Source organism: Triticum urartu, chromosome 2 (assembly GCF_003073215.2).
Source record: "Triticum urartu cultivar G1812 chromosome 2, Tu2.1, whole genome shotgun sequence".
Lineage (NCBI taxonomy): Eukaryota > Viridiplantae > Streptophyta > Magnoliopsida > Poales > Poaceae > Triticum > Triticum urartu.
Window position 1 is genome coordinate 112,992,801 of NC_053023.1, and position 72,089 is coordinate 113,064,889.

Here is a 72,089-nt window from a genome sequence, read left to right on the forward strand (position 1 = left end):
CAAGAGATCAAGCTAATCATTTTGCTATAACAGTGCTTAGTCACTTTAAATCAATACTCCTTTACAAATAACAGTTGGATTCAATTTCAAATTATGAGTAAAATTCAAAATTGCCCAAACATGAAAACTAAAATGTTCATCATGTGCCAAATAATCTAGAACTAATATTGGTGGTGAACCAACATTTTTGCAAATGGTTTGAGTGGCCTCAACTACTTGAAACAATGACCTAAGCAATAAATTAAATGCCTTTTTAATTTATAAAAATTGCAAACTATTTCAAAAGCCTCACAATCTTTTTGTGGCAGTGCACAATAATTCTAGGAAATTGTTTTGACCAGTAGCATATTTTTGCAAAGTCAATTGTGGCTATAAGAAAATGCAAAAGCTACTGATAAAAAAAGAGAAAAGAAAAAGGAAAAGAAAAGGAGAAGGGGTGGGAGAGCCCCTGGCCTCCCCTTGGGCTTCGGCCCATCCCAGTAGGCTGGCCCACCTACCCCTCCCCGGTCGCTCTCCCCTCCCCCTGTTCAACCGACCGAGGGCACGCGCCCGCGCGTCACCGCCGAACCACCTCGCCGTCGACGAGGAGGATAAGGATCCCCTCGACACATCAGGCTCCCCTTCCACTTGCTCTACCACCCCCACTCGCCTGCTCGCTCTGCCTCTCCCTCTCCCCGGCAGATTCCTCCTCGCCTCCCCGTCATTCCCCCATCCACCTCCGAGCGCAGTCGCCGCCGTAACTCCGTCGATTCCATGGCTACCGGCGGCCCCGAGGCCACCGGCCCTGTCCGTCTGCTCCGCCACCGTCCCCTACACCGCCTGCCACATCAAGTTGGAGCTCGGAGCCCCTGCAGTGACGGCGGCAACTTCATCTTCCTCCTCGGCCACCTCGGATCACCGCCGCCGTTCTTCATCATCGAGCCTTCCCCGCGCCCGCTCAGCACATCTGCAGGCCCACTGTGAGCATCTCTCTCCTTCCCCTCGCTCCACGCGCTCGATTTTGAGCTCTAGCAACCGATTCACTTTCGGCCAAAAGCTTGCTCCGCCGCTCACCTCGCCGTCGCGGCCACAGCTCACGCCTCTAGCGCCTACGCACATCATCATGCTCCACGTCTTCGTAGAAGGCTGTAGCACCCACCAGCTCTTCCCCTCGTGCCCCCTGCGTCTTTCCCATCGATGCCGAGTTCCGTCCGCCGCTATCGTCGACGTTGCGCCCTGCTCCGATCAACTCTAGCCCCTGCGACCACCGTCGTTGGATGCACGAGATCGACCGCAGCCGAACGAGCCTAGCCGCGTTTGATTTGAGCCACCGTAGCGCCATTTCCGTCGAGCACCCGTACGCACCGCCGCCTCTGCTCATCGCCGGCGACGATTCCGGCCAAGTCCGGCCACGCTACCGCCACCACTCGACGCGCGGCACCGTCCGCGTTCGAACGCAAGTAAAACTGCGCGAAACGGTGCCCGTACCGAAATTCCGAGCGTATCCGGCAAGCTCGCCATCGCGGGAGGCCACCAGAGCAACTCCGGCGCCGGCCATCTGCGTGGCTCAATGGGCCCCGCCCCATGGGTCGCTGACATGTGGGCCCGATGGGTCCTGTTGAATGGTTTGACCTAGTCAACTGCTGACTGGGCACACCTGTGCCACTGACGTATGGGCCCCACCGCCTAATTAGTCAAATTAAAACTTTTCCCAAATAAACTTATTTAGTTAAACTAATTAGTCTATGATAGGTGGGGCCTTCCTACTAAATAACTCTGTTTTAGTTAGCTTAATCTTCTGTTAGACCACTGTCCATGACAGGTGGGTCCCCATGTCAGTTTTGACCAGTCAACTGGGCTGTTGACTGCTGACGTCACACATACATCATGCTGATGTCATAATGAATTTTTTTAAATAATAATTCCAGAAAATACTTTAATCTTTAGAAATTCGTAGAAATTAAATCGTAGCTCGGATGAAAATGTTTTCTATATGAAAGTTGCTCAGAAAAATCCAACGAATCCGAATGCGCGGTCCATTCACCTGTCACATGCCCCTAGCATGCTGAACATGGAACCGTCCCCTCTCTTCCACCTGTCCGGAATTCGTCTAACATCGGGAGTTCATCCTTGGATGTTTATCCCCTCCGTCTGCAACATGTAGTACTACATTAGGACAACCCTAGCTCTGCCTATCGTCATGTAATGCTTAGTGATGCATCTGTTTGCTCTGTATTTACTATTTCTTCCCCCTCTTCTCTTTGGTAGACCCTGAGACTGATGCCGCCCATGTGATCGACTACGTCGACGACGACACTTCTTCTTTTTCAGCAGAGCTTCCAGGCAAGCAAACCCCCCTTGAGCATTCTGATATCGCCTATTTCTTTCCCTCTAATGCTTGCATTAGAACTGCTACTACTTTATGTATGATCCTACTCTGATGCATAGCCTATTTTTGTTACCTCCTTTCATACCTTACCTGCTTATCCTAAAATGCTTAGTATAGGTTGGTTAGAGATCCATCAGTGACCCCACCTTGTCCCAGTTGCCTTGCTTTATGTTCGATGACTCGATCAACGTGATCGACGTCCCGGCCCCAACACCACACATCACCCCCCCGGTTGTACAGCTCTGCAGAGTTACCATCGAGTGCCGAGGGTGGAACCTCTTATATCACTCCTGCTGAGATCTCTGTAGTGTAGCTATACGGTCGAGGTCATCGAGGGTGATTTCCTCCTTAACCACTTCCGTTATGGCTCCTTCATGCAACCCCTCAAGTGTGAACCTCGAGGGTGGATCCTCTTACGTTCACCTTGATGACAACATCGAGTGGAATTCACCGGGGGTGATTCCCCGGGTTTTCCCCTCGGTGTTAGACACACAGTTACTATGGTTACTCTGACTTTGCACTGAGCCATGTTACTAAAGACAGGTCGGCCCTGAGGGGTACCCGCGCGAGCTTAATAGCGAGTGATGTGGAGTCGGGTTGACCTGGAAGGTGCCCGCGAGATACTTACAAGGCATGGCCGGGCATTCTTAGCCCTTGCCGCAAGTACTCGAGACGGGGCGATGGGGTCCCATCGATCGTGAGTCTCCGCTCGTTACCGCGTTCTCCTAATCCACTACGGTTTGGGATATTTGATCTGAGGGGCCTCTGGCCTGATAGCACTAACCATCATGTGGGCATTGTATGGGTGTTCTGCGTCATATGCATCAGCCGAAGCTTATTAGACGTTAGCGACTGAGCCGCACGCGTCGGGTTGGACTGCGTAAGCACCTGCCTTGTTTAAGGAGGTAGCTAGGTCTGCTCACCGGCCGCCCTCGCAACATGCTGGAGTTCCCGGGGCAATGGCCCATGAACCCTGGGGGCATAGGTTTAGTCCGGCGTGCTGACCTCTCTATTAAGCATAGGTCGGGTTGCTGCGTATTGTTTGGCCGAGGCCGGGCATGACCCAGGAAGTGTGTCCGGCCGGAGTTAATCGAGCGTGGTGGGTAAGTTGGTGCACCCCTGCAGGGAAGAAAACATCTATCGATAGCCTCTCCTATGGTAACAGACACTTGGAGTTGTATCCCGATCGATACAACTAGAACTGGATACTTGAGATGAGACATGGATATGAGAAATTGATAGTATGGCTCTGGGATTGCTTTCTCGCAGGGAGTTGAGAAAGGATCTCTGGCCGAGGTTGATAACACTACTACTACTTTACCTTAGGTTGATCTGTACTCTTCTATATGCTGCAAGATGCTTGAAGATGCTAGTCCTCAATAGGCTAGGCTTTCCCCTTCTTTTCTGCCATTCTGCAGTTTAGTCCACAGATACAGTCCATTTCCCTTTGATACAGATGCATACTTAGTTTAGATCTGATCTAAGTCTTGCGAGTACTTTGGATGAGTACTCACGGTTGCTTTGCTACCTCTTTTCCCCCATACCCGATTGTTGCGACAGATGACGGATCCCAGGAGCCAGACGACACCACTGATGACTACTGCTACCCTGAGGGTGCCTACTACCACGTGGACACCGCTGATGACTTGGAGTAGTTAGGAGGCTCCCAGGCAGGAGACCTTGCCTTTTCGTTCGTTGTTGCTTTTGTGCTAGCCTTCTTAAGGCAAACTTGTATACATTATATCTATACTTAGATATTGTTGCTTCCGCTGACTCTTTTGTATTCGAGCCCTCGAGGCCCCTGGCTTGTAATATAAAGCTTGTATTATTCTAATTTGTGTCTAGAGTTGTGTTGTGATATCTTCCCGTGAGTCCTTGAGCTTGATCGTACATATTTGCGTGTATGATTAGTGCATGATTGAATCGAGGGCGTCACATTGGCGCACCAGGTTTTTACTTCGTCGGCTGTAAAGTTAGAGCCGTTATCGGTGATGATGCTGTGTGGGACACCATAACAGTGTACGACACCGGATATGAAGTCTATCACTAGTCCAGCTTCAGCCGTTTTAAATGGTTTGGCCTCTATCCACTTAGTGAATTTATCTACCATGAGCAGCAGGTATTTTTTTCTTATGGCTTCCCCTTTGAGGGGTCCGACCATGTCAATCCCCTAGACCGCGAAAGGCCAAGTAATGGGGATTGTTTGCGGGGTGGTAGGCGGCATATGGCTTTGATTGGCGAAAAGCTGGAATCCTACACAACATTGGACAAGGTCTTGTGCATCTGCTCGGGCCGTGTGCCAGAAAAAATTGGTACAGGCGGCCTTACTTACGAGGGCCCGAGCTGCGGTGTGATGGCTGCCAAGACCAGCATGCATTTCAGCCAAGGGCTGTCGTCCCTCTTCTTCGGAGATACATCTTTGAAGGACTCCGGTAGTACTTTTCTTGTAGAGTTCTCCTTCATGAACCTTGTAGGCTTTCGAACGACGAACAATGCATCGAGCCTCATTCTGGTCTTCGGGGAGCTCTCGCCTGTTAAGGTAGGCCAGGAAGGGTTTGGTCCATGGGGCGATTACTGCCATGATTACATGGGCCGATGGTGTCATTTCGGTGGCTGAGCCCCCGATGATATCCGAATTGTGTTCGAAATCAAGGGGTATGACCGGATCCGGACTGGTATTGCTGCTCTCGTCCTGCCACGCCACGAATGGCCTGAAGAGCCTTTCCACAATGGTATTGGGTGGGACGGGGTCGCATTTAGAGCCCATGCGAGCAAGGGTGTCCGCTGCTTGATTACTCTCTCGGGCCACGTGATGAAACTCAAGCCCCTCAAATCAAGCTGATATTTTAAGTACAGCGTTGCGGTAAGCCACCATCTTCGGATCTTTGGCATCAACTTCTCCTCTTATTTGGGATATTGTGAGGTTTGAATCCCCACGCACCTCGAGGCGTTGTATGCCCATAGAGACAGCCATCCGAAGACCATGCAATAAGGCCTCATATTCGGCTGCGTTATTAGAGTATGTATACATTATTTGGAGCACATAACGGACTGTATCTCCTGTGGGGGATGTCAGGACGACACCAACCCCAAGTCCGGCTAGCATTTTAGAGCCGTCGAAGTGCATCACCCAGTTGGAATATGTGTCATACTCTTTAGGGAGTTCAACTTCCGTCCATTCGGCGACGAAGTCAGCCAACACCTGAGATTTAATGGCTCGGCATGGCTTATATGTTATTTCAAACGGTAAGAGTTCAATAGCCCATTTGGCAATCCGGCCGGCGGCGTCTCGATTGTTTATGATATCATTAAGTGGTACCTCGGATGCCACCGTGATCGAACACTCCTGAAAGTAGTGCCGTAGCTTCCGGGATGCCATGAAGACCGCATACGCTATCTTTTGATAATGCGGGTATCAGGATTTGCATGGTGTGAGGACCGTAATCGACACATAGTATACGGTTTTTTGAAGTGGGAATTTATGTCCCTCTTCCTCTCATTCGATGACGAGCACCGCACTCACTACCTGATGTGTTGCAGATATGTACAGTAACATGGGTTCGCCGACGTTTGGCGCGGCCAGGATTGGGTTGCTTGCTAACAAAGCTTTTATTTCTTCCAGTCCGGCTGTTGCAGCATCTTTCCACACAAAGGGGTCGGTGCGTCGGAGTAGGCGATACAATGGCAGCGTCTTTTCTCCTAATCTGGAGATGAAGCGGCTACACATCCGGCTAGTTTTTGGACCTGTTTGAGGTCTGTTGGTGTAGCCAACTGTGATAGGGCTCGGATTTTGGCTGGCTTTGCTTCGATTCCCCTATTGGAAATGATGAACCCAAGCAATTTTCTGGCGGGAACACCGAAAACGCACTTTTCAGATTGAGTCGTATGTCATATCTTCGGAGGTTCTCGAATGTAAGGCATAAATCATCTACCAATGATTCGACATGCTTAGTTTTGATGACTACATCATCTAGATATGCCTCGACTGTCTTGCCGATTTGCTTTTCTAGGCAAGTTTGAATCATGTGTTGGTATGTGGCACTGGCATTTTTGAGCCCGAAGGGCATGGTGTTGAAGCAGAAGGGCCCATATGGGGTGGCGAATGCCGTCGCGGCATGGTCGGATTCCTTCATCTTGATTTGATGGTATCCGGAGTATGCGTCAAGGAAGCACAGTGAGTCATGACCTGCGGTGGCATCAATAATCTGGTCGATGCGAGGTAGTGGGAAGGGATCCTTAGGGCAGGCTTTATTGAGGTCCTTGAAGTCGACACATAAGCGCCAGGATTTATCCTTCTTCGGCACCATGACCAGATTTGCTAGCCAATCCAGTTGTTTGATCTCTCTGATAAACCCAGCTTCTAGTAGCTCGACTAGATCCTCCCCCATAGCCTGTCGTTTGGGTTCAGAAAATTGCCGCAACGTTTGCTTGACTGGCTTGTATCCCTTTGGTATGTTGAGACTATGTTCGGCCAGTGCGCGTGGGATTCCCGGCCTATCCGAGGGGTGCCAGGCGAAGATGTACCAGTTCTCGCGCAAGAACGCATGCAATGTGGCGTCGAGCGCCGGATCCAGCTGTGCCCCAATGGAATTGTCTTCTTGGGGTCCGTCGCATGAACTTGAAATTTGACTATCTCATCTGCTGGCTTGAAAGAAGTGGATTTAGGCCTTTTATCAAGAAGTGCGTCGTCTCTATCCACCATGGAACGCAGAGCGGTGAGCTCCTTGGCCGCCAGGGCTTCGCTCAGTGCCGCGAGGGCCAGGGATGCGTATTGTTTTCAGCGCGGAGTGCTATGTCCGGATCACTGGAGATAGTGATGACGCCATTGGGCCCGGGCATTTTGAGCTTCATGTACCCGTAATGAGGTATGGCTTGGAAGCGTGTGAATGCATCTCGCCCTAAGAGGGCATGATATCCGCTATTGAAAGGGGCCACCTGGAAGATTATCTCTTCGGACCTATAATTCTCTAGCATGCCGAATACCACATCTAGTTTAATTTTCCCTGAGCATCTTGCTTCCCGACTGGGGATGATTCCTCGAAAGGATGTATTGCTTTGCTAAATGCGATTCCTGTCCATCTGCATTTTATTGAGCGTGTCTTCGTAGATGAGGTTCAATCTGTTGCCGTCGTCCATGAGCACTTTAGTGAGGGAAAAGTCATCTACAATTGGGTTTAGAACCAAAGCGGCTGGTGCTTGGACTGATCGGGCCCTTGGGTCGTCATTAGCATTGAAGGTTATCGCCATGTCATTCCAAGGATTTATTGCGGCTACGTGATTGACTTCGGCGAGGTCGCGGAGTGCCCTTTTGCGCCGGTTGTTTGAACAAAAGGTCTTAAAGACCATAAACACGCCAAGGTCGTTATCCTCAGGGGAATGCCTTATCGGAGTAGTGTTGGTGAGGATAGCCTCCCCGCTTTTAGCCACCTGCCGAAGTATCCAACATGCCCGAAGGTTATGAGTTCGCTCGGAATTTAGCATCGTGTGTTTTTGACAGGGCTTGTCGAGTGATAATCCCCAAGTGCAAGGAATCATTGTAGCAATTTCCAAAGGTGGAAGTGATAAGTATGGAGTGTCGAACCCACAAGGAGCTAAAGGTAAGATCAATATTCTCTCAAGCCCTATCTGCCACTGATATGACTCTACGTACACCGAACGTTTGCTTCCAACTAGCAACGAGAAATAAAACTATGTTGTGGGTACGAAGAGGATAACTTTGTATGATATCGGAGAGCTAAAATATAAAAGTAGGTGCTATTATCATGAAGTTAGAATATATTACTAAATATTATAAATAGTGAGTGTGGAATAATGGTGGATCAGTGTGCGGAATTGTCCTAGGCAATCATTAACAAGACCGGTAATCACTATTGCAGTTTCATATGAGGGAGAGGCATAAGCTAACATACTTTCTCTACTTGGATCATATGCACTTATGATTGGAACTCTAGCAAGCATCCGCAACTACTAAAGATCATTAAGGTAAAACCCAACCATAGCATTAAAGCATCAAGTCCTCTTTATTCCCATACGCAACAACCCCCTTACTCGCGTTTGTGTTTCAGTCACTCACCAACCCACTATAAGCGAATCATGAACGTATTGCAACATCCTACAGCGAGAACCCCTCACGCTTGCGCGACATAGAGGGCACCATAGGACAACATCAAAGTAAAACATACAACTCATACCAATCTAGATCATCAATCAACCCAAAGACAAAAGACATCTACTCAAAACATCATAGGATGGCAACACATCATTGGATCATAATATCTGGCATAAAGCACCATGTTCAAGTAGGGATTACAACGGGGTGTGGGAGAGTGGACCGCGTAAAAGAGATGAGGGTGATGATGATGATGATGATGGTGATGTTGATGAAGACGATCACCGCGGCGATGATTCCCCTCCCGATGGCACTCCGATGCCACTGAGAGAGAGGAGGAGAGGTTCTCGCCCTTGTGCTTCCTCCTCCATGGCCTCCCCCCTAGATGGGGAGAGGTTCTCCCTCTGGTCCTTGGCCTTCATGGTGATAGTGGCCCCTCCGGGATCCTCCTCCATGCCCTCCGGTGATGACGGCCCCCTCCGGGAGGGTGCCAGAGAGGGCCTAGATTGGTTTTCGGTGGCTACGGAGGATTCTGGCAGCGGAACTCCCGATCTAGGTTAATTTTCCGAGGTTTCTGTATTTATAGAAATTTTTGGCGTCGATCTCACATCAAGGAGGTGCCCGAGGTGTCCACGAGGTAGGACCACACACCTGGGGGTGGGCGCACCCCCACCCTCCTGGACTCCCCGGGACTCTCCTGGCCCAACTCTTTTACTCCGGGGTCTTCTTTTCGTCCATAAAAAATCGTCAAAAATTGGCACATCAATTGGACTCTGTTTGATATTTCTTTTCTGTAAAACTCAAAAACAAGGAAAAAACAGAAACTGGCACTGGGCACTAGGTTAATAGGTTAGTCCCAAAAATCATATAAAATAGCATATAAATGCATATAAAACATCCAAGGTTGATAATATAATAGCATGAATACTTCATAAATTATAGATACGTTGGAGACGTATCAGCATTCCCAAGCTTAATTCCTGCTCATCCTCGAGTAGGTAAATGATAAAAGAAATAATTTCTGAAGTGTGAATGCTAGCAAGTGCATAAGTTTCATCAATGATAGTTTCAATCACTTTTTATAACATCATTATATATCCTAACAGTAGCTCATCTTCATAAAACTTTTCATGATCAAGTAACAAGCTATTCACATGTTAAGGTATAGATCATAAACATTCTTGAAACTAACAAACTATATTCTCAGTCATCAAACAATTGCAATTCATCTTATTTTCAGGAAGGGTCTATGTCAGAGCTTTGGTTTAGCAAACTCCACATACTCAACTATCATTTAATCTTTCACAATTTCTAACACTCATGTGATATTTACGGGTTCAAAGTTTTAATCGGACACAGAGAAAGATAGGGGCTTATAGATTCGCCTCCCAACCTTTTACCTCAAGGGTAATGTCAACAATAATAGTTCATGATAACTTACATCCAATTGGATATATATATATATATATATCAGGATCTTTCCAACACAATGTGCTTGCCAAAGGATAAAATGTAAAAAGGAAAGGTGAAGATCACCATGACTCTTGCATAAGGTAGAAGATAAAAGTAAAAGATAGGCCCCTCACAGAGGGAAGCAGAGGTTGTCATGCGCTTTTATGGTTGGATGCACAAAATCTTAATGCAAAAGAATGTCACTTTATATTGCCACTTGTGATATGGAACTTTATTATGTAGTCCATCGCTTTTATTTCTTCCACATCACAAGATCGTATAAATCTTATTTTCTCCACATTAATAGATCATACATATTTAGAGGGCAATTTTTATTGCAGGCACCGATGACAACTTACTTGAAGGATCTTACTCAATCCATAGGTAGGTATGGTGGACTCTCATGGCAAAACTGGTTTAAGGAATTTTTGGAAGCACAAGTAGTATCTCTACTTGGTGCAAATAATTTGGCTAGCATGAGGGGGAAAAGCAAGCTCAACATGTTGGATGATCCAAGACAATATACTTTATTTCGGATATAAGAAAACATAACCCATTATGTTGTCTTCCTTGTCCGACATCAACCTTTTAGCATGTCATATTTTAATGAGTTCTCACAATTACAAAAGATGTCCAAGATAATATATTTATATGTGAAATCTCTCTTCCTTCAATATTCTTTCATGAATTGTTCAAGTGACCAATTCTACGTTTGCTAACTTTCAATAAGTTTACTAACTATACTTATTCTATGTGAAGTCATTAATCCCCATGGTATAAGCATATGAAACATATATAAATTGAGATTTATGATATTCAATTCATTCAACCATTTACTCATAGGATATATGTGAAGCATGTGAGTAATGACAAACTACTCCAAAAAGATAAAAGTGAAGGACACTGAGTAGTCAAATAATTAACTAGCCATGGGAGGATTCTTTTTCATTTAAGATTTCAGATCCAATGATTTTATTCAAATAGCAAGTAAAATTTAAAATACTCTCCAAGCAAAACACATATCATGTGACGAATAAAAATATAGCTCCGAGTAAGGTATACCGATAGTTTTGAAGACGAAAGAGGGGATGCCTTCCGGGGAATCCCCAAGCTTAGGCGCTTGAGTCTTCCTTGAATATTACCTTGGGGTGCCTTGCGAATCCCCAAGCTTAGGGTATTTCCACTCCTTATTCACCCCATTTCGATATCTCACCCAAAGCTTGAAAACTTCAATCACACAAAACTTAACGGAACTTCGTGAGATAGGTTAGTATTATAAAGAGTAAACCGTTCACCTTGGTACTGTCAAAGAAAAGATCGTAATTGTTCTCACACAATGCCTACTGTACCATATCATTCTATAATTTATATTGAGGAATATAGGTCATAGAAACTAGAAAACAAGCAAACTATGCAATGAAAACAGAATCTGTCAGAAACAGAACAGTCTGTAATGATCTGAACACTAACCATACTTATGCTACTCAAAAAATTATTAAATAAATTGGTGGACTTGAGGAATTTGTCTATTAATCTTCTTCAAAAAGAATCAGCACCAAATCACTCTTCTGTAAAAACTGGCAGCTAATCTCGTGAGCGCAAAGTTTCTGTTTTTTACAGCAAGATCACATTAACTTTCACCCAAGTCTTCCCAAAGGTCTTACTTGGCACTTTATTGAAACAAAAGCTATAAAACAAGATTACTACAGTAGCTTAATCATGTAAACACACAAAAACATTAAGGGTAAATATTGGGTTGTCTCCCAACAAGCGCTTTTCTTTAATGCCTTTTAGCTAGGCATGATGATTTCAATGATGCTCACATGAAAGATAAGACTTGAACATAAAGAGAGCATCATGAAGAATATGACTAGAACATTTAAACCTAACCCACTTCCTATGCCTGGGGATTTTGTGAGCACACAATTTATGGGAACAAGAATCAACTAGCATAGGAAGGGAAAACAAGTATAACTTCAAAACTTTAAGCATATAGAGAGAAAAACTTGATATTATTGCACTCCTTCCTAATAATAATTTTCAGTAGCATCATGAATGATTTCAACAATATAACCATCACATAAATCATTCTTTTCATGATCTACAAGCATAGAAAATTTTCTATTCTCCACATAAGCAAAAAATTCTTCTCATTTGGAATGGCGGGTCACTAGTTCCTAGAGTTGACACTCTTCCAAACCAGCTTTAGTTCCTAGAGTTGACACTCTTCCAAACCCTATTTAGATGATAGTATTATTAATAATCCAAAATATATAAGTGAATTTCATGGAGCTTTCTACAATTAATATAAACTAACCAATGTCCAAGCTCAAAATGTATAAGTGAAGCACACGAAGCATTCTATAAAACCATACTCAAAAGATTTAAGTGAAGCACAAAGAGCAATTCTATAAGATCATACTTAAAAGATATAAGTGAAGCACATGAAGCATTTTATAAATCAATTAAGGGTTATCTCATACTAGCATGGTTCATAGAAGGAAGAACAAAAAACACAAAGGACACAAATCATGTGAACGAAACAAAAACTGAGGTATACCGATAATTGTTGAAGAAGAAAGATGGATGCCAACCGGGGCATCCCCAAGCTTAGATGCTTGAGTATCCTTAGAATATTTACTTGGGGTGCCTTGGAAATCCCCAAGCTTGAGCTATTGCCTCTCTTTATTCTTCTCACATCGGTAACTCCTCGTTCCTCGAACACTTCATCCACAAAAAACTTTAACAAAAACTTTGTGAGATCTGTTAGTATAATAAAGAAAATCACTACCTTTAGGTACTGTTGCAAACTCATTCCAATTTCATATTAGAACTATATCTACTGTATTCCAACTTCACCACGGTTCATGCCCCGCGATACTACCCATAGATTCATCAAAATAAGCAAACAACACACGAAAAACAGAATCTGTCTAAAACAGGACAGTCTGTAGAAATCTGAAGGTTTAGTAAACTTATGTAACTCCAAAAATTATGAAATAAATTTAAAAATTTGAAAAATTTATACAGAGGTAATGTTCAAAAAGTTTAAGACCCATTTGACTTTCCAGTAAAAAATGTAAAATCACGCGCTACAGCCAAAGTTTCTGTTTTTGTTCTGCACATAGTAAACAAGCAATCTAATCATCCTAAAACCAAAGCTTGGCACATTATTTTTATAATACAATGGATATATATAAGGTGATAATTATTTAAAGAGAAACTTCCATGAAAAATTCTACATTGTTTCCGTGAGCATGAACACGAGTGCTCAAGGTCGACCCTCACTTCTTTAATGCATAACTTTCCAGTCACTTCTTTTAATTTTTTTTGTATGTTTCACCCACAACTAAACAGAAACAAAAAGGAAAAACAAAATCTACTTAGTGAAGAAAGCAAACAAGCACACACGAGAATATCAACCCCACGCTATTGCTCCCCGGCAACGGCGCCAGAAAAGAGCTTGATAATCCCCAAGTGCAAGGAATCATCGTAGCAATTTCCAAAGGTGGAAGTGATAAGTATGGAGTGTCGAACCCACAAGGAGCTAAAGATAAGATCAATATTCTATCAAGCCCTATCTGCCACTGATGCGACTCTACGTACACTGAACGTTTGCTTCCAACTAGCAACGAGAAATAAAACTATGTTGTAGGTATGAAAAGGATAACTTTGTATGATATCGGAGAGCTAAAATATAAAAGTAGGTGTTATTATCATGAAGTTAGAATATATTACTAAATATTATAAATAGCGAGTGTGGAATAATGGTGGATCGGTGTGCGGAATTATCCTAGGCAATCGTTAACAAGACCGGTAATCACTATTGCAGTTTCATATGAGGGAGAGGCACGAGCTAACATACTTTCTCTACTTGGATCATATGCACTTATGATTGGAACTCTAGCAAGCATCCGCAACTACTAAAGATCATCAAGGTGAAACCCAACCTTAGCATTAAAGCATCAAGTCATCTTTATTCCCATACGCAATAACCCCCTTACTTGGGTTTGTGTTTCAGTCACTCACCAACCCACTATAAGCGAATCATGAACGTATTGCAACACCCTACAATGGGAACCCCTCATGCTTGCGCGACACGGAGGGCACCATAGGACAGCATCAAAGTAAAACATACAACTCATACCAATCTAGATCATCAATCAACCCAAAGACAAAAGTTATCTATTCAAAACATCATAGGATGGCAACACATCATTGGATCATAATATGTGGCATAAAGCACCATGTTCAAGTAGGGATTACAGCGGGGTGCGGGAGAGTGTGGACCACGTAAAAGAGATGAGGGTGATGATGATGATGGTGATGTTGATGAAGACGATCACCATGGCGATGATTCCCCTCCCGATAGCACTCCGGTGCCACCGAGAGAGAGGAGGAGAGGTTCTCCCCCTTGTGCTTCCTTCTCCATGGCCTCCCCCCCTAGATGGGGAGAGGTTCTCCCTCTGGTCCTTGGCCTTCATGGTGATGATGGCCCCTCCGGGATCCTCCTCCATGCCCTCCGGTGATGACGGCCCCCTCCGGCAGGGTGCCAGAAAGGGCCTAGATTGGTTTTCGGTGGCTATGGAGGCTTCTGGCGGTGGAACTCCCGATCTAGGTTAATTTTCCGAGGTTTATGTATTTATAGGAATTTTTGGCGTCGGTCTCATGTCAAGTAGGTGCCCGAGGCGTCCACGAGGCAGGACCACATGCCAGGGGGGCGCCCCCACCCTCGTGGACGCCCCGGGACTCTCCTGGCCCAACTCTTTTACTCCAGGGTCTTCTTTTGGTCCATAAAAAATCGTCAAAAATTGGCACGTCAATTGGACTCCGTTTGATATTCCTTTTCTGTAAAACTCAAAAACAAGAAGAAAACAAAAACTGGCACTGGCACTAGGTTAATAGGTTAGTCCCAAAAATCATGTAAGCATATAAATGCATATAAAACATCCAAGGTTGATAATATAATAGCATGAATACTTCATAAATTATAGATACGTTGGAGACGTATCATCGAGCCATCCATCAAGGACGGTTCTGTGTCCCAATAAGGGATGAATTATTCTTTCCGTCAAAGAATGATCAGGTGCCCCGCAAGGGTGCATCATTTTTGTTCGGCAGGTGGGTGGCTTAAAGGCCGGTGGCTCCCACTGAGCTATCTGGGCTTTCCAGGCGCTTTCCATTGCACAGTACTTCTGTACTATGTGTGCCAAATTTGCAAAGTGCAGAATGCGGTGCCGATTAAGGGCGGTGAGGATGCCCTCGTCCATGCAGTTGCGGCAAAGGACTGATACCACATCGTCGTCGCAGCAATCTTTGATCTTGTTTTTAACAAGTAGGAATCTAGCCCAAAAGTGATGGACTGTTTCCAGAGGTTGCTGTCGTATATACATTAAATCACATATGTTCGGGGGACCGGAATTGCTTGGAGAGTATTGATTGTGGTGGGTGGGTGGACTTTAATCCGAACCTTGACCCATTGTGGAATCCGGATTTTGAAAATTTTATGAGATCGTCGGCCCAGGGTCTGGAGTGTCCGGGGGGTTTTTAGACTTAGTGCCGGATTCTATGTTCGGGAGACAGATAGTCCCTTCTTGAAGATGAGTGTCCGGCTCATAGCGCTCGGAGAACCGAACTTAGTTTGTTTTTAGCATAGGAGGAGCGGTATCCTCACATTGTTCTTCCACAATAGTCAAGGTGGAGACCTGATTTCCCTTTGATCTGGTTTAAGCCCGACGAGATCGTAATCTGTTGTGACCCCAAGGGCGGCGATGCGATCTAGAAGTTCGTTTAAAGACGAAACATCTATCGGATCCATCATATCGATGCCTTCGGGGTTGATGCGGAGATAATTTTTCGCAATTCGGGGGACCACCTTGGGCTTAATGGCTGGACGGGCGCCCATGGTGAAATTGCCGATCTGGAGGATCTGCCCAGGAACTAGGGCTCTTCCAGAGGTGATTTTGTCATCGACGACGAGGCGAGCCATCGGTCCTTCTATCAACAACACAGAGGAACTCTCAATGAAAGCACCAATGTCGGTGTCAAACCCGGCAGATCTCGGGTAGGGGGTCCCGAACTGTGTGTCTAAGGATCGAAGGTAATAGGAGGTGGGGGACACAATGTTTACCCAGGTTTGGGCCCTCTTGATGGAGGTAATACCCTACTTCCTGCTTGATTGACTTTGATGAGTATAGGGCTTACAAGAGTTGATCAACCTCGAGATCGTAATGGCTAAACCCTAGATGTCTAGCATGTATGATTATGATTGCCTCTACAGACTAAACCCTCCGGTTTATATAGGCACCGGAGGGGGCTAGGGTTTTACAAGTTCAGTTTACAGGGGAAGGAAACCATACATCCGGACGTCAAGATTGCCACACACGCAAAGGAGAGTCCTGTCCGGACACGGGGGGGAGTCTTCTATCTTGTACCTCCATGGCCCAGCAGTCCGACCCATGTCACATGTCTCGGACGCCCTGGGACCCCCTAATCCAGGGCTCCCTGTAACATCCCAAATTTGCAATTTGGAATGTTATACACTAGATCATCATGCATATCATATTTTCTTGCATTTTGGTTGATCCTAGAAATTTCACGCAACTCAAGGATCATTTGATTTATTTATTTCATCTTCAATAATTTTTCCGATATAAAAAATATAAGAGAGGGAATAATATGACTTTCCCAACTTTAGGAAAAAAAATGAAGATTTAATAAATAGATCAATTTTGGTTTTGCCGGAGTTTTGTTTGCGTTTTATTTGGATAGGGAAAAAATGCGCGTTTTCAAAAATTGCATTTTAGGTCCGGAGTAAAGTTCATTTTGTTCGACTCATTTTTAGGAGTCGGGGAAAATTTACTTTAGAAATTTTGGAGCTCGTTTAGATTTTCTTTTCTGTGTTTTTCTGCGCGTGAAACCGTTTAAAAAAATCCAGCAGGCCAGCCGGGCCAAAGGCCCAGCCAGCCGGCCACCGCCCCAACCTCCCTGCGCGCCGTGCGCCAGGCAAGGCAGGCGCCAGCCGCCGCCGCCTCTTGCTCTAGCCGAGTCCGGCTAGGGTTAGCCCCCTCCCCTTTCCTTTGTTTCGTTTTCCTATTTCCTTTCTTTTTCTTCCCTTTCCTTTGTTTCGTTTTCCTATTCCTACTCTATTTCTTGTCCCCTACCCCAAGTCTCCTCTCCCCCCCCCAATATAAATACCCCCACACCCCCCCTCTAAACCCATCAAATCAAACCCCAAGCCCCAAGCCCCTCCACTCCACCCCACCCCGCGCCCTACACCGCCGCCGCCGCCCTACGCCACGCCACCGGAGCCCCTCGCCGGAGACCTCGCCGGAGGTTGCCCCGTGTCTCTTTTCCTCGGATCGTTTTCTTCTAATCGTTCCGATTCTTTTCTTCTCTTCTGATTCGTTTTCTAGATCGGTTTTTCATTTCGGTTTTCTTCTCCGAAACCCTAGATCGGATTCGTTTTCTTTTCCGATTTCTTCTCCGAAACCCTAGATCGGATTCGTTTTCTTTTCCGATTTAGTTGCCTTTGGACCGTTCGCCGGACCGTTCGTCCTAACAAACGTGATCACCGGATTCTTCTAGGTTAACGAACGTTCGTTCGTATAACCGTTCTTCTTTTTCTTCTCGTCGGATTTATTCCGCGATCGCGATCTCAGATCCGATCTTCGTTCTAGTTTATCTTCTCGCTCGTTTATCGGAATCAGGTGATTCAAGCGCCTGGAGTTTCGCTTCGAAACCGCCGTTCCGTCTAATCAACTTAAACAAGTTTTTGCCCCGGTAAAATTTGACCTAGTTTCAACTTGCTAGAACCGAGTTGTTTTCTTCCGCTGTTTGTTTTCCGTTTCTTTGTTCGGTTCGTTCTTTCTTTGCAACCGGAGTTCTTAAGTTGAATTTTCTGGTTCGATCTCTTGTTCGAGTTTTACCTGTGCATTAGATGAGTACTTATTGTGTGCTTGTTGTTTGTCTACGTTAGATCACCCGGATTGCACCGCCTGTTACTTTGAAACCCTAGGACTCGCGGATCATCAGCAAGGCAAGTAACACTTTGATCATACCTTTTCTACAACCCATGTTTTATTGCATTAGATCAATCCTCTCACATTGCATGATTAGGATCTAATTAAATTGTGGGATGGGAAGTAGATGAGGTAGTACCTATTACCCGTATTATTATGAAACCTTTGGGAGTTACTTCTACGTTTGCTTATTATGCCATGCTATGCTAGTAGACGTGGATTGGGTGAGTGATATCCATGACAGATGTGAGTTGATAATTTTAATGGTTTATCTAAGGTGGCAACTTAAACACACATCTGGGTGGATTGAGGCACCTGATGTCTATCAGGACTTGCCTGTTTTTTTTCGGACCGCCACCCAGGCTCAAAGGGATCATAAGATCTTTCATGCTAGAAACTTCCGTGTGCAGCCACAAGCCATTATGGGCTCTGTCATAGTTGACTAAGTTGTGCGAACTCTTACGGGGTGGACTAGCAGATGTAGGGGTTGTAGGTGGTACGGTCTACCCCACATGTAAGGTGCTAGCGCTTCTGAAAGACTGTGTCTCGGTCATCCGTCTTCTCAAACACCATGTAGTGCGAGAAACCAAACGGAGGCGATCGAGTCTTGTGGGGAAAAGTGCGCAAACCTCTGCAGAGTGTAACAAACTAATCATGATTAGCCGTGTCCCCGGTTATGGACAACTTGAGTATCTAGTACTTGAATATCATGTGAATCTCATCATGTTACTTCTAATTAATGTTGTTGGGTTTTAATTGTTCACTTAATTGGGATCGGAATGCTGTCAACCATTCTCGATGTTTCACAACCACCATGATAGTTAAATAAATTTATTCCTTTGTAGTAGGGAAAAATTGGCTTTACGCAAAACTGTAACCATAGAGCTTTCCACCAGCCATATATGCATATAGTATAGCTGTTTCATTCCATTACTCTCTATGTGTTACTTTGCCAGCATATTCCATGTGCTGACCCGTTTTCGGGCTGCAACTTCTCATGTTGCAGACTTTTCAGACGACGAGTAAGATGCTTTTAGGTCGTGGTTCTATACTCAGTGATGCCGTTGGAGTTGATGGACCCATTTATCTTCCGAGTCTTCCGCTGTTATCGACACTAGATGGCCTTAGGCCATGTTTATTGTAATAAGTTCTATTTGAGACAACGATGTAATAAGTGTGTGATTGCCACTCTGCTATAAATCCTTCGATGTACTGTGTGGTGTCAGCATTACTGATCCAGGGATGACACCTGAGCACAGAGCGCTTGATCCATTCGGGTCGGGTCGCGACAGAGAATGGTATCAGAGCACATACTGACTGTAGGACACGACCACTAAGTTAAAGCCATAGATCACCATTCTCTTCTCATTTTCTAAGTCCTCATCTTTTCTACTCTTTTAGGATGACGAACGTGAAGATTAAGTACGCTCAACCGGATGATGGCACACCTTTTGGATTTCACTTGAAGGAAGTCACCAAGTACCTGAACATTGGATTACCAAGCTTCACGGGAACCTTCAACGCCACTTTGCCTGAAGAGGAGCGCTGGAAGATTCAAGCTCACGTTCCGGGAAGAACATTCGCACCAATCACGAAGCCTATAGATAGTGTTTTCAATGCACCAACCTGGAGTCTGGGAAAGAGCATGGCAGCTCATATCACCATAGGACGCATTGGAGAAGTTTATCAAGAAGACCTCAAGGACACTATCTACCAGATTTGCGGACGCCGAGATGAACAATGGGAGTTAGTCAACACCAAGAAGGATAGATCCATTGCATCTTTCATCCAGGAGTTAAACCAGCACATTTGACGCCACGAGAACCAGATGTGCAATGATATGATAGAATTGAAGAATGCAAAGGCAAGGATCATCGAGCTAGAAGGAGAACTGCAGTCTACACGCAAGGACTACATGGACGAGATTGTAGCTCTAGCAAGACACAATGGCGATCTTAAGCAGGAGATTGAAGAACTCAAGAGGAAGTTAGCATCCCAGGAGGAAGACGAGTACGTCGCATGTCCGGACAACTACATCATCGTCGACGACACCGATTCGGATCCAAGTGAACCCGACTTTGAAGACGAAGCTGGAGCAGATATCATGGAGTCTTCCACCGGTTCAAATTTCTAGATGACCACCAGATAGTAGTAGTATTCCCCCATGTAAACATTATAGTCGAGCACTTTTGCGATAGTTTAGACCGATTGTAAGCCCTTGTTTGATTGAATGAAGTGATTTTGTGTGCATTTGCTCAAGTGCATATGGGTAGTGTTTTCCTTTAGACCTCCCTCTATTCTTAATTCTCGTCTTTTCTAAACCCTCGGATGCCTCCGAGACGTGACAATGGATTCCCACCGGAGCTCACTCAGTTGATCCAACAGCAGAATCAATTGATGCAGATGTTAGTCCAGAACCAGCAGAACAACAACAACAACCCACCACCACCACCACCTGTTGACCACTTAGCTCGTTTCCTTAGGCTAAATCCGCCGGTGTTTTCTAGTAGCACCGAGTCGATAGTAGCAGACGATTGGCTCCGCAAGATAGGAAGGGAGTTAACCACTGCAGGATGCACAGATGGTGAGAAAGTGAAGTTTGCCGCTCACCAGCTTGACGGACCCGCGGCAGCATGGTGGGAGAATTTCACAGCCACTTACCCAGTTGACACTGTCACATGGGATCAGTTTCAGCAAGCTTTCCGCACTGCCCATGTTTCATCAGGAGCTATGGCCATGAAGAAGCGTGAGTTTCGCAACTTACGCCAAGGAGGAAGAACAGTTGGCCAGTATGTTGACAAATTCAGCAAGTTAGCACGTTATGCCCCAGATGACGTTGCTACGGATGCAGCTAAGCAGGAGAAGTTTCTGGAAGGACTGAATGATGAACTAAGCATGCAGTTGATGGTAGCGAGTTTCAACAACTACCAGGAGTTGGTAGATCGTGCCATCATGATTGAAGGAAAGAAACAGCAGATTGAGAACCGCAAGAGGAAGTATGGACAGGGGAAGTATAACTCTGGAGCCCAGCAGAAGCCCCGTTTTACCCCTAAACCGGGATTTCAGTTTTTCAGCACACCCATGGAGGAGGTAGCTCGCACAACCATAATGGCCACAAGAATGGTAATGGGAATGGAGGAAGCAACGGCCAGAACCGGACCATCCCATCGACCCCAACCAAGAGAGACCTGAGTCAAGTCACTTGTTTCAAGTGTTCCAAGACCGGACATTATGCCAATGAATGTCCCGAAGGCCAGAATGGAAATGGCAATGGAAGCTCTGGGAAGAAGCCGAACTCTTTCAATAGGGGACATGTGAACCACATTAATGTGGAGGAGGTTGAAGATCAGCCTGATGCAGTAATCGGTAAGTTTCTGGTTAAGTCATTTACTGCACTCGTTCTTTTTGATACTGGTGCATCGCATTCATACATATCAAGGGGATTTGTGGATAAGTATAACCTGCTAACCCAAGCCCTTAGGTCACCCATGTTAGTCAGCTCACCAGGAGCGGAGTTTATGGCTAGACGATGGTGTGATCGGTTACCATTAAGGATTGGTAACTATGTGTTTCCCTCAGACCTAATAGTATTGGAATCTCAAGGATTGGATGTGATATTAGGCATGGATTGGTTGTCGATGTATGGAGGAAACATCGATTGCGCTAGTAAGTCAATTTTGCTTACCACACCCGAAGGGAGAAGGATCAAGTATGTATCCCGGCATGTGCCAAACAGGACACAAGTAAACTGCCTAACAGGAGTTGTCCAAGAAGAAGTACCACTGGTAAAGGATTTTCCTGATGTATTTCCTAAGGAATTACCAGACATGCCACCGGATAGAGACATTGAGTTTTTGATTGAGTTATTGCCAGGTACAGGCCCAATATCGAAGCGACCGTACCGGATGCCAGCAAAGGATTTGGTAGAAATTAAGAATCAGATTAAGGAGTTATTGGATAAAGGTTACATTCGCCCAAGTTCTTCGCCTTGGGGATCACCCGTACTTCTAGTGGAAAATAAGGATGGATCACTAAGGATGGTTGTAGATTATCGGGGATTGAATGAAGTAACCATCAAGAATAAGTACCCACTGCCAATGATCAACGATCTGTTTGATCGGTTGCAAGGAGCTAAAGTGTTTTCCAAGATTGATTTGCGATCAGGGTACCATCAGTTGAAGATTCGAGAGCAGGACATACCTAAGACAACATTCACCACAAGATATGGATTGTATGAGTATACCATTATGTCATTTGGATTGACTAACGCACCTGCCTATTTTATGAACCTGATGAACAAAGTGTTTATGGAGTTTTTGGATAAGTTCTTCGTAGTGTTCATTGATGACATCCTGGTTTATTCAAAGAATGAAGAGGAGCATAAGGAACATTTGCGTTTGGTTTTGGAGAAACTAAGGGAACATCAGTTATACGCCAAATTCAGCAAATGTGTGTTTTGGTTGAAGGAAGTTGGATTCCTCGGACACGTTATATCCGGAGAAGGTATAGCTGTTGACCCCACAAAGGTTGAGACCGTAACCGAATGGGAAGCACCAACAACAGTTGGAGAGATCCGGAGTTTTCTTGGACTCGCAGGATACTACCGGAGATTCATTGAGAACTTTTCAAAGATTGCAAAGCCTATGACTGAATTGTTGAAGAAGGATACAAAGTTCAAATGGACCGAGGAGTGTGAGGCTAGTTTCCAGGAGTTGAAGAAACGCTTGGTTACCTCACCAGTATTGATTTTGCCAGATCAGACCAAGGATTATGAGGTGTATTGCGACGCTTCACGTCGAGGACTTGGAGCAGTGCTTATGCAGGAAGGAAGAGTTGTTTCGTATACTTCACAGCAACTGAAGCCTCATGAGTTGAATTATGCCACGCATGATTTGGAGTTAGCAGCCGTAGTGCATGCATTGAAAACGTGGAGACATTTCCTCATTGGAAATCATTCTTAGGTGTACACGGATCACAAGAGTTTGAAGTACATTTTCACTCAGAAGGAGTTAAACCTCAGACAAAGGAGATGGTTGGAGCTCATCAAGGACTATGACATGAGATTGCATTACCATCCCGGAAAAGCTAATGTGGTAGCTGACGCATTGAGCCGTAAGAGCCATGTCAATATGGTAATGACAGGAGAAGTACCTAAGGAGTTAGCAGAAAACCTTCGTGAGCTATGTTTGGAAATAGTTCCGAGAGGCTATGTAGCAGCATTGGAGATTCAATCAACATTGATGGATAAAATCAGAGAAGCTCAGAAGTCTGACAAGGAGATTGCTGCTATAAAGGAGAAACTTAGCAAAGGAAAAGCTAAGGGATTTCGTGAGGATGAGCACGATACCTTATGGTTTGAGGACCGTGTTTATGTGCCCAATGACCCGGAGATCAGGAAGTTGATTTTGCAAGAGGCACATGATTCACCGTATTCGATTCACCCAGGGAATACCAAGATGTATTTGGATTTGATGGAAACATTCTGGTGGAACGGAATGAAGAAGGATATTGCAGCCTATGTAGCAGTTTGTGACGTTTGTCAGAGAGTAAAGGCAGAGCATCAGAAGCCAGCAGGATTGTTACAACCATTGCCGATACCCGAATGGAAGTGGGATAAGATAGGCATGGATTTTATCACAGGACTACCCAGGATGAAAGCAGGCTATGACTCGATATGGGTAGTAGTTGATCGTTTGACAAAGGTAGCATATTTTATTCCAGTTAAGACCACTTACACCAGTGCTAAGTTGGCAAAGATATACATGACTAGGATCATTTGTTTGCATGGAGTTCCGAGGAGTATCATATCAGATAGAGGAACCCAATTTACCTCAAAGTTTTGGAATCAGTTGCATGAAACTTTAGGGACCAAACTAGAGTTCAGCACAGCTTGTCATCCGCAGACAGATGGACAGACCGAGAGAGTCAATCAGATTTTGGAAGATATGCTGAGAGCTTGTGCACTAGATTATGGATCTAGCTGGGACGATAACTTGCCGTATGCGGAGTTTTCTTATAACAACAGTTACCAAACCAGTTTGAAGATGGCACCTTTCGAAGCTTTATACGGAAGGAGGTGCAGGACACCGTTGTCATGGGACGAAGTTGGAGACCGTCAATTCTTTGGTCCAGATTTGATTAAGGAGTCTGAACGGAAAGTTAAGTTGATTCGCGATAGGCTCAAGGTAGCCCAGTCCAGGCAGAAGAGCTACGCAGATTCTAAACGCACGGAGACAGTTTACGAAACCGGAGACAAAATTTATCTTCGAGTATCCCCACTTCAAGGAGTTAAGCGCTTTGGAGTTAAGGGAAAGTTAGCACCGCATTTCGTTGGACCATATAAGATCTTGCAACGTATGGGAGAAGTTGCTTATAAGTTGGAATTACCAGAGGGACTGTCATGAGTTCATGATGTATTCCATGTTTCTCAGCTGAAGAAATGTCATGCCGAGATGGCGGAGGTGCCGCTAAGAGATACAGTACCGCTTGAAGTGATTCAGTTAAAGGATGACCTAACATATGAGGAGAAGCCAGTCAAGATTCTTGATTATGCCAGCAGAGTTACTCGCAGCAAGGTTATCAAGTTTTGTAAAGTTCAGTGGAACCATCACTCAGAGAATGAAGCCACCTGGGAAAGAGAAGAAGATTTGCTCAAAGACCACCCGCACCTATTTTCTAGCCAACCTGAATCTCGAGGGCGAGATTCATCTTAAGGGGGGTAGGTTTGTAACATCCCAAATTTGAAATTTGGAATGTTATACACTAGATCATCATGCATATCATATTTTCTTGCATTTTGGTTGATCCTAGAAATTTCACGCAACTCAAGGACCTTCGGAGAGAGTTGGAGATTTCGTTATTTTCATATTTGAGAGTTTTCTCGAATTTGAAAAGAGGATCATTTGATTTATTTATTTCATCTTCAATAATTTTTCCGATATCAAAAATATAAGAGAGGGAATAATATGACTTTCCCAACTTTAGGAAAAAAAATGAAGATTTAATAAATAGATCAATTTTGGTTTCGCCGGAGTTTTGTTTGCGTTTTATTTGGATAGGGAAAAATGCGCGTTTTCAAAAATTGCATTTTAGGTCCGGAATAAGTTCATTTTGTTCGACTCATTTTTAGGAGTCGGGGAAAATTTACTTTAGAAATTTTGGAGCTCGTTTAGATTTTCTTTTCTGTGTTTTTCTGCGCGCGAAACCGTTTAAAAAAAATCTAGCAGGCCAGCCGGGCCAAAGGCCCAGCCAGCCGGCCACCGCCCCAGCCTCCCTGCACGCCGTGCGCCAGGCAAGGCAGGCGCCAGCCGCCGCCGCCTCTTGCTCTAGCCGAGTCCGGCTAGGGTTAGCCCCCTCCCCTTTCCTTTGTTTCGTTTTCCTTTTTCCTTTCTTTTTCTTGTCCCCTACCCCAAGTCTCTCTCCCCTCCCCAATATAAATACCCCAACACCCCCCCTCTAAACCCATCAAATCAAACCCCAAGCCCCCAAGCCCCAAGCCGCGCCCCACCCCGCGCCCTACACCGCCGCCGCGCCACCCCACACCCGCGCTGCCACACCTTGCCCACGCCGCCGCCGCACTACGCCACGCCGCCGGAGCACCTCGCCGGAGACCTCGCCGGAGGTTGCCCCGCGTCTCTTTTCCTCGGATTGTTTTCTTCTAATCGTTCCGATATTTTTCTTCTCTTCTGATTCGTTTTCTAGATCGGTTTTCGTTTCGGTTTTCTTCTCCGAAACCCTAGATCGGATTCGTTTTCTTTTCCGATTTAGTTGCCTTTGGACCGTTCGCCGGACCGTTCGTCCTAACGAACGTGATCACCGGATTCTTCTAGGTTAACGAACGTTCGTTCGTATAACCGTTCTTCTTTTTCTTCTCGTCGGATTTATTCCGCGATCGCGATCTCAGATCCGATCTTCGTTCTAGTTTATCTTCTCGCTCGTTTATCGGAAACGTCCGTTCGTTTAACCGTTCTTCTTTTTCTTTTCGTCGGATTTATTCCGCGATCGCGATCTCAGATCCGATCTTCTTCCTAGTCTATTTTTCCGCTCGTTTATCGGAATCAGGTGATTCAAGCGCCTGGAGTTTCGTCTCGAAACCGCCGTTCCGTCTAATCAACTTGAACAAGCTTTTGTTACAGTAAAATTTTGACCTAGCTTCAACTTGCTAGAACCGAGTTGTTTTCTTCCGCCGTTTGTTTTTCGTTCTTTCTTGCAACCGGAGTTCTTAAGTTGAACTACCTGGTTCGATCTCTTGTTCGAGTTTTACCTGTGCATTAGTTGAGTACTTATTGTATGCTTGTTGTTTGTCTGCGATAGATTACCCGGATTGCGCCGCTTGTTACTTCGAAACCCTAGGACTCGCGGATCATCAGCAAGGCAAGTAACACTTTGATCATACCTTTTCTACAACCCAGTTTTATTGCATTAGATCAATCCTCACACATTGCATGATTTCTTCTCTTCTGATTCGTTTTCTAGATCGGTTTTCGTTTCGGTTTTCTTCTCCGAAACCCTAGATCGGATTCGTTTTCTTTTCCGATTTAGTTGCCTTTGGACCGTTCGCCGGACCGTTCGTCCTAACGAACGTGATCACCGGATTCTTCTAGGTTAACGAACGTTCGTTCGTATAACCGTTCTTCTTTTTCTTCTCGTCGGATTTATTCCGCGATCGCGATCTCAGATCCGATCTTCGTTCTAGTTTATCTTCTCGCTCGTTTATCGGAATCAGGTGATTCAAGCGCCTGGAGTTTCGTTTCGAAACCGCCGTTCCGTCTAATCAACTTAAACAAGTTTTTGCCCCGGTAAAATTTGACCTAGTTTCAACTTGCTAGAACCGAGTTGTTTTCTTCCGCCGTTTGTTTTCCGTTTCTTTGTTCGGTTCGTTCTTTCTTTCCAACCGGAGTTCTTAAGTTGAATTTTCTGGTTCGATCTCTTGTTCGAGTTTTACCTGTGCATTAGATGAGTACTTATTGTGTTCTTGTTGTTTGTCTGCGTTAGATCACCCGGATTGCGCCGCCTGTTACTTTGAATCCCTAGGACTCGCGGATCATCAGAAAGGCAAGTAACACTTTGATCATACCTTTTCTACAACCCATGTTTTATTGCATTAGATCAATCCTCTCACATTGCATGATTAGGATCTAATTAAATTGTGGGATGGGAAGTAGATGAGGTAGTACCTATTACCCGTATTATTATTATGAAACCTTTGGGAGTTACTTCTACGTTTGCTTATTATGCCATGCTATGCTAGTAGACGTGGATTGGGTGAGTGATATCCATGACAGATGTGAGTTGATAATTTTAATGGTTTATCTAAGGTGGCAACTTAAACACACATCTGGGTGGATTGAGGCACCTGATGTCTATCAGGACTTGCCTGTTTTTTTTCGGACCGCCACCCAGGCTCAAAGGGATCATAAGATCTTTCATGCTAGAAACTTCCGTGTGTAGCCACAAGCCATTATGGGCTCTGTCCATAGTTGACTAAGTTGTGCGAACTCTTACGGGGTGGACTAGCAGATGTAGGGGTTGTAGGTGGTACGGTCTACCCCACATGTAAGGTGCTAGCGCTTCTGAAAGACTGTGTCTCGGTCATCCGTCTTCTCAAACACCATGTAGTGCGAGAAACCAAACGGAGGCGATCGAGTCTTGTGGGGAAAAGTGCGCAAACCTTTGCAGAGTGTAACAAACTAATCATGATTAGCCGTGTCCCAGGTTATGGACAACTTGAGTATCTAGTACTTGAATATCATGTGAATCTCATCATGTTACTTCTAATTAATGTTGTTGGGTTTTAATTGTTTGCTTAATTGGGATCGGAATGCTGTCAACCATTCTCGATGTTTCACAACCACCATGATAGTTAAATAAATTTATTCCTTTGCAGTAGGGAAAAACTGGCTTTACGCAAAACTGTAACCATAGAGCTTTCCACCAGCCATATATGCATATAGTATAGCTGTTTCATTCCATTACTCTCTATGTGTTACTTTGCCAGCATATTCCATGTGCTGACCCGTTTTCGGGCTGCAACTTCTCATGTTGCAGACTTTTCAGACGACGAGTAAGATGCTTTAAGGTCGTGGTTCTATACTCAGTGATGCCGTTGGAGTTGACGGACCCATTTATCTTCCGAGTCTTCCACTGTTATCGACACTAGATGGCCTTAAGCCATGTTTATTGTAATAAGTTCTCTTTGAGACAACGATGTAATAAGTGTGTGATTGCCACTCTGCTATAAATCCTTCGATGTACTGTGTGGTGTCAGCATTACTGATCCAGGGATGACACCTGATCATAGAGCGCTTGATCCATTCGGGTAATCTTCTTTTGCGGTGTGTTTGTCGAGATCCGGTGAATTGTGGGTTTATGATCCAGATTATCTATGAACAATATTTGATTCTTCTATGAATTCTTTTATGTATGATTGGTTTATCTTTGCAAGTCTCTTCATATTATCAGTTTGGTTTGGCCTACTAGATTGATCTTTCTTGCAATGGGAGAAGTGCTTAGCTTTGGGTTCAATCTTGCGGTGCTTGATCCCAGTGACAGTAGGGGAACCGACACGTATTGTATTGTTGCCATCGAGGATAAAAATATGGGGTTTACATCATATTGCATGAGTTTATCCCTCTACATCATGCCATCTTACTTAAAGCATTACTCCGTTCTTATGAACTTAATACTCTAAATGCTTGCTGGATAGCGGTCGATGTGTGGAATAATAGTATTAGATGCAGAATCGTTTCGGTCTACTTGTCATGGATGTGATGCCTATATACATGATCATACCTAGATATTCTCATAACTATGCTCAATTCTATCAATTGCTCGACGGTAATTCGTTTACCCACCGCAATACTTATGCTCTTGAGAGAAGCCACTAGTGAAACCTATGCCCCCCGGGTCTATCTTCCATCATAGTAATCTTCCAACACTTAGCTATTTCTATTTCCGTTTATTTCACTTTGCATCTTTATTTCTCTTTATCATAAAAATACCAAAAATATTATCTTATCATATCTATCAGATGTCACTCTTGTAAGTGATCGTGAAGGGATTGACAACCCCTTTATCGCGTTGGTTGCGAGGTTCTTATTTGTTTGTGTACGTGCGTGGGACTCGACCGTGATCTCCTACCGGATTGTTACCTTGGTTCTCAAAAACTGAGGGAAATACTTACGCTACTTTACTGCATCACCCTTTCCTCTTCAAGGGAAAACCAACGCAGTGCTCAAGAGGTAGGAAGAAGGATTTCTGGCGCCGTTGCCGGGGAGATTCGCGCCAAGTCAAGTCAAGATTTAACTCTCGACAATGAGACATTTCTGGCACCGTTGTCGGGGAGTCTACGCACAAGTCAAGACATACCAAGTACCCATCACAAACTCTTATCCCTCGCATTACATTATTTGCCACTTGCCTCTCGTTTTCCTCTCCCCCACTTCACCCTTGTCGTTTTATTCGCACTCCTTCTCTTTCGCCCTCTCTTCTCGTTTGCCTCTTGTTGCCTACTGCCCTTATGGCTTTACCAGAAGGTGTTGATCTTCACCTTAAAATGTTGGAAGAAATCGAAAACAACGTCAGAAGATTTATGTCCTTGCAGTTTGAGCATAATAATTTCTTTAGAAACAAGCTTAAAAAACAAAAATGTTTTATTGGTTTCATGAATAAAGAGCTCGATGATATGTCTAAGGAATTTTATGGTTTTAGATCTCAGTTTGCTCATCTTAAAAAATTAATTGCCCAAATTTCTGATAGCAGGCCACTTTAGTTAATAAGATGGCTGCTAAAACAGATGAGTATGAAAATAAAGATGAAGATCTAAAAGTGATTGATGTGTCTACTATTAAATCTTTGTTTTGCAATATGAATCTTGATAATGATGGGACTAAAGATGAGCCACCTTTACCTAGAAGTCGTTCCAAAAATTCAGAGTTTTTAGATCTTGATGCAAAAATTGTTAAAAGTGGGATTGAAGAGGTTAAAACTTTAAATAGCAATGAACCTACTATCTTGGATTTCAAGGAATTTAATTATGATAATTGCTCTTTGATAGATTTTATTTCCTTGTTGCAATCCGTGCTAAATTCTCCTCATGCTTATAGTCAAAATAAAGCTTTTACTAAACATATCGTTGATGCTTTGATGCAATCTTATGAAGAAAAACTTGAGTTGGAAGTTTCTATCCCTAGAAAAATTTATGATGAGTGGGAACCAACAATTTTTAAAATTAAAATTAAAGATCATGAATGCTATGCTTTGTGTGATTTGGGTGCTAGTGTTTCCACAATTCTAAAAACTTTGTGTGATTTGCTAGGTTTCCGTGATTTTGATGATTGTTGTTTAAACTTGCATCTTGTGGATTCCACCATTAAGAAAACTATGGTAATAATAAATGATGTTCTTATTGTTGCAAATAGGAATTATGTGCCCGTAGATTTCATTGTTCGTGATATAGATTGCAATCCTTCATGTCCTATTATTCTTGGTAGACCTTTCCTTAGAACGATTGGTGCAATTATTGATATGAACGAAGGGAATATTAAATTCCAATATCCATTGAGGAAAGGCATGGAACACTTACCTAGAACGAAAGTTAAATTACCATATGAATCTATTACGAGAGCTACTTATGGATTGCCTACCAAAGATGGCAATACCTAGATCTATCTTTGCTTTTATGCCAAGCTAGGGGCGTTAAACGATAGCGCTTGTTGGGAGGCTACCAAATTTTATTTTAATTCCTTACTTTTTGCTCCTGTTTAGTAATAAATAATTTATCTAGCCTCTGTTTTGGTTGTGTTTAATTAGTGTTTGTGCCAAGTAGAACCGTTGGGAAGACTTGGGGAAAGTCTTTTTGATCTTGCTGTAAAAAACAGAAACTTTAGCGCCCACGAGAATTGCTGCCATTTTTATTTGTAAGGTGCTATTTAGTTAATTCTTGTTGCAGATGATTAATAGATAACTTACTCACGTGCAGAAATTTATTTTAGAATTTTTGGGGTTCGAGAAGTTTGCGTTAGATACAGATTACTACAGACTGTTCTGTTTTTGACAGATTCTGTTTTATGTGTGTTGTTTGCTTATTTTGATGAATCTATGGCTAGTAAAAGAGTTTATAAACCATAGAGAAGTTGTAATACAGTAGGTTTAACACCAATATAAATCAATAATGAGTTAATTACAGTACCTTCAAGTGGTGTTTTGTTTTCTTTCGCTAACGGAGCTCACGGGATTTTCTATTTAAGTTTTGTGTTGTGAAGTTTTCAAGTTTTGGGTAAAGGTTTGATGGATTATGGAACAAGGAGTGGAAAAAGCCTAAGCTTGGGGATGACCATGGCACACCAAGGTAAAATTCAAGGACACCAAAAAGCCTAAGCTTGGGGATGCCCCGGAAGGCATCCCCTCTTTCGTCTTCGTCTATCGGTAACTTTACTTGGAGCTATATTTTTATTCACCACATGATATGTGTTTTGCATGGAGCGTCTTGTATGATTTGAGTCTTTGATTTTTAGTTTACCACAACCATCCTTGCTGTACACACCTTTTGAGAGAGACTCACATGATTTGAAATTTATTAGAATACTCTATGTGCTTCACTTATATCTTTTGAGCTATATGGTTTTTGCTCTAGTGCTTCACTTATATCTTTTAGAGCACGGCGGTGGTTTTGTTTTATAGAAACTATTGTTCTCTCATGCTTCACTTATATTATTTTGAGAGTCCTTTAGAACAACATGGAAATTTGCATTGAATACTATGAGAAGTTTGATACTTGATAATTGTTTTGAGATATGGAGATGGTGATATTAGAGTCATGCTAGTTGAGTAGTTATGAATTTGAGAAATACTTGTGTTGAAGTTTGTGTTTACCGTAGCATGCACGTATGGTGAACTGTTATGTGATGAAGTCGGAGCATGGTTTATTTGTTGATTGTCTTCCTTATGAGTGGCGGTCGGGGACGAGCGATGGTCTTTTCCTACCAATCTATCCCCCTAGGAGCATGCGCGTAAAACTTTGTTTCGATAACTAATAGATTTTTGCAATAAGTATGTGAGTTATTTATGACTAATGTTGAGTCCGTGGATTATACGCACTCTCACCTTCCACCATTGCTAGCCTCTCTAGTATCACACAAATTTTGTCGGTACCATAAACCCACCATATACCTTCCTCAAAACAACCACCATACCTACCTATTATGGCATTTCCATAGCCATCCCGAGATATATTGTCATGCAACTTTCCACCGTTCCGTTATTATGACACGCTTCATCATTGTCATATTGCTTGCATGATCATGTAGTTAACATCGTATTTGTGGCAAAGCCACCATTCATTATTCTCCATACATGTCACTCATGCATCATTGCACATCCCGGTACACCGCCGGAGGCATTCACATAGAGTCATATTTTGTTCTAAGTATTGAGTTGTAATTCTTGAGTCGTAAGTAAATTAAAGTGTGATGATCATCATTATTAGAGCATTGTCCCAAGTGAGGAAAGGATGATTGAGACTATGATTCCCCCACAAGTCGGGATGAGACTCCGGACGAAAAAAAAAGAAAAAAAAGAGGCCAAAAAAAGAGAAAAGGCCCAAATAAAAAAATGAATGAGAGAAAAAGAGAGAAGGGACAATGCTACTATCCTTTTCCACACTTGTGCTTCAAAGTAGCACCATTATCTTCATGATAGAGAGTCTCCTATGATATCACTTTCATATACTAGTGGGAATTTTTCATTATAGAACTTGGCTTGTATATTCCAATGATGGGCTTCCTCAAAATGCCCTAGGTCTTCATGATCAAGCAAGTTGGATGCACTCCCAATTAGTTTCTTTTGTTGAGCTTTCATATACTTATAGCTCCAGTGCATCTGTTGCATGGCAATCCCTACTCACTCACATTGATATCTATTGATGGGCATTTCCATAGCCCGTTGATACGCCTAGTTGATGTGAGACTATCTTCTCATTTTTGTCTTCTCCACAACCACCATTCTATTCCACATATAGTGTTATATCCATGGCTCACGCTCATATATTGCATGAAGATTGAAAAAGTTTGAGAACATCAAAAGTATGAAACAATTGCTTGGCTTGTCATCGGTGTTGTGCATGATTTAAATAATTTGTGTGGTGAAGATAGAGCATAGCCAGACTATATGATTTTATAGGGATAACTTTCTTTGGCCATGTTATTTTGATAAGACATAATTGCTTAGTAAGTATGCTTGAAGTATTATTATTTCTATGTCAATATTAAACTTTTGTCTTGAATCTTTCAGATCTGAACATTCATGCCACAATAAAGAAAAATTAAATTGATAAATATGTTAGAAAGCATTCCACATCAAAAATTCTTTTTTTATCATTTACCTACTCGAGGACGAGCAGGAATTAAGCTTGGGGATGCTTGATACGTCTCCAACGTATCTATAATTTTTGATTACTCCATGCTATTATATTATCTATTTTGGATGTTAATGGGCTTTATTTTACACTTTTATATCATTTTTGGGGCTAACCTACTAACCGGAGGCCCAACCCAAATTGCTGTTTTTGCCTATTTTAGAGTTTCACCGAAAAGGAATATCAAATGGAGTCCAAACGGAATGAAACCTTCGTGAACGTGATTTTCTCAACAAACGTGATCCAGGAGACTTGGAGTGGGCGTCAAGAAACAATCGAGGAGGCCACGAGGCAGGGGGTGTGCCTACCCCCCTAGGTGCGCCCTCCACCCTCGTGGGCCCCTCGTTGCTCCACCGACGTACTTCTTCCCCCTATATATATATCCACGTACCCCGCAAACATCCAGGAGCACCACGAAAACCTAATTCCATCGCCGCAACCTTCTGTACCCGAGAGATCCCATCTTGGGGCCTTTTCCGGAGCTCCACCGCAGGGGGCATTGATCACGGAGGGCCTCTACATCAACTCCATGGCCTCTCCGGTGATGTATGAGTAGTTCACTTCAGACCTACGGGTCCATAGTTATATTAGCTAGATGGCTTCTTCTCTCTCTTTGGATCTCAATACAGAGTTCTCCTCGATCTTCTTGGAGATCTATTCGATGTAATCTTCTTTTGCGGTGTGTTTGTCGAGATCCAATGAATTGTGGGTTTATGATCCAGATTATCTATGAAAAATATTTGATTCTTCTCTGAATTCTTTTATGTATGATTGGTTTATCTTTGCAAGTCTCTTCGAATTATCAGTTTGGTTTGGCCTACTAGATTGATCTTTCTTGCAATGGGAGAAGTGCTTAGCTTTGGGTTCCATCTTGCGGTGCTCGGTCCCAGTGACAGTAGGTGAACCGACATGTATTGTATTGTTTCCTTCGAGGATAAAAAGATGGGGTTTATATCATATTGCATGAGTTTATCCATCTACATCATGTCATCTTACTTAAAGCATTACTCTGTTCTTATGAACTTAATACTCTAAATGCATGCTGGATAGCGGTCGATGTGTGTAGTAATAGTAGTAGATGCAGAATCGTTTCGGTCTACTTGTCGCGGACGTGATGCCTATATACATGATCATACCTAATATTCTCATAACTATGGTCAATTCTATCAATTGCTCGACAGTAATTCGTTTACCCACCGTAATACTTATGCTCTTGAGAGAATCCACTAGTGAAATCTATGGCCCCCGTGTCTATCTTCCATCATATTAATCTTCCAACACTTAGCTATTTCTATTGCTGTTTATTTTACTTTGCATCTTTATTTCTCTTTATCATAAAAATACCAAAAATATTATCTTATCATATCTATCAGATCTCACTCTTGTAAGTGACCGTGAAGGGATTGAAAACCCCTTTATCGCGTTGGTTGCGAGGTTCTTATTTGTTATAGTAGGTGCGTGGGACTCGAGCGTGATCTCCTACTGGATTGATACCTTGGTTCTCAAAAACTGAGGGAAATACTTACGCTACTTTACTACATCACCCTTTCCTCTTCAAGGGAAAACCAACTCAGTGCTTAAGAGGTAGCACTGAGCTCAATGAGCAGGGGGAGTTGACCGCCGACTTGGTGATGCTGCTGAAGACGAGCATTGCCTCAGAGAAGAAGGCGACCGGCGAAATCCTGCAACTTCAGGAGGACAAGGCAAAGCTCTGCCACGAGCTCGGCCGGCTGAAGGAGGAGAACGCCGGCTGGAAGAAGCTGCATGAGAAGAGTAGTTCCTCAATGAAGATGCTGCAGGCCCTTGTCATGGAATAGAAGGAGGAGTTGGCAAAGCTCCGCATAGAGCACCCAGCTGCTCTCAAGGTACGTAATGCGGTCGTGGAACAGATGATGAAGGCTCGCGTCGAGAAATCCCGCGTTATCGACAGAACGATGAAGATGGCGGGGGAGATGTGCAAGGAGATGGAGGGCGTGGAGGCGATGAAGAAGCAGTTACTACTCCGCGGCCAGCAACCCGTCGTGTATTAGAGAGCAGCGCCCCAGACTTGTGTGTGCGTCTTCCTTCTTTTTGGGGGGTGATAATCTTCCTTCTTCTTTTGCTCCTGTGTTTCTTCTTTTTGCTTCGGGTGTTTCACCGCACGTGTCATGTTCTCTGTGAGGCATGAATAGAACAATGTTAATGATGAGCGGCACCGTGGGATCGATGACTAGCAAATTAGATCATTTCTATTGCCATATGGCACTGGGCTGCCGTGTTTCCCGCTCCTCCGTCGTACTAGTACTCCAGTGGAAAACTTGACTATACCGCGCGATTCTTTGCTCCTCGGGCCGTCGACAACATTTATACAAGCAGTTAAATCACAAGGCCCCACCTTCCAACAGTAATGAGCCATCAAATCACAAAGGCCCTCGCCTCTCGTGAAACCGACCAAGCGAGACTGCCCCGCGCTCTAGCCTTTTAGAGAATGTATACTTTTGTACAGTAGTACTCCCTCCTTCCATCTATATAGGGCCTAATGTGTTTTCCGATACCACCTTTGACTATTGATAAGATTAATAGTACATGTGATGTATAATGTGAAAATTATATCATTGGAAGCTCCTTTCACATACAAATTTGACGGTATGATTTGTGTAACTTGCATGTCATATATTATTGCTATAACATTTGGTCAAACTTAGCCTCGAAAAATGCGTTAGGCCCTATATAGATGGAAGGAGGGAGTAGTATCTATGGATTGTTCCATGGAGCAAAACTAACAAGATGAAATTAAAGTAAAAATGTGGTACATATAGAGAGCGCTCATCGCCAAATTATGGATATAGTACTATTAAAAAAGCTAGTACGTGCTTAAATGGGGTGGTAAATTCTATTAAAGAAATTAACATACCTATTCAATTCTTGTGTTCTTATTATTTATGCCACTAGTTGCACTACTCAGTTTTGCCATTAGAAGTTACAACTATTCAAAAATGCCATCGATCCGTGAGATGCTTGCTCAAAAATGCTATTAGATGTCTCAAAAATGACACTGTTTCGTTAGATGTTTGCTCAAAAATGCCATTAGACATTGCTATTTTCACGTCAAACCCATTGACCATTTTATATGACAAAAATTAGCCGATTCTCTCTATCTCACAATGATAAGTGTGGCCCCGCTTGTCAGGAGTAACCAAGCGAATAATTTTATAGGAAAATAAGAACACTGTTGGGATAAAGTAGGCCCCACACTTTATGTACTGTAGTGAGATAGAGGGAGAGCTGGCATGTTGCTCCATAGGTATTTATGTGATTATAACTTGGCAAAAGAGATTTGAGTCACAATAATGGTGTCCAGCACAACACACCCCTCAAATAAAACTAAACACCCTGAAATTCTTTGACAACTAAACTGCTGGTTATATCATGTTGGCCATATATATTGTATGTATATAATGTGAAGAAACGAGTGGTAGTACTATCAACTAAAAGATGAACTGTATGAAATACTAGTATGTACGTACTAAAGAGTTAAAGTAACGAGAAGGAACATAACATAGTTCTGCTGGGGGCTTAGCACAACACACCCCTCAAATAAAACTAAGCACCCCTGAAATTAAACTAAGCAACTAATCCGGTAGAAACTGCATTAGAACCACCCTGAGCCACGACACTGCCACCTTACTCAGACTCCTCGTCCACGTGCTCGACTTCGTCATTGTCCCTCTTCCTCTTGGCCGATACTTCTTTGCTTGAACCGCACACTTGTCTCTTGCTCTTCATCCAACCCTTGTAGATATTGAAACAAAGGTAGGCATCCATTGCAGCGTACTGGATATGGTCAATATCTAGTACATTCCACTGCCATGCATGACGATGAAACTTGGGCAATGGTTTCTTCAGTTTGCCGTACGAAGGATGAACCATGGCTCCTGCCAGGGTCAGCATTGAAGGCTGATCACGGGAGGGCACCCGCCCATTCTTCTAGAGGTCGAAGGGCTCGCCTACAACGAGGCCTATCCGACCCAGGACTCTTCCGTCGTAAAGTCTACAATAACGAATTTGACTAGGTCGCCCGCGAGGAACTTCTAAAATTCCTCGCACTCAACGTCGGCATGGCATATGTGGTAGACCAAACACAAGTTATGCATGCAAACCTGGATCACGACGGGCTTCATCTTCTCTTCCTCCTTTAGATTCTTATCTTTGCCCATGGCTATGGTGTACTCAACATCTAGCCTAGCGACCCACTCATCATTTGAGTTTTCAAACATGCGTCTGAAGCAAGCAAGGCATCCTTTCACTGTCGTGGAAGAACATGTGTAGATGATGTCGAACTCATCGCTGGTGATGGTTCTAACCTTGTACTCACCGCCGGTCATGGAGATTTGGGACGCCATCGATTTGGGAGGAGGATTAGGATTAGTGGAACTGCCTAATGTGAAAGGACGGGACGACTAGGAGCGAACTGCCATAATGTTAAAGGACGTCCGGGGACAAGTAGGAGCGAACTGCTAGCGGTTTTTCGATTGTAAAAATTCTGAGTGGCGCGTGCGAATGGCAGGGCAGTGGCTTGCCTGATGGATAGATGGATTCATGCACAGTACTATGGGGGCCCAATTATATGTCATGTCTACTCGACGCCCAATTAAATGGCTTTCAATGTCATGTCAAGCGTCGAGAAAATTACAGGTGATACGAAGCTTTCCATTCTTCCATGACACGGGATTCCGAGAGCCCTTGGATCTGAGATCGAACGGTTGCATGGTGTGATTCTAGACCTCACAATTTATGGGGCCATTCTGGATTTTTGAACCAAGTCATAAGCATTTGAATTTGGGCATTTTAAATCTTATAAATATTTTAAAGTGCTCAAATAATCATGGAAGCATTTTTAAGCAGTTGAGAATATTCTCAAATGTGCCTCTGAATATTTCCAGAGTTTTTGGAAATGAAATAGTATTTATTCTATTTCAAAACACAATACAGAAAATAAATAAAAGAGAAACAGAAAATAGTGCAGAGCACTTACCTGAGCCCACCTGGTCGGCCCGCCTAGCAGCCCAGCCCACCTGTTGTGCCAGCGAGCTGCTTGCTCTCGCCAGCACAGGCAGGCAGGTGCTCGACGGCGAGCACATCATGCTTGCCATGCAGCTGCCCGCCGCCCAGCCGCTCCCCTCATCGACCTGTCGCCCTGGGATGAACCCTCTCTCTCTCCCCGAGCTCCCAGACACACTCGCTCTCCTCCCCTGACCCTCTCTCTCTCCCTCCCCAATGACGCCCGAGCCGTAACCGTCGCAGCCGCGTCCAACGCCGTCCCCGAGCCGCGCCACCGTGTCTAGCAGCGTCGCCGTCGTCGCCTACGTCAACTAGCCAAGCCGCATGACGCCGAAGCCCCTGCATCATCCCCGCCACCGTTGTCTTCAACCTTCAGCCGCCGTCGATCGTCGTCGTCGATCCGCCGCACCCGAGCTTCCCCGAGCACACTGACCCTCCCTGCGGCTTCCCTATGAGCTGCTAAACCTCCCCGTGCTTTTCATTTCGCCCCTAGAACACCGTAGACGCCGCGCCTCTTGTGCCCGAATGCGCCGCCACCTGACCATGTCGCCGGCGATGCTCCGGTGACCATTTGGTCATGGGCTTGTGCCCGTCACACTCATCGCGCGGCGTAGATGTTGTAGGTGCTTTCGCCGCATCGCCTAGGCCACCGCAGCCACGAGCACGAGCACACCCGAGCCTCGGCCTCCGCCGAGCTCGTCGCCGGCGATGCTCCGGCCACTCCCCGGCCAAACCACCACCATGGTTGGATGCGGGCGAGTCCCAGCTCCACGTAGGTGCTCTCCGCGCGTCAAATGATGCTCTATGGGCAAATCCCGCAGCGCGCCACCGCGTCTGGCCTCGCCGGCGGCTAAACGCCAGCAGGCTTTGACCGCTGACCGGCGAGGTTGACCCCGCTGACACGGGTTGACCTTCCCCTCTCTCTCACTGACATGCGGGCCCACCCGACTAATTAGTCTGGTTAGTGCTAATTAACTAGGTTAGTTTAGTTAGTAGTCACTGACTAGTGGGCCCTGCCCAATTAATTAGGACTAACTAGCTTAGTTAGTACACAGAGACACTGACAGATGGGGCCCACCAGTCAGGTTTGATCTGGGCTTGCGCCGTTGACTCGCTGACGTCACAGTGACGCAGTGCTGACGCAGTTATTTAATTTCTGGATTTATTTTTATATAGGAAATTCCAGAAAATAGCCAAAACTTCTAAAAATCATAGAAAATCAACCATAGCTCCGAATCCAACAAATTATATATGAAAAATGATCAGAAAAATTCAGCCTATCCATCTGTAATGGTTTCATGCATGACAAAACACTTTAACCTTGTTGTTTAGGTGAAACAAGCTAATACACTTATTATGCATAAGAACTTAAGCTTCCATTTGAATCTTTGATTCAAATGGACCCATTTCAACTTGTTTCACATTGCATTAGGCAGGACACATCATTTTTCCATGTCATAGCATGCATCATATTGTTGCGTATTGCCATGTGTTGATTATCTTCTGTGGTGTCTCTCGTGGTAGGTTCTGCCTCCGAGGATATCTCCGAGTATCCAACTGAAGGGCAGTACCCTACTACTACTCCATCAGGCAAGCAGCCCCATTGATCATATCGATACAATCCCATGTTCTCGCCTCTGCTCTCATTTACTGCATTAAGACAACAGCGTTTCAAACTGCTGTGTGATGCGGTAGTTGAACCCTTATCCTCTGCATGACCTGTCATTGCCACAGTAACTAGATGAAACCCACTAGCATGTGTAGGAGTTGATTGAGCCATGTATGTGTTTCCTACCTTGCTATGACTGCTATGCTTAGAGTTGTGTCAGGTCTGGTTCATCTGGGTGATGGGCTAGAGTGAAATGATTATGTCGGTAATGTGAGGAATGTGTTGAACACATTTTGGTAAAGGTATCGATGTGAGGCCATGTAGGAGTACATGGTGGGTTGTTTCATTGAGGCCGTCCCTAAAAACTGAGATCAGTATGTGTGATTTAAGAATCAGCTACTACCATACATTGGGCTCGAAACCAATGGACCCTCTCAGCTTCTTAATCACCCTAGTACTCTGTCCAGGAGTTGCAATTAGTTTCTGGTGTTTGTAGGTTATGTGTTGGCGGCCGTGCGTAGCGCTGACCCTAGGGGTGGGCTATGTTGCGGTAGATACACCGTGGCCGGGTATGCCGGGTGCCCGTTTGGCGTCTCGGGACCCTATTCACATCGTTCGGGCCGTATGTGGAAACCTCGGCCGGACTCCCTGCGGATGGAACCTGGATAGGCGATAAACCTATACTAGAGACTTGAGTGTTTAGGTAGGCCATGGCGGACACCCTCGTTGGGCTTCCGCTTGAAGGTTGCCGAGTACATGTCGTGTAAACAACGGTAAGTGGTGAGAGCGTGTATGAAGAAGTACACCCCTGCAGGGTTAACATCATCTATTCAAATAGCCGCGTCCGCGGTAAAGGACTACTTGGTTGCCTATACAGTTCATAGACAAGTTAATGGATAATACTAAAAGACTCAAGATAAGTGTGAGTACCGAGGATGGCCCTCTCGTAGGGTGACGAGGGAGGATCCCCGGTGGAGTATTGTGTTGGTGATTAGTGGACTCGTGTGCGAAAACTATTTTACTAGTGGTGTCTCGTAGGATACCTTAGCCAAGAGTCAAAGCTGGCTTGCTGCAATAACTCCACCACCTTCTTGAGAATGAGCATGTATAGTAGGTTCTGTTGTAAGACTTGCTGAGTACCTTTGTACTCATGTTTGCTTTAATTACTGTTTTCAGACGACAACACCGCCCCTCCGATGGGTTTTTATGTAGACCTCGACGTCGATGAGTGACTTGCCACCCAGGTGGTGATCCTGGCCATGGAGGGCCCTATGTAGATAGACAGGCTTCGAGAAGCCTTCTTTCTTTCTAGTGTCTGTACTTAGACTATTTGCTTCCGCATGTGCTTTTATGCTTGTATGACTTGAGTGTCGGGTCATGTGACCCCTACCTATACGAACATGTTATGTATGGCTCTCTGGAGCCATTAAATAAAGTACTTGAGTTGTAGAGTTTTGTTGTGATGCCATGTTGCATTTGCACATATCGAGCATATTGTGTGTATGATTGAAATGCTTGGTATGTGTGGGATCCGACAATCTAGTTGTTTATCCTTGGCAGCCTCTCTTATGGGGAAATGTAGTCTAGTGCTCCTTGAGCCATAGTAGTCCGCTACAGCCCGGTTCACCGGAGTCCTGCTAGCCCAGCACTACTGCTCAGGACACTTGACTGTCCGGCATGTGTTTCACTTCGTTCCTATGTCTGTCCCTTCGGGGAAATGTCACACGGTGACTTCCGGAGTCCTGCCTAGCCTGCTACAGCCCAGGTTCCCCGGAGTCCTGTTAGCCCAGTGCTACAACCCGGATTCACACGCTGATGACCGACATGCTCGATGTGATTCATGTATGCCTGTCTCCATAGGTCTGTGCCGCTTTGGGTTCATGACTAGCCATGTCGGCCTGGGTTCTCTGTCATATGGATGCTAGCAACACTATCATATACGTGAGCCAAAAGGCGCAAACGGTCCCGGGCCATGGTAAGGCGACACCCGTGGGGATACCGTGCGTGAGGCCGCAATGTGATATGAAGTGTTACCGGCTAGATCGATGTGACTTGGAATCGGGGTCCTGGCAGCGTTGGCATCAGAGCCGGACTACCTGTAGGTTCGTTGAGCCAAACTGGTCGATGTCGAGTCTAGAAATGCTTTAGTTATATGTAGGGGAATTGATTGTGGGAGGGAACGTAAGGCTCTTTTACTCCTTTACCTTATGCCCTCTGATCTGAGTCATTCTCTTCTATTTCAACATGGGTTAAGGACTAGGCTCTCTTCTTCTATCAGGTTCACGTGTTACTAATCCGTAGTAGCTTATAGGATTGTTGTTACCAGCCACAGTACAGTTTCTACTACTTTTAGTATGTTGCCAGTTGAATCAGAACCTTGATATGATGTTGTTGAGTGGTATTGCAAACTGTTGTGGATGTCTCAAATCTCTTTCTAAGCATTTACAGCCGTTATGCTGTCCGATTTCCCCTAGAAAATTCTAATGCCTTTGCATTATTCTGTGCTTTCAGATGGCCACCCGTTCGCAGAACCAAGTGGTTCGTCTGACCCGGTGCCTTGATGTGCCCGGCCACACGGCCATGTTGGTTCGAGTGATGGTTGAGTCAGGCTATCGGTGGTATCCGGAATATACCGTCGAGGAGCAGTTCAGAGACTTCAACCAGAGCCAGTACCTATGTACCATCAGGATATATCCCTCTTATCCTGGAGCCACTGAGCCCCTTCACTGTTCCTATGGACTTGGGGTCACTATTGAGATGTCTGTGCAGGATGCAGCCTATTCAATGATGACTATCATTCGAGCCAGGACTGCCTTGCTTCAGAACACCGACTTCCATTACATACCAACCCCCTTCCAGACCTTGAAGATATTCTGGTAGTCCGAGATTTTCCTGATGTCTTTCCAGAAGAACTGCCAGGTGTTCCACCTGACAGGGATGTCGAATTTGTGATAGACCTTGTTCTAGGAACCGTCCCAATTTCTAGGAGACCCTATAAGATGGCACCCTTAGAACTAGCCGAGCTTAAGAACCAACTCGATGAGTCCTTGAAAAAGGGTTTCATCCGTCCTAGTTCCTCCCCTTGGGCTTGCCCCGTCCTCTTCGTCAAGAAGAAGGATGGAACGGATCGGATGGTTGTAGATTACCGACCTGTCAGCTTGGTCACTATCAAGAACAAGTATCCGCTTCCCAGGATCAACAATCTGTATGATCAGCTCGCTGGATCCTCAGTCTTTTCCAAGATGGATTTGAGGTTGCGCTACCATCAAATCAAAATCAGAAACAGGGACATTCCCAAAACGGCCTTCGTTACTCGTTATGGCCAATACGAGTACATCGTCATGTCCTTCAGTTTAACCAATGCCCCAGCCACTTTGTCTCGGTTAATGAACTCGGTCTTCATGGAGTATTTGGATAAATTCGTCATAGTATACCTCGATGACATACTCATCTATTCCAAGAATGAAGAGGAACATGCCAAACATCTAAGGCTGGTATTGACGAAACTTCGAGAGCATCGCCTTTATGCCAAATTCTCCAAGTGTGAATTTTGGTTCCCAGAAGTGACCTATCTAGGCCATGTAATCTCTGGTAAGGGTATTGCTGTCAATCCCGAGCGAGTTCAAGCCATCCTTGATTGGACTCCACCTGAGACGGTCAAGCCAGTTCGGAGCTTCCTTGGCTTAGCAAGCTATTGTCGCCGCTTCGTCGAGAATTTCTCCAAAGGTTGCTAAACCTCTAACTGAACTCCTCAAGAAAGATAAAAAGTTCGAGTGGACCCCACAGTGCGAGTTCAGCTTTCAGGAACTGAAAAGACGCCTGACATCTGCTCCCGTACTGGTACCACCAGATTTCTCCAAGGACTTTATTATCTATTGCGACGCCTTGCGACAAGGACTAGGTTGCATACTCATGCAAGATCATCAGGTAATGTCCTATGCTTCACGACAATTACACCCACATGAGGAAAATTATCCCACACATGATCTAGAGCTTGCAGCTGTAGTCCATGCACTTAAAACTTGGCGACATTACCTCCTCGGTAATCGTTGCGAGATCTTCACCGATCACCAAAGTTTGAAATATATCTTCACCCAACCGAATTTGAATCTCAGGAAAAGACATTGGGTCGAGTTGATCTTGGATTATGACCTAGGAATAACTTACACCCCGGGCAAAGCCAATGTCATGGCTGATGCGCTAAGTCGTAAATCTTATTGTAACAACCTGATGTTACAACAGAGTCAACCACTTCTCCACGAGGAATTTTGTAAGCTTAATCTTCACATTGTTCCTCGAGGATTCCTATCCACCCTGGTGGCGAAACCTACCCTTACGGATCAGATCATCAAGGCACATAAGGTAGATCCGGGAATCTCCCGTATTAAGAGAAACATTAAGAAAGGAGTCGCAAATTGTTTCCCCGTTGATGATCAAGGTGTCGTACACTTTGGAAAATGCTTAGTGGTTCCCAAGGCACGAAACCTGAGGCGGCTGATCCTTAAGGAAGCTCATGAATCCCCTCTCACCATTCATCCCGGTAGTACTAAGATGTATCAAGACCTACGCCAGAGGTTTTGGTGGACTAGGATGAAGAGAGAAATTGCTCAATATATTGCTAGTTGCGACGTCTGTCGTCGTGTTAAAGCAGAGCATCAACGGCCTGCTAGCACCCTTCAACCTTTGGCTATTCCTGAGTGGAAATGGGATAAAATCGAAATGGATTTCATTACTGGGTTTCCCAGGACCAAGAGAGGGAATAATGCTATCTTCTTCGTGATCGATCGTCTTTCCAAAGTAGCCCATTTCCTACCTGTTTGTGAGAGTATCACCGCTAGCCAGCTAGCTGACCTATACATCTCCCGAATAGTGTCTCTTCATGGTGTCCCATTGGAAATTAACTCAGACCGTGGGAGTCTCTTCACCTCTCGATTTTGGGGAAGTTTCCAAAATGCTATGGGAACTCGTCTCTCTTTTAGCACCGCCTTCCACCCTCAATCCAGTGGTCAAGTAGAGCGAGTAAATCAAATTCTGGAAGATATGCTCTGAGCTTCTGTCATCTCATTCGGAATGGATTGGGAGAAATGCCTTCCATTCGCGGAGTTTGCTTATAACAATAATTATCAAGCTAGCTTGGGCAAAGCTCCTTTCGAAGTTCTCTATGGACGAAAATGTCGAACGCCTCTTAACTGGTCAGAAACCGGGGAAAGACAACTCTTTGGCCCAGATATGATTCAGGAAGCAGAAGAGCAGGTTCGCGTTATTCGTGAGAAATTGAAAACAGCCCAATCTCATCAAAAGAGCCAATATGATCATAAACATAAGCTCATGACTTCTGAAGTCGGCGAGAAGGCTTACCTTCGGGTTACTCCGTTAAAGGGAACCCATCGATTCGGTATCAAAGGCAAGTTGGCTCCTCGTTACATTGGACCCTTTCGCATTCTTGCCAAACAAGGAGAAGTTGCCTACCAATTGGAACTACCTCCGCATCTTTCCAGAGTTCACGATGTATTCCATGTTTCTCAACTCAGGCATTGCTTCGCGGATCCTATCCGTGGAGTGGACCATGAAACGCTTGATCTACAAGATAACCTCTCATATCGGGAATATCCCATTCGTATCCTTGATCAAGCCGAGCGTACCACTCGATGCCATAACATCAAGTTCCTCAAGGTTCAATGGTAACACCATTCCAAGAAAGAGGCTACCTGGGAAAGGGAGGATCGTCTTCGACTTGAGTACCCCTCCTTCTTCCCGACGAGTCCTGAATCTCGGGACGCGATTCTTTTGAGTGGGGGTGAGTTGTCACATCCCTGCTTTCCTGTTATGCATTAGGGTTGGTTGAACTTGTGCATCATGTTTAAATTTCTTTTAAACTTGAAATGGGGGCTAATCAACCCCAACACCCCCCCTGAAAATGCTAAATTCCAACAATTGGAATTTCAATGAACCCAAAATGCCCTTCATAAAAGCCCACCATTTTTTGTTCTGGTTTAAACCTCTGCCAAAAATGGTTCTACAATTTATGGGGCCATTCTGGATTTTTGAACCAAGTCATAAGTATTTGAATTTGGGCATTTTAAATCTTATAAATATTTTAAAGTGCTCAAATAATCTTGGAAGCATTTTTAGGCAGTTGAGAATATTCTCAAATGTGCCTCTAAATATTTCCAGAGTTTTTGGAAATGAAATAGTATTTATTCTATTTCAAAACACAGTATAGAAAATAAATAAAAGAGAAACAGAAAATAGTGCAGAGCACTTACCTGAGCCCACCTGGCCGGCCCACCTAGCAGCCCAGCCCACCTGCTGTGCCAGCGAGCTGCTTGCCCTCGCCAGCATAGGCAGGCAGGTGCTCGACGGCGAGCACAGCATGCTTGCCACATAGCTGCCCGCCGCCCAGCCGCTCCCCTCGTCGACATGTTGCCCTGGGACGAACCCTCTCTCTCTCCCCGAGCTCCCAGACACACTCGCTCTCCTCCCCTGACCCTCTCTCTCGCCCTCCCCGACGACACCCGAGCCGTCACTGTCGTAGCCGCTTGTCGTAGCCGCGTCCAACGCCGTCCCCGAGCCGCGCCACCGTGTCTAGCAGTGTCGCCGTCGTCGACTACGTCTACTAGCCAAGCCGCACGACGTCGGAGCCCCTGCATCGTCCCCGCCACCGTCGTCTTCAACCTTCGGCCGCTATCGATCGTCATCGTCGATCTGCCGCACCTGAGCTTCCCCGAGCACACTGACCCTCCCTGCGGCTTCCCTGTGAGCCGCTGAACCTCCCCGTGCTTTTCGTTTTTCCCCTAGAACACCGTAGACGCCGCGCCTCTTGTGCCCGAACGCGCCGCCGCCTGACCACGTCACCGGCGATGGTTCGGTGACCATTTGGTCACAGGCTTGTGCCCGTCACACTCCCCGTGCGGCATAGATGTTGTAGGTGCTTTCGCCGCATCGCCTAGGCCACCGCAACCATGAGCACGAGCACACCCGAGCCTCGGCCTCCACCGAGCTCGTCGCTGGCGATGCTCCGGCCACTCCCCGGCCGAACCACCACCATGGTTGGATGCGGGCGAGTCCTAGATCCACATAGGTGCTCTCTGCGCGCCAAATGATGCCCTGTGGGCAAATCCCGCAGCGCGTCGCCGCGTCTGGCCTTGCCGGCGGCTAAACGCCGGCAGGCTTTGACCGCTGACCGGCGAGGTTGACCCGCTGACACGGGTTGACTTCCCCCTCTCTCTCACTGACATGCGGGCCCCGCCCGACTAATTAGTCTAGTTAGTGCTAATTAACTAGGTTAATTTAGTTAGTAGTCACTGACTAGTGGGCCCTGCCCAATTAATTAGGACTAACTTGCTTAGTTAGTACACAGAGACACTGACAGATGGGGCCCACCAGTCAGGTTTGACCTGGGCTGGCGCCTTTGACTCGCTGACGTCACAGTGACACGGTGCTGACGCGGTTATTTAATTTCTGGATTTATTTTTATATAGGAAATTCCAAAAATAGCCAAAACTTCTAAAAATCATAGAAAATCAACCATAGCTCCATATCCAACAAATTATATATGAAAAATGATCAAAAAAATTCAATCTATCCATCTGTAATGGTTTCATGCATGACAAAACATTTTAACATTGCTGTTTAGGTGAAACAAGCTAATACACTTATTATGCATAAGAACTTAAGCTTCCATTTGAATCTTTTGATTCAAATGGACCCATTTCAACTTGTTTCACATTGCATTAGGCAGGACACATCATTTTGCCATGTCATAGCATGCATCATATTGTTGCATATTGCCATGTGTTGATTATCTTCTGCGGTGTCTCCCGTGGTAGGTTCTGCCTCCGAGGATATCTCCGAGTATCCAACTGAAGGGCAGTACCCTACTACTACTCCATCAGGCAAGCAGCCCCATTGATCATATCGATACAATCCCATGTTCTCGCCTCTGCTCTCATTTACTGCATTAAGACAACAACGTTTCAAACTGCTGTGTGCTGCGGTAGTTGAACCCTTATCCTCTGCATGACCTGTCATTGCCACAGTAACTAGATGAAACCCACTAGCATGTGTAGGAGTTGATAGAGCCATGTATGTGTTTCCTACCTTGCTATGCCTGCTATGCTTAGAGTTGTGTCAAGTCTGGTTCATTTGGGTGATGGGCTAGAGTGAAATGATTATGTCGGTAATGTGAGGAATGTGTTGACCATGTTTCGGTAAAGGTATCGATGAGAGGCCATGTAGGAGTACATGGTGGGTTGTTTCATTGAGGCCATCCCTAAGAACTGAGATCTGTATGTGTGATTTAAGAATCAGCTACTACCATACATTGGGCCCAAAACCAATGGACCCTCTCGGCTTCTTAATCACCCTAGTACTCTGTCCAGGAGTTGCAATTAGTTGCTGGTGTTTGTAGGTTATGTGTTGGCGGCCGTGCGTAGCGCTGACCGTAGGGGTGGGCTATGTTGCGGTAGATACACCGTGGCCGGGTATGCCGGGCGCCCGTTTGGCGTCTCGGGACCCTATTCACATCGTTCGGGCCGTATGTGGAAACCTCGGCCGGACTCCCTGCGGATGGAACCTGGATAGGCGATAAACCTGTACTAGAGACTTGAGGGTTTAGGTAGGCCATGGCCGACACCCTTGTTGGGCTTCCGCTTGAAGGTTGTCGAGTACATGTCGTGTAAATGACGGTAAGTGGTGAGAGCGTGTATGAAGAAGTACACCCCTGCAGGGTTAACATCATCTATTCGAATAGCCGCGTCCGCGGTAAAGGACTACTTGGTTGCCTATACAGTTCATAGACAAGTTAATGGATACTACTAAAAGACTCAAGATAAGTGTGAGTACCGAGGATGGCCCTCTCGTAGGGTGACGAGGGAGGATCCCCGGTGGAGTATTGTGTTGGTGATTAGTGGACTCGTGTGCGAAAACTATTTTACTAGTGGTGTCTCGTAGGATACCTTAGCCAAGAGTCAAAGCTGGCTTGCTGCAATAACTCCACCACCTTCTTGAGAATGAGCATGTATAGTAGGTTCTGTTGTAAGACTTGCTGAGTACCTTTATACTCATGTTTGCTTTAATTACTATTTTCAGACGACAACACCGCCCCCTCCGATGGGTTTTATGTAGACCTCGACGTCGATGAGTGACTTGCCACCCAAGTGGTGATCCTGGCCATGGAGGGCCCTATGTAGATAGACAGGCTTCGAGAAGCCTTCTTTCTTTCTAGTGTCTGTACTCAGACTATTTGCTTCCGCATGTGCTTGTATGCTTGTATGACTTGAGTGTCGGGTCATGTGACCCCTACCTGTACGAACATGTTATGTATGGCTCTCTGGAGCCTTTAAATAAAGTACTTGAGTTGTAGAGTTTTGTTGTGATGCCATGTTGTATTTGCACATATCAAGCATATTGTGTGTATGATTGAAATGCTTGGTATGTGTGGGATCCGACAATCTAGTTGTTTATCCTTGGCAGCCTCTCTTATGGGGAAATGTAGTCTAGTGCTCCTTGAGCCATAGTAGTCCGCTACAGCCCGGTTCACCGGAGTCCTGCTAGCCCAGCACTACTGCTGAGGACACTTGACTGGCCGGCATGTGTTTCACTTTGTTCCTATGTCTGTCCCTTCGGGGAAATGTCACACAGTGACTTCTGGAGTCCTGCCTAGCTTGCTACAGCCTGGGTTCCCCGGAGTCCTGTTAGCCTAGTGCTACAGCCCAGATTCACACGCTGATGACTGACATGCTTGATGTGATTCATGTATGCATGTCTCCATAGGTCTGTGCCGCTTTGGGTTCACGACTAGCCATGTCGGCCCCGGTTCTCTGTCATATGGATGCTAGCGACACTATCATATACGTGAGCCAAAAGGCGCAAACGGTCCCGGGCCATGGTAAGGCGACACCCGTGGGGATACCGTGCGTGAGGCTGCAATGTGATATGAGGTGTTACCGGCTAGATCGATGTGACTTGGAATCGGGGTCCTGGCATTGATAAGGAAATAATAGCCATTGCGCTGAAGCGACTTTGAAAACCTCAATCATAATACTGGTTATTGATAACCATAATAAAAATCCATCCATGTTGGCTATTCAACATTTGAATAATATAATCTTATCTGTTGACCAGTAAAACCGGAGTTTAAATACCCGGTGACTCTTGGCCCATGACAACTTAATACGCATCCATTGTAATCCGGGATTTTTAACCCGGTGGCTTATAGCCTTTGTAAAAATCAAGAACCGATGACCCTTTTGAAACACCAATTTCGATGATGGGCTTGAGCTTAATCATTTATGTAATTCATAGCTCTGCAAATCCTGCATAGAGTTTTAAACAACATATGCCCTGGCGACTTAACGTCAAAAGCCAGGGTCGGTTTAATCATAACCGTATATAATCAGAACAAAATATCATACATGTGATATTTTCTCACACCGCCGGCTTATCATACCTATGCAGTAAGGGCTACAACCCAAAATATTGAGCGCATAATGCCATGTTCAATTGACATATACCGTCGGCTTACAACGCCATATGCAGCAAGGGCTAATATCCCAAAACTTAGAGCAGAACGCTTCCAAATATATAAGATCATCATATACTGGCGACTTATAGTCCAAAGCCAGGCCGGGTTAATAAACACCAGATAATTTCTCATCATACACTAGCGACTTATAATCCAGAGCCAGGCCAGGTTAATAAACACCGGATAATTTCTCATCATACACTGGCGACTTATAGTCCAAAACCAGGCCGGGTTAATAAACACCGGATAGTATATCATCTCATACCGGTGACTTATAGTCAAAAGCCAGGCCAGGTTAATAAACGCCGGTGACTCATAATCATAAAGCCTTATAAGCCTCATCAAATAAACCTCAAAAAAAAAGAAAATATGTCGAATAAAAACAAATGAAAAAACGAGGCTTTTCATGGGCTGCCATGCCGAAAATCGAGTGCTTTCACGGGCCGCACATCCACTGAGTTAAACCTATATACAAACCTTATAGGATGGACCTCGCATAACCAATCGTTGTTTTAACTTTGACAAGTTTAGTGTCTGCATAAGATTGACTTGTCAAACGTTCGGCGGGTCATTCCAGGATTACCTGGGCGGAGTGGCTTACTTAAAAAGGCAGGATAACCCGGGGTTTTAGGTGAATACACCTAGCTTCCAAGCCTGGCTTTTAAGCCTATCACAAGGGTTATAAAAACTCTTTGTTCTTTAGAACAAAAGAGCCCCCAAGCAATATTTTTGAGTTGTGCTCAATGGGCGCCTATGTTTGAGTTGTGCTTTTGCAACATACTCTCTTTGGTCCCTTTAACTTGGGTAGCAAGCCCCCAAGTTTTTCTATTTATTTATATATTTATATATAGCCTATTAGCCGGATCAAAGGGTAATCATCACTTTGCTTTATAAAGCAAAAGCCCCCATGTGACCATAATAAGATAAGCCATAAGGCAGGATACCCATGTTTGAACTGCGCATCATGGCAACAAGTTCTCTTTGGCAACCTTTAATTTTTCTGAGAACTCGAACTTGCAAGAGATGAATTCTTTTTGAACCGGAATTTCAAACCGGATATTGAGAGATTTAAAGCTTTATGAGAGACGGATTTCCCTTGAACCGGATTTTTAACCGGAATCCTTCCCAATAACCTGGAATTCTTCTATTGAGCCGGAACTCTATGATTGTCATCACTTTTTTAAGCCAGAAATTTTTCTGACGGCCTTCAAATTCTCACCAACAGGGCAGTAACCTCCAGGGACGGGTTATTTTTCCCTCCAATGACCCGGAGTTCTTGAATTTTGCTGAAGCTGGCAACATTTGCTGAGTCCTGTCATCATAGCCCCCTAGTCTTAAGATGACTCGAAGAGTTGGCTTGAGATTCTTCATATTTTGACCATAGCATAAGATGTATATCATTGGCATTGATAACGCGATGTGAATCCACAGAAGGTTGAGCCGACTGCGGCAGGTTTATAAATGATCCTGTATGAGCTGTGCCAGCAACTCGGCTAATGGTTCATTCCGACTGGCTGTTTTGAAGTTAACCAAGTTGTAGTGGTGGCTACTTGTGCGCCTGCCCATTGAGCCATCCAGTGCAGACGGCGGCTGATAATATATGATAATTTGCCACCAATTTGTTGGAAGAAAACCGGGCTACCCGAGCAGTGACTGGCTTTATACTCAATAAACAGCTCATGCAGACAGGTGCGGCCCGGTGTGTTGATGTACACCAGGCCGCGAGAGACGGACGGTAAATACGACCGCAGCATCAGAGGCGATATAGATAGATGAGTCGGCCATGGTGTTTTAAGCCGGTGCGGTCACACAAGTTGTCCTCCTCATTGTAAGTCGGCGTGGACGCGTGAACTGGCCGCGAGAGCAGACGGGCGAGTCGTCCATGGTGTTGTAAGCCGGTGCGGTCGCGAGAGACGACCATGACATTTTAAGCCGGTGTGGGAGTCCGTTGAGTAACGGCGACCACCTGTGCCGAATGATGTTGGCACGCCTCCATCTCCGCGGTCCAATGTCATTTTATAATGAATAATTCTCATGCATATAAAATACAGCAGGGAAAATTAGTTTGCTCGGATGAATTAATTTGTACTTGAAAATAAATAGGGTAAATAGCACCTGGTATTTTTCGTCGACACAAGCAGATGAATTCTGCGTGTGACAATAACTAAGTAGATTTTTGAGCTATACTGTATTAGTACTGATGTTCCATTGAATCTCTGGAGCCTTCTTTTGCGCACCAGAATAGCAACGATTGATGGGACTTCAGACAGCAGCATGCGCCCCCATATTTTTTTTCAACTAGTCTTCGGGTCTTTAAAGAGTACGATAACAGTGCAAATCACTTAGGCTTTTGTGGTGGCGCATCAGTCCGATTTTGTATTGTACTAGTAGTACAATTCGTACATAGCCGTCTTGATTTCTTTTTCCTTGATCCACTTGAACATCCTCTCAATCGATGCAGCAGTCGTGCACGCGCATGATCCATCGGCGGCTGTCGCAATTTTTTTAAACTGCTAATGCTTCAGCGCATGCATGCGCAGCCTACTCGTGAGGCGTAACACCCGAGACTGTAGCCTTGAAATTCAGGGTGTTAGGCCCCCTCCTCCCTTTTGATGATCCAGTAGTAGTTCTTGAGCTCTTCCCCGATTAATCTCTGATGCCCGCTCTCGATCGTAGACGGAAAAAATGTGAATTGTACTCAGATCAGACCAGTTCACTTTTATCTTTTAGCTCAAGCATCTAATCAATTAAGGAATATTCCTCCTGATGTATCTCATGTGGGCTAGTAACCCCTTTTTCCTTTCCTTTCGAGCCATGAGTCTGACTTGATTTCCTGGCCGCTGGTACTCTGCGTCGCGAGCGCCTCGGAAATAGCTGAGGTGGAGACGTGTTCGTGCTTCCGAACCTAACGCGTGTGATGGAACTCTTGTCAGTCTTGATGATGTGCAGGTGTAGCGGCGTCGTACAGCAGCTTGCAGCAAAATTGATCTTCGACGGGAAAATCGCAGCAGCGGCAGCACTCGGAAAAAACTATAATTTCTCGAAGAAAATTGACTTTGCCGGCTCTGTCTAAGTTTGTCCCACGTCGGGTTACTCTGCGTAATACTTCCATGCCCGCTCATCTTCATCCGGCAAATCACAAACTTCTCGAAACTCTAGGAACAGGTCCCTCCAAGAACTCAACACCACCGTGCGCAGGCCCCACGGTGGGCGCCAACTGTCGTGGAATTGTCACGACAGATGTCCTAGAGTGAGGACTTAGTCGTGAGGCCAACGCATCTATGTGGTAGCTTGAACGGGGTTGGTAGGAATCGAGAGACGCGAGGTTTTACCCAGGTTCGGCCCCTCATGGTGGAGGTAAAAACCTACATCCTGCTTCATTGATATTGATGATCATCACGATTACAGGGGTGCTCTATCTCGAGAGCTATTGACTTGTCCGTCTATCTAGACTTAAGAAACTTGTGGAACCTCTCCCTCTTGGGAAGCCCTGCCCCTCCTTATATATGTTGAAGGGGGGGCGTCTTACATGACTAGTCCTATTAGGATTAGGATTACTCTATTACAAGTGGAGTCCTAGTCTTACTTCCTTTGTAAGGGAATATTCCTTATGCTTTCCTCTTAAACCGGCCCACCATAGCTTGAGTCGGACTTCTATGAACCACCTTCTGGGCCACCGGGGCTTGTCGTCCGCCTGACCCGTGATACGTCTCCAAAGTATCTATAATTTTTGATTGTTCCATGCTATTATATTATCAACCGTGGATGTTTTATATGCTATTTTATATGTTTTTGGGACTAACCTATTAACCTAGAGCCCAGTGCCAGTTTCTGTTTTTCCCTTGTTTTTTGAGTTTTACAGAAAAGGAATACCAAACGTAGTCCAATTGACGTGCCAATTTTTGACGATTTTTTATGGACCAAAAGAAGACCCCAGAGTAAAAGAGTTGGGCCAGAAGAGTCCCGGGCCGTCCACGAGGGTGGGGGGCGCCCCCCCCCCCCCGGCGCGTGGGCCTACCTCATGCATGACTCGGGCACCTTCTTGACGTGAGACCGACGCCAAAAATTCCTATAAATACAAAAACCTCTAGAATATAACCTAGATCGGGAGTTCCGCCGCCGCAAGCCTCTGTAGCCACCAAAAACCAATCTAGACCCGTTCCGGCACCCTGCCGGAGGGGGGAACCCCTCTCCGGTGGCCATCTTCATCATCCCGGTGCTCTCCATGACGAGGAGGGAGTAGTACATCCTCGGGGCTGAGGGTATGTACCAGTAGCTATGTGTTTGATCTCTCTCTCTCTCGTGTTCTGGATTTGGCACGATCTTGATGTATCGCGAGCTTTGCTATTATAGTTGGATCTTATGATGTTTCTCCCCCTCTACTCTCTTGTGATGAATTGAGTTTTCCCTTTGAAGTTATCTTATCGGATTGAGTCTTTAAGGATTTGAGAACACTTGATGTATGTCTTGCATGTGCTTATATGTGGTGACAATGAGATATCACGTGATCCACTTGATGTATGTTTTGGTTATCAACTTGCGATTTTTGTGACCTCATGAACTTATGCATAGGGTTGCCACATGTTTTCGTCTTGACTCTCCGGTAGAAACTTTGGGGCACTCTTTGAAGTTCTTTGTGTTGGTTGAATAGATGAATCTGAGATTGTGTGATGCATATCGTATAATCATACCCACGGATACTTGAGGTGATATTGGAGTATCTAGGTGACATTAGGGTTTTGCTTGATTTGTGTCTTAAGGTGTTATTCTAGTACTAACTACAGGAGAGATTGATTGGAAAGGATAGCTTCATGTTATTTTACTACGGACTCTTGAATAGATTGATCAGAAAGGATAACTTTGAGGTGGTTCCATACCCTACAATAATCTCTTCGTTTGTTCTCCGCTATTAGTGACTTTGGAGTTACTCTTTGTTGCATGCTAAAGGATAGTTATATGATCCAATTATGTTATTATTGGTTAGAGAACTTGCACTAGTGAAAGTATGAACCCTAGGCCTTGTTTCAACACATTGCAATACCGTTTTTGCTCACTTTTACCACTTGCTACCTTGATGTTTTATATTTTCAGATTACAAAAACCATTATCTACTATCCATATTGCACTTGTATCACCATCTCTTCGCCGATCTAGTGCACCTATACAATTTACCATTGTATTGGGTGTGTTGGGGACACAAGAGACTCTTTGTTATTTGGTTGCAGGGTTGTTTGAGAGAGACCATCTTCATCCTACGCCTCCCATGGATTGATAAACCTTAGGTCATCCACTTGAGGAAAATTTGCTACTATCCTACAAACCTCTGCACTTGGAGGCCCAACAATGTCTACAAGAAGAAGGTTGTGTAGTAGACATCAAGCTCTTTTCTGGCACCGTTGCCGGGGAGGTGAGTGCTTGAAGGTATATCTTTAGATCTTGCAATTGAATCTTTTAGTTTCTTGTTTTATCACTAGTTTAGTTTATAAAAGAAAATTACAAAAAAATGGAATTGAGTTTGCCTTATACGCTTCATCTTTTTAATATTTTTTGTGAGAATGATGGAAAGGAAAATTGTGCTCAAGTTCTAGAAGAAGAAGTATATAAAATGTTTGGCACTAAATCTTTGAATGATGAGCATGACTGCAATGTTGTTAGTATGAACTCCTTGAATATCCATAGTACTAATGATGATTGCACTAGTCATAATGAAAATGTCTCTTATGAGCATGTCAATTTTTGTGGAGTGCATAGAGTTTGCAAGTACACACCAAATAGGGAAGATAGACTTTGCAAGAGGCATAAGTATTTGGAAACTAAATGGTTGCAAGAAAGGATAGATGTTTGTGCTGAAAATTTAAACTTTCTTAGCCGTACTTGTGAACTTTGCAATGAATGTGGTCATTTAAGTCTCCAATGCAAATTGTTTCATGATCGAATCGTGTCCAAGAATTGTGATGACTTTATTTCCCTTGCATATCATAATGAACTTAGTTTGCTTTTGGGTTATGACGAAATGAAACGTATAACTAAGGATCTTCCAGAATTTGTCCTTGATAAAGTTCTTGCTTTTGATCTAGAAGAAATTTTTATGTATTGTGCGGTGAATTGCATTGAAAATCCTTATATTGCCAATTACATAAAGACAAGAAAACATATAGAATATGAAGAGAATGCTAATGAAAGGTAAGAGACTTCCCAATATCATCCTATTATTTCTTATGATGAATCAGGTAACGAGGAGGAGCCTTCTATTCAACCAATCTCATTAATAAGGAGCTCAAAAAAGAGGGTTAAACCCACACATGATGTGAAGAAGAAAAAGGAAAGATGGATAAGTAAAGGTAGAAAGGTATCCCTCCCAAATAATGTTGCTCCTATTGCTTATTGTGATGGTGATAATTGCTATACCATTGGTGCTATCCATTCTATTAATGATGAGAGTGATTATGCTTATGATATGAAAAGGCCCAAGCTTGGGGATGCTATGTTTGATGAGAATGACATGTTTGAGAATATATTTTCTGCAATTAATGTTTGTCCCAAGCTTGGGGATGCTATGTTTAATGAATATGATATTTTTAGCCTCCCAAGTTTTGATATGCAAATTTATTATGATGAACAGAACCTTTGGGAAGAATTGGGGAAAGTCTTTGCGATCTTTCTGTAAAAAACAGAAACTTTAGCGCTCACGAGATTTGCTGCCATTTTTACTGGAGAGTGCTATTTAGTTAATTATTTTTGCAGATGATTAATAGATAAATTCCTCACGTCAACCAATTTATTTCAGAATTTTATGAGTTCCATAAGTATATGTTTGATCCAGATTACTACAGACTGTTCAGTTTTTGACAGATTCTGTTTTCTATGTGTTGTTTGCTTATTTTGATGAATCTATGAGTAGTATCGGAGGGTATGAACCATATATGAGTTGGAATACAGTAGATATTACATCAATATGAATTTAGAATGAGTTCACAACAGTACCTAAGTGGTGATTTATTTTCTTATACTAACGGAGCTTATGAGTTTTTGTTAAGTTTTGTGTTGTGAACTTTTCAAGTTTTGGGTAAAGATTCAATGGACTATGGAATAAGGAGTGGCAAGAGCCTAATATTGGGGATTCCCAAGGCACCTCAAGGTAATATTCAAGGACAACCAAGAGCCTAATCTTGGGGATGCCTCGGAAGGCATCCCCTCTTTCGTCTGCGTTCATCCGTAACTTTACTTGGAGCTATATTTTTATTCACCACATGATACGTGTTTTGCTTGGAGAGTCATTTTGCTTTATTTTGTTTTGCTTGATGTTTGAATAAAATACCAAGATCTTAAATTATTAAATGTTTGAGAGTCTTCACATAGTTGCATAATTCTTCGACTACTCATTGAGCTTCACTTATATTTTTCGGAGTAGTTTGTCATTTGCTCTAGTGCTTCACTTATATCCTTTTAGAGCACAGCGGTGGTTTTATTTTTAAGAAATAGATGAACTCTCGTGCTTCACTTATATTATTTTGAGAGTCCTAAACAACATGGTAATTTGCTTTGGTTATGAATTTAGTCCTAATATGATGGGCATCTAAGATGGGTATAATAAGAACTTTCATATAAAGTGCATTGAATACTATGAGAAGTTTGGTACTTGAGATTGTTTTGGGATATGAAGATGGTGATATTAGAGTCATGCTAGTAGAGTAGTTGTGAATTTGAAAAATACGTGTGTTGAAGTTTGTGATTCCCGTAGCATGCACATATGGTGAACCGTTATGTGATGAAGTCGGAGTATGATTTATTTATTAATTGTCTTACTTATGAGTGGCGGTCGGGGATGAGCGATGGTCTTTTCCTACCAATCTATCCCCCTAGGAGCATGCGCGTAGTACTTTGTTTCGATAACTATTAGATTTTTGCAATAAGTATGTGAGTTCTTTATGACTAATGTTGAGTCCATGGATTATACGCTCTCTCACCCTTCCACAATTGCTAGCCTCTCTAGTACCACGCAATTTCGCTGGTACCATAAACCCACAATTTACCTTCCTCAAAACAGCCACCATACCTACCTATTATGGCATTTCCATTGGCATTCTGAGATATATTGCCATGCAACTTTCCACCATTCCGTTTATTGTGACATGCTCCATCATTGTCATATTGATTTGCATGATCATGTAGTTGACATCGTATTTTTGGCAAAGCCACCGTTCATGATTCTTTCATACATGTCACTCATGAGTCATTGCACATCCCGGTACACCGCCGGAGGCATTCGTATAGAGTCATATTTTGTTCTAAGAATCGAGTTGTAATTCTTGAGTTGTAAGTAAATAAAAGTGTGATGGTCATCATTATTAGAGCATTGTCCCATGTGAGGAAAGGATGATGGAGACTATGATTCCCCGACAAGTCGGGATGATGCTCTGGACGAAAAATAAAAAAGAAAAAAAAAGAAGGCCCAAAAAATGAGAGAAAAAAGAGAGAAGGGACAATGCTACTATCCTTTTACCACACTTGTGCTTCAAAGCAGCACCATGATCTTCATGATAGAGAGTCTCCTATGTTGTCACTTTCATATACTAGTGGGAATATTTCATTATAGAACTTGGCTTGTATATTCCAATGATGGGCTTCCTCAAAATGCCCTAGGTCTTCATGAGCAAGCGAGTTGGATGCACACCCACTTAGTTTCTTTTTGAGCTTTCATACACTTATAGCTCTAGTGCATCCGTTGCATGGCAATCCCTACTCATTCACATTGATATCTATTGATGGACATCTCCATAGCCTGTTGATACGCCTAGTTGATGTGATACTATCTTCTCCTTTTGTCCTCTCCACAACCACCATTCTATTCCACCTATTGTGCTATATCCATGGCTCATGCTCATGTATTGCGTGTATATTGAAAAAGTTTGAGAACATCAAAAGTATGAAACAATTGCTTGGCTTGTCATCGGGGTTGTGCATGATTTAAATATTTTGTGTGATGAAGATAGAGCATAGCCAGACTATATGATTTTGTAGGGATAGCTTTCTTTGGCCATGTTATTTTGAGAAGACATAATTACTTTGTTAGTATGGTTGAAGTATTATTATTTTGATGTCAATACTAAACTTTTGTCTTGAATCTTATGGATCTAAATATTCTTGCCACAATAAATAGAATTACATGGATAAATATGTTAGTTAGCATTCCACATAAAAAAATTTGTTTTTATCATTTACCTACTCGAGGACGAGCATGAATTAAGCTTGGGGATGCTTGATACGTCTCCAACGTATCTATAATTTTTTATTGTTCCACGCTATTATATTATCAACCTTGGATGTTTCATATGCACTAGTAAAATGCCCGTGCGTTGCAACCGGTTAGCAAAACTATGATGTTCCAATCAAGCAACTGAGAACATATAATGTATTATTGCCCACCTTATTAATCCAAAATTAAATAAAACTGAGCGCTAGTTGCACTTATAAGAATATAATACATTTAGTTGATGGATTACATGCGAGAAGCTTAGAGACCCCAATTTATTCTAAAAATCTTAGTTTAAATTTAGCAATTGAAACTTCCGTTATTCATCATAGAGATATAAATTGTGACTCTGTTTTTTTTTGGAATTTTCATTTTAGACAAAACAAAATAGAATACTACTTATATATATATATGTGCATCTGTGAAAATTTTCAAGACACTTTGTAGAGTTTTGAGCACCGAAATATTTAAATATATGCTAATCCGGAGAAGCTTAGAAGGAGTAGAGAAGAAAGAGATATTCCAACAAATTTCTTTATTTTTATTTTATTTCAACCCCTCCTTTTGCCACTGACCAGTGGGTCTCTTGGGTGAGTCCAGCAGCGTCAGCTACCCAACTCCAAGGGACACGCGCCGGCAAGGGCCACAACCCCCCGCCCAGCTGTCTCTTCATCTTTTCTCCTCCTCCACTCCACTACCTCATTCCTCACTCTTTTCCTCCCCCTGGATCCCCTTTCTTGTCAAGCTCGCCGGGGACGCCGTCGATTGCCGTTGCAACGCCAACCATTGACACCGGTGGGATCCACCAGCAGTCGCTCCGGATCGACGCTCACGCCTCCGGCTCCGACATGCACGCCCGCTGGAGGCCGCCGTCGAATACCTCGTTTCACCGGTGCGCTCTTGCTCCTAGGTAGTACCCTAGATCCATTGTTGCTCTTGCCGTCCCTTTAATGGTGATTCCGGGCACCGGCGTGCAGGTACATCTTGAACTAAGGTTGCTTTTCTCGGTTCTGTAGGCCGCTCCGCCGTTGTTGCGACGCCGCCGCGGTCATCCTCCTCCCCCAGTAGATCTAGGGGCTGTGACGGGCTCCGCATCATCCGCGTCTCCTCTAGACTACGGACTCGAAGACGTGGGTCCCTCCTACTTCTTCCTCGACCACTAACCGCCATTGACGCGCCATCCGAAACTTGCCGCCGTCCGTCCTCTCACCTCCGCTGCTCCGCCCGACCCTACCACGAATAGCAAGGTGAGGAGTCATCTCTGCCTGCTACTACTGCTCGCTGTTGGCTTGCTTTACTGCTTGCTATTGTTCCCGCTGATGGCTCCTTGCTTTGTTGCTTGATGTTGCTGGTTGTTTTGCTTGCCGCTGCTGCTTGCTTTTGTTGCTTGCTGCTGCTGGCCTTGAGCTGTGGGTAAATGAGAGAAAGAAAGGAACTTTTACATTTCTATAGGGAGACGACCGTATTTATATTCACCTATAAATAGCTATGTTTCAGTACCGTTTAATTTACTTGTTCATTGTACTGTCAAACTAAGGCTACTATTTCATGTGCATAAAAGTTTCAGAAAAATGCTCAACCTGTTGAACTTGGAAAATCCATTAAAAATCATTCCAGTTTCTGTTTGGAGTAGTACTGATATGGAGTTGGCTGGTTTAAATTGTACTGTAGCAACGGAAAATATGAACATAGTCAATATTATTGCTTGGAAGTAAAAGATCATGCACTTTAACAACACGTCTTTAGTGTTGGGGAACGTAGTAGTTTCAAAATTTTCTTACGCACACGCAAGATCATGGTGATGCATAGCAATGAGAGGGGAGAGTGTAATCTACGTTCCATCGTAGACCGACAGCGGAAGCGTTATGAAAACGCGGTTGATGTAGTCGTACGTCTTCACGGCCCGATCGATTAAGCACCGAAACTACGGCACCTCCGAGTTCTAGCACACGTTCAGCTCGATGACGATCCTCGGACTCTGATCCAGCAAAGTGTCGGGGAAGAGTTCCGTCAGCACGACGGCGCGGTGACGATCTTGATGTTCTACTGTTGCAGGGCTTCGCCTAAGCACCACTACAATATTATCAAGGACTATGGTGGAAGGGGGCACCGCACACGGCTAAGAGAACGATCTTGGAGATCAAATTGTGTGTCTAGGGGTGACCCCTGCCCCCGTATATAAAGGAGCAAGGGGGGGTGCGGCCGGCTCTAGGAGGAGGCGCGCCTGAGGAGTCCTACTCCTACCGGGAGTAGGACTCCCCCCCCTTCCCTAGTTGGATTAGGACTTGGGGGGAAGGAGGAGAGGGAAGAAAGGAAAGGGGGGGCACCGCCCCCCTCCTTGTCCAACTCGGACATGGGGGAGGGGCGCGCGGCAGCCCCTAGGCCTCCTCTCCTCTTCCTCCACTAGGCCCATTAAGGCCCATTAGGTTACCGGGGGGGTTCCGGTAACCTCCCGGTACTCCGGTAAAATGCCGATTTCACCCGGAACACTTCCGATGTCCAAACATAGGCTTCCAATATATCAATCTTTATTTCTCGAACATTTCGAGACTCCTTGTCATGTCCGTGATCACATCCGGGACTCCGAACAAACTTCGGTACATCAAAATATATAAACTCATAATGAAACTGTCATCGTAACGTTAAGCGTGCGGACCCTACGGGTTCGAGAACAATGTAGACATGACCGAGACATGTCTCCGGTCAATAACCAATAGCGGAACCTGGATGCTCATATTGGCTCCCACATATTGTACGAAGATCTTTTATCGGTCAGACCGCATAACAATATACTTTGTTCCCTTTGTCATCGGTATGTTACTTGCCCGAGATTCGATCGTCGCTATCTCAATACCTAGTTCAATCTCGTTACCGACAAGTCTCTTTACTCGTTTCGTAACACATCATCTCGTAACTAACTCATTAGTTGCAATGCTTGCAAGGCTTATGTGATGTGCATTACCGAGAGGGCCCAGAGATACCTCTCCGACAATCGGAGTGACAAATCCTAATCTCAAAATACGCCAACCCAACATGTACCTTTGGAGACACCTGTAGAGCTCCTTTATAATCACCCAATTATGTTGTGACATTTGGTAGCACACAAAGTGTTCCTCCGGCAAACGGGAGTTGCATAATCTCATAGTCATAGGAACATGTATAAGTCATGAAGAAAGCAATAGCAACATACTAAACGATCGGGTGCTAAGCTAATGGAATGGGTCATGTCAATCACATCATTCTTCTAATGATGTGATCTCATTAATCAAATAACAACTCTTTTGTTCATGGTTAGGAAACATAACCATCTTCGATTAACGAGCTAGTCAAGTAGAGGCATACTAGTGACACTCTGTTTGTCTATGTATTCACACATGTCTTATGTTTCCGGTTAATACAATTCTAGCATGAATAATAAACATTTATCATGATATAAGGAAATAAATAATAACTTTATTATTGCCTCTAGGGCATATTTCCTTCAGTCTCCCACTTGCACTAGAGTCAATAATCTAGTTCGCATCGCCATGTGATTCAACATTAATAGTTCACATCACCATGTGATTAACACCCATAGTTCACATCGTCATGTGACCTATACCCACAGGGTTTACTAGAGTCAGTAATCTAGTTCACATCGTTTATGTGATTAACACCCAAAGAGTACTAAGGTGTGATCATGTTTTGCTTGTGAGATAATTTTAGTCAACGGGTCTGTCACATACAGTTCCGTAAGTATTTTGCGAATTCTATGTCTACAATGCTCTGCACGGAGCTACTCTAGCTAATTGCTCCCACTTTCAATATGTATCTAGATCGAGACTTAGAGTCATCCAGATCTGTGTCAAAACTTGCATTGACGTAACTTTTTACGACGAACCTTTTGTCACCTCCATAATTGAGAATTATTTCCTTATTCCACTAAGGATAATTTTGACCGCTGTCCAGTGATCTACTCTTAGATCACTATTGTACTCCTTGCTTAACACAGTGTAGGGTATACAATAGATCTGGTACACAGCATGGCATACTTTATAGAACCTATGGCTGAGGCATAGGGAATGACTTTCATTCTCTTTCTATCTTCTGCCGTGGTCGGGCTTTGAGTCTTACTCAATTTCACACCTTGTAACATAGCCAAGAATCTTTCTTTGACTGTTCTATTTTTGAACTACTTCAAAATATTGTCAAGGTATGTACTCATTGAAAAAACTTATCAAGCGTCTTGATCTATCTCTATAGATCTTGATGCTTAATATGTAAGCAGCTTCACCGAGGTCTTTCTTTGAAAAACTTCTTTCAAAACACTCCTTTATGCTTTGCAGAATAATTCTACATTATTTCCGATCAACAATATGTCATTCACATATACTTATCAGAAATGATGTAGTGCTCCCACTCACTTTTTTGTAAATACAGGCTTCACCGCAAGTCTGTATAAAACTATATGCTTTGATCATACTATCAAAGCGTTTATTCCAACTCTGAGAGGCTTGCACCAGTCCATAAATGGATCGCTGGAGCTTGCACACTTTGTTAGCTCCTTTTGGATCGACAACACCTTCCGGCTGCATCATATACAACTCTTCTTCCAGAAATCCATTCAGGAATGCAGTTTTGACATCCATTTGCCAGATTTCATAAAATGCGGCAATTGCTAACATGATTCAGACAGACTTAAGCATAGATACGAGTGAGAAACTCTCATCGTAGTCAACACCTTGAACTTGTCGAAAACCTTTTTGCGACAATTCTAGCTTTGTAGATAGTAACACTACTATCAGCGTCCGTCTTCCTCTTGAAGATCCATTTAATCTCAATGGCTCGCCGATCATTGGGCAAGTCAATCAAAGTCCATACTTTGTTCTCATACATGGATCTCATCTCAGATTTCATGGCCTCAAGCCATTTCGCGGAATCTGGGCTCATCATCGCTTCCTCATAGTTCGTAGGCTTGTCATGGTCAAGTAACATGACCTCCAGAACTGGATTTCCGTACCACTCTAGTGCGGATCTCACTCTGGTTTACCTACGAGGTTCGGTAGTAACTTGATCTGAAGTTACATGATCATCATCATTAGCTTCCTCACTAATCGGTCTAGTAATCACAGGAACAGATTTCTGTGATGAACTACTTTCCAATAAGGGAGCAGGTACAGTTACCTCATCAAGTTCTACTTTCCTCCCACTCACTTCTTTCGAGAGAAACTCCTTCTCTAGAAAGGATCCATTCTCAGCAATGAATAACTTGCCGTCGGATCTGTGATAGAAGGTGTACCCAACAGTCTCCTTTGGGTATCCTATGAAGACATATTTCTTCGATTTGGGTTTGAGCTTATCAGGATGAAACTTTTTCATATAAGCATCACAACCCCAAACTTTAAGAAACGACAACTTTGGTTTCTTGCCAAACCACAGTTCAGATTGTGTCGTCTCAACGGACTTAGATGGTGACTTAGATGGTTCCCTTTTAAACGTGAATGCAGCTGTCTTTGATGCATAACCCCAAAACGATGTTGGTAAATCTGTAAGAAACATCATAGATTGCACTATATCCAATAAAGTACGGTTATGACGTTCGGACACACCATTATGCTGTGGTGTTCCAGGTGGCACGAATTTGTGAAACTATTCCACATAGTTTTAATTGAAGACCAAACTCGTAACTCAAATATTTGTCTCTGCGATCAGAACGTAGAAACCATATTTTTCTTTTTACGATGATTTTCCACTTCACTCTGAAATTCTTTGAACTTTTCAAATGTTTTAGACTTATGTTTCATCAAGTAGATATACCCATATTTGCTCAAATCATATGTGAAGGTCAGAAAATAACGATACCCGCCGCGAGCTTCAACACTCATCAGATCGCATACATCAGTATGTATTATTTCTAATAAGTCAGTTGCTCGCTCCATTGTTCCGGAGAACGGAGTCTTTAGTCATCTTGCCCATAAGGCATGGTTCGCAAGCACCAAGTGATTCATAATCAAGTGATTCCAAAATCCAATTAGCATGGAGTTTCTTCATGTGCTTTACACCAATATGACCTAAACGGCAGTGCCACAAATAAGTTGCACTATCATTATTAACTTCGCATCTTTTGGTTTCAATATTATGAATATGTGTATCACTACGATCGAGATCCAATGAACCATTTTCATTGGGTGTGTAACCATATAAGGTTTTATTCATGTAAACAGAACAACAATTTATTCTCTTAAATGAATAACCGTATTACAATAAACATTATCAAATCATATTCATGCTCAACGCAAACACCAAATACCACTTATTTAGGTTCAACACTAATCCCGAAAGTATAGGGAGTGTGCGATGATGATCATATCAATCTTGGAACCATTTCCAACACACATCATCACATCACCCTTAACTAGTCTCTGTTTATTCTGCAACTCCCGTTTCGAGTTACTAATCTTAGCAACTGAACTAGTATCAAATACTGATGTAACATCCCAAATTTTCAATTTGTAATGTTATACATTAGATCATCATTGCATATCATATTTTATTTTCTTTTGGTTTTGATCCTAGAAATTCTACGCAACTCAAGGACCCGCGGAGAGAGTTGGGGATTTCGTTATTTTCATATTTGAGTTTTCTCAAAAATTGAGAATAGGATCATTTGATTTTAATTATTTATCATCAATTATTTCTATTACAAAAATATGAGAGAGGGAATAAAATGACTTTCCCAAAATAAATAAATATTGAGGATTTAATAATAAAATCAAGTAAGATTTTATTTCGGAGTTTTTCGGTATTTTATTTGAATTTAGGAAAAATGTCCGTTTTTCAAAATTGCATTTAGGCCCCAAATAAATGTTCACCTTGTGCGGCTTGATTCTAGAAGCCCAGGAAATTTTATTTCGGGATTTTTGGAGTCCGTTTAGTATTTCTTTTTATTTTTCTTCTGCACATATTTATTTAAAAAAACGCGCACCGACCTAACCGGGCCGTGTCCGACTAGGACTCCTGGCCCAGCAGGCTTTATAAGCCGCAGCCCAGACCCGGGCCAAACCCTAGCCGCCAGCCCCGCCCGCCCTCGAGCCCCGCGCGGCCGCCGCTCGCGCCGCCGCCCACGCCGCCCGCCGCCGACCCGCCGCCCGAGGTGCCTTGATTTCAGCGCCGCCGTTTTCTCAAAAATACAGTTCGGTTTTTCCGTCGGCTTTTTTAGCTTTCGTTTTTTTATTTAGATTGGTTTTTTTCGGTTTAGGTTAAATAGCGAGCGTTCGCTCGTTCGTTCGTTTTAACGAACGTATTCGTGGTTTAGATCCGTTTAACGAATGTTCGTTCGTTAATCCGTTCGTCGTTTTTCTTTTTCCCGGATTTTCCGCGATTATTTTCTGATCGCGATTTCTGATCCGATTTCCATTTTAGTATAACTTTTCGCTCGTTTATCGGAATCAGGCGATTCAAGCGCCTGGAGTTTCGTCTCGAAAGCCTCTATCCGTCTAACCAACTTAAACAAGTTTTTGCCACTGTAAAAATTGCCTTAGATCCAGATTAGTAGAACGAAGTTGTTTTCTTTCGCCGTTTAACTTTCGTTGCTTCATTCGATTTGATTCTTTTTGCAAACCGGAGTTCTTAAGTTGAACTTTCTGGTTAGATCTCTTACTTGAGTTTTACCTTTCCATTAGATGAGTACTTATTGTATGCTTGTTTTTTGTCTGCGATAGAATACCCGGAGTGCGCCGCCTGTTACTTCGAATCTCTAGGTTTCACGGATCATCAGCAAGGCAAGTAACACTTGATCATACCTTTCCTACTACCCAGTTTTATTGCATTAGATCAAATCCTCAAACATTGCATGATTAGGATCTAATTAAATTGTGGGATGGGAAGTAGTTGAGGTAGTACCTATTACTTGTTTATTATCAAACCTTTGGGAGTTACTTCTACGTTTGCTTATAATTGCTATGTTATGCTAGTAAACGTGGATTGGGTGAGTGATATCCATGACAGATGTGAGTTTGTTAATTAATGGTTTATCTAAGGTGGCAACTTAAACACACATCTGGGTGGATTGAGGCACCCGGGTAATCCAGGATTTGCCTGTTTTCTTTTGGACCGCCACCCAGGCTCAAAGGGATCATGAGATTTTTCATGCTAGAAACTTCCGTGTGCAGCCACAAGCTATTATGAGCTCTAGCATAGTTGACTAAGTCGTGCAAACTCTTACAGTGGTAGACTAGCAGATGTAGGGGATGTAGGTGGTACGGTCTACCCGATCGTAAGGTGCTAGCGCTTCTGAAAGACTATGTCTCGGTCATCCGTCTTCTCAAACATCATGTAGTGTGAGAAACCTAACGGAGGCGATCGAGTCTTGTGGGGAAAAGTGCGCAAACCTCTGCAGAGTGTATAAACTAATCATGGTTAGCCGTGTCCCCGGTTATGGACATCTTGAGTATTTAGTACCTGGATTATCATGTGAATCTCAACATGTTACCCTAATTTAATTTGGTTGGGTTTTGTTTAATGATGTTTAATTGGGATTGAGAATGCTGTCAACCATTCTCAATGTTTAACAACCACCATGATAGTTAAATAAATTTATTCATTGGCAGTAGGGAAAAATTGGCTTTTCACAAAAACTGTAACCATAGAGCTCTCCACCAGCCAAATATGCATATAGAATAGATGTTTCATTCCATTACTCTATGTGTTACATTGCCAGCATATTCCATGTGCTGACCCGTTTTCGGGCCGCAACATTAATGTTGCAGACTTTTCAGATGATGATTAAGGAGTTTTTACGTCGTGGTTCTATACTCAGTGATGCCGTTGGAGTTGATGGACTCGCTTATCTTCCAAGCCTTCCGCTGTTATCGTTATTAGATGGCCTTAAGCCATGTTTATTGTAATAAGATCTCTACTGAGACACTTGATGTAATAAGTGTGTGATTGTTACTCTGTTATAAATCCTCCGAGTACTGTGTGATGTCAGCATTACTGATCCAGGGATGACACCGGAGCACAGAGATTGGACCGTTTGAGGTCTGGTCGCTATAGAGATGGTATCAGAGCACATGCTGACTGTAGGACACGACCACTAAGCTAAAGTCCTAGATCACTACCTACTCTCTTCTCTTCTGACTCCTCATCTTTTCTACTCTTTTAGGATGGCAGATGCAAGGAACAAGTTCACACAACCGGATGAAGATACACCCTTTGGACGTCACTTGAAGGAAGTCACTAGATACCTGAACATAGGAGTACCAAGCTTCATCGGAACCTACAACGCCACTTTACCTGAAGAAGAGTGCTGGATGATTCAAGTTCAAGTTCCAGGAAGGACGTTCATGCCAGTCACTGAGCCCATAGAGTTTTCTTTTGATGCACCAACTTGGAGTCTAGGAAAGAGCATGGCAGCTCACATCGTCATGGGACGCATTGGAGAAGTCTACCGCAATGATCTCAAGGATACTATCTACCAGATTTATGGACGCCGAGATGAGCACTGGGAGATGATCAGCACCAGGAAGGATAGATCAATTGCAGCTTTTATCCAGGAGTTAAACCAGCACATTCGACGTCAGGAGAACCAGATGTGCGCCGACATGATAGACCTGAAGAAGGCAAGGATAAGAATCAAGGAACTGGAGGAAGAACTCAAGGCTACACATGAAGATTATGAAGAAGAAATTGAAGTATTAGTGGGCAAGAATGCCGACCTAACAATGAAGATCGAGATATTTATGGGAGGCCCTACACCAGTAGATGAAGACGAAAAACCCAAGGAGATACGTCCGGAAGACTACATCATCATCGACGACACCGATTCGGATCCAGATGATAGCGATGATGACTATGTTGATGAAGCTGGAGTAGATATCATGGAGTCTACAACCGAAGAATATTTCTAGTAGACCACCTCATCAGTAGTAGTAGTAGTAGTAGTCCACCATGTAAATATTATAGTCCGAGCACTTTTGCGATAGTTAGATCGATTGTATGCCCTTGTTTGATTTTGCCTCATGTGCATATGGGTAGTGTTTTCTCTTTAGACCCCCTCTATTCTTAAATATCATCTTTTCTAAATCCTCAGATGCCTTCGAGACGTGACCCCGGATTTACCTTTCCACCGGAGCTCACTCAGTTGATCCAGCAGCAGAACACATTGATGCAGTTGCTAGTCCAGAATCAGAATCAGGGGAACAACAACAACAATCCACCACCACCACCTATTGATCATTTAGCCCGTTTTCTTAGGCTGAACCCGCCGGTGTTTTCCAGTAGCACCGAGCCAATAGTAGCAGATGATTGGCTCCGCAAGACAGCTAGAGAGTTGACCACAGCAGGATGCACGGATGCGGAGAAGGTGAAGTTTGCCGCACATCAGCTTGAAGGGCCCGCAGCATCATGGTGGGAGAATTTCACAGCCACTTTCCCTGTCGACACTGTCACATGGGACCAGTTTCAGCAGGCTTTTCGTACTGCCCATGTTTCAGCAGGAGCTATGGCCATGAAGAAGCGTGAGTTTCGCAACTTGCGCCAAGGAGGACGGACGGTTGGCCAGTACATGGAGGACTTTAGTAAATTAGCATGTTATGCCCCAGATGACGTTGCTACGGATGCAGCTAAGCAGGAGAAGTTTCTGAAAGGACTGAACGATGAGTTGAGCATGTAGTTGATGGTAGCAACCTTCAACAACTACCAGGAGTTGGTAGATCGTGCTCTTATGATTGAAGGGAAGTAGCAGCAAATTGAAAGTCGCAAGAGGAAGTATGCACAAGGAAAGTACAATTCAGGAGCTCAGCAGAAGCCACGTTTTACCCCTAGACCGGGAGGACATTTTCAGCATACCCATGGAGGAGGTAGCTCGCACAATCACAATGGCCCCAGGAATGGTAATGGTAATGGAGGAAGCAACGGCCAGAACTGCACCAACCCATCAACCCCAGCCAAGAAAGACCTGAGCCAAGTCAATTGCTTTAAGTGTTCGAAGACCGGACATTATGCCAATGAATGTCCTGAATTACAAAATGGAAATAGCAATGGAAACTCTGGGAAGAAGCCGAACCCTTTCAACAGGGGACAGGTGAACCACGTTAGCGTGGAGGAGGTTGAAGCTCAGCCTGATGCAGTAATAGGTAAGTTTTTGGTTAAGTCATTTACTGCACTCGTTCTTTTTGATACTGGTGCATCGCATTCATACATCTCAAGGGGATTTGTGGATAAGTATAATCTATCAACCCAAGCCCTTAGGTCACCCATGTTAGTAACCTCGCCTGGAGCAGAATATATGGCTAGTCGATGGTGTGATCGGTTACCGTTAAGGATTAGTAACTATGTTTTTCCCTCAGACCTAATAGTATTGGAATCCCAAGGATTGGATGTGATATTAGGCATGGATTGGTTATCAAATTATGAAGGGAATATTGAATGTGCTAGTAAGTCAATTTTGCTTACCACCCCAGAAGGGAGAAGGATCAAGTATGTATCCCGACATGTGCCAAAGAGGACTCAAGTAAATTGCTTAACAGGAGTTGTGCAGGAGGAAGTACCAGTGGTAAAGGAATTCCCTAATGTATTTCCAGAGGAGTTGCCAGGCATGCCACCAGATAGAGACATTGAGTTTTTGATTGAGCTATTGCCAGGCACAGGGCCAATATCGAAGAGAACATACATGATGCCTGCAAAGGATTTGGTGGATATTAAGAAGCAAATTAAGGAGTTACTGGATAAAGGTTATATTTGCCCAAGTTCTTCACCTTGGGGATCACCAGTACTTCTAGTGGAGAAGAAGGATGGATCGTTAAGGATGGTTGTCGATTATCGAGGATTGAATGAAGTAACAATCAAGAACAAGTACCCACTACCGATGATCAATGATCTGTTTGATCGATTGCATGGAGCTAAGGTATTTTCCAAGATCGATCTGTGATCAGGATACCACCAGTTGAAGATTCGGGAACAGGATATACCCAAGACGGCTTTTACCACCAGGTATGGGTTGTATGAGTATACCATTATGTCATTTGGTCTGACTAACGCACCTGCATATTTTATGAACATGATGAACAAAGTGTTTATGGAGTTTTTGGATAAGTTCGTCGTAGTGTTCATTGATGATATCCTGGTTTACTCAAAGAATGAAGAGGAGCATAAGGAACATTTGTGTTTGGTTCTTGGAAAGCTCAGGGAACATCAATTATATGCCAAGTTTAGCAAATGTGAGTTTTGGTTGAAGGAAGTAGGATTCCTCGGACATGTTATATCCGGAGAAGGAATAGCAGTTGACCCCACAAAGGTTATCACTGTGACCAATTGGGAAGC